The 72,089-nt window shown below is 40.8% G+C and overlaps 1 protein-coding gene across 6 annotated transcripts; it reads right to left on the reverse strand.

Moving 5' to 3' along the window:
* Positions 1–13,645: 13,645 nt before the first annotated feature.
* On the reverse strand, positions 13,646–38,027 carry tle3a (TLE family member 3, transcriptional corepressor a). 6 transcript variants are annotated; one of them, XM_043264884.1, is made up of 22 exons: positions 37,652–38,026; positions 37,329–37,414; positions 37,042–37,207; positions 36,271–36,371; positions 35,475–35,538; positions 34,106–34,150; positions 28,365–28,427; positions 28,110–28,214; positions 23,640–23,841; positions 22,737–22,744; positions 20,372–20,494; positions 20,229–20,279; positions 19,952–20,104; positions 19,182–19,311; positions 18,702–18,865; positions 17,507–17,580; positions 17,016–17,265; positions 16,608–16,855; positions 16,356–16,503; positions 15,838–15,988; positions 15,535–15,611; positions 13,646–15,119 (listed from the first exon to the last, which is right to left on the reverse strand). In XM_043264884.1, the coding sequence occupies exons 3-22, from the start codon at positions 37,063–37,065 to the stop codon at positions 15,012–15,014; spliced, it is 2,289 nt and encodes a 762-aa protein (XP_043120819.1). In that variant the 5' UTR covers positions 37,066–37,207; positions 37,329–37,414; positions 37,652–38,026; the 3' UTR covers positions 13,646–15,011. The 6 variants fall into 6 exon arrangements, with proteins under 6 accessions (XP_043120819.1, XP_043120822.1, XP_043120821.1 ...); XM_043264887.1 differs by lacking the exon at positions 37,329–37,414 and having other exon boundaries at positions 23,640–23,838; positions 28,140–28,214; positions 37,652–38,027; XM_043264886.1 differs by lacking the exon at positions 37,329–37,414 and having other exon boundaries at positions 28,140–28,214; positions 37,652–38,027.
* Positions 38,028–72,089: the final 34,062 nt, after the last annotated feature.

The raw sequence follows: 72,089 nt of genomic DNA on the forward strand, positions 1-72,089 counted from the left end.
ACCATGTGAATTACATCCTGAAACAGGTTCGCTTACACAGATTAAGAAGCCCGAATGTAAATCCTCTCATACTCTACTTGGCGCTGCAGAGGATGTGCCTGAAAGAACAAACACAAACATCTGCTTTCGAAATAGTGACATGAAAAAAAAAAAAAAAAAAGTAGAAAGTAAAGTAGAAAAGGACCGACTGCATTTAATGTTTAGCATCAGTTTAAAAACTATAAACTGTTAATGAAAAATTTAGAGATGCAGTACAATTACTTCTTTCCTGTTAAATGAAACTCTCTTTCTCTCTCTCTCTCTCTCACACACACACACACAACGTGGTGGGGAAAACACACAAGGTAGGAACTAACACCCGGGCACCCCCTCCAACCAAGCTTTAGTTCAATGAAGCATTTATTTCTTTTCCTGTTTGACAAGGGTGTTTCTATCAAGGCATCTGGCAGTAAGTGCTGTAGTACAAGGCCTTCTGTTGAGACGTCAAAGAGAGTTACACTTCACTGTATCGAGGGAACAAAAAATAGCCTGCGTTTTTCTTCTCGCGCTTTCTCTCTCTCTCTCTCTCTCTCGTGCTGTTTTCCTTTTTTTCCAGATGCACTGAATAAACAAGGCTGTATCCCTGGCCCAGAAATGCTTCAAAGACTGCAAAGTCTGTTGGGAATGCTTCAGAAATGTAGAGCAGTGTTGACTGCTTAGCTTTGCATTTCAACAAAGCTCCCGGTTCTGAGCCCCATGCAGATCTCTCGTCGAGCATACAGGCCCATGTAACCAGTGCTCTAAGAGGATGAGCTCGCTTTCTCTCTGGCACACAAGCATACGCAGCAGCAATATATTAATGTATGCTTTCTTATGTGGCTATTCCCAGAATTGCTCATATAACATGATGCTCTTTTTGCTTTTCTCGCCTCTTTATTTTCTATCTGTGCTCCAGGACTCCTCCTCTAGGCTTCTAATGATTTATAGCTTCACAGGTGTAGGTGAGCAGTTGTGTAAACAGAACTTTGAAAGATGATGAAATTATAAAAAAGACACGTTTTTCCAAACATAACCATCATGCGGCCCCAATGTGGATTTTGAATATTTTTTTTTTCAAGTGTAATGTGGTTAACCACTATTTTTTGCTTAATACTTGTGGGACTTATTAGAATATAGCCTATAATAGGTCAGTTTTTTTATAGTTTAAAAAGCACAAAGTTAATTAAAGCTTAAGACCTCATAACATATATGATGAAAAAAAATCATATGTTATCTGTGACTCATTTCAATTTGAAGTAAAAGCATAAATTTATAATTTTGGTTTGTACACTGCAAAGAATGGTGTAGGCACTGAATATATAAACATGTAAAAATTAATTCAAACCATGGGATAAAAACGTACAAGAAGCCCATCTGATATAAATGCAACACAAAGATCCAATATCTACAGCCATAAGCAAAACAAACATGCATTTGATTACAATCCCATCCTGTGTCCTGACAAACAATATGCATAAGCACAAATCCTTTATTCAGATGCTCTCTGCAAACAGTTGCTTTTTCAAAGCAGTCCATCATGTTTGAATGTCTTCTGAAACGTCACGGTGCCACACACACTGCTCTCTCTCCCAGCATGACTCTCTCTTTTCTGAACACTCAGCAGCCCCTGGCTGCCTCCCAAGAGGAAGTCTGGGATGTTAATGTGTTTTCCCCCCACAAGGTACTGTAAGTACAAACGGGTGTTTTAAGAGGGAAAAGCAAGCCTGCGGCCACCCTGCGGCTCGGAGGGAAAATCTAAAGGCGCGTTTAACATGATCAGGAAATGCTGCATGGTTTAATAGCAGATGGAGAGGTCGTGAAAGCAGGTGCTACCATCATTTGTCAATAAAGGGATAAGCCTGTTTATCATTATTTTACACGAGCTAGTTCGTTTGTGGTTTTTCTAAACGCACTTTAAAATCAACATCGGTTGCCATTCATGATCGGTATTACTTGGAATATCTTGTTCTGGTTAGAAATATATTAAATGTCTAATTTAAAGAGAGAAAACGTAGAGAAGGATTTTGTAAACTGAATTGACTAAACAACCATTTATCGGTCAACTTATTTATGAAACAGCTCTTAAGTGATGATTAATTTTGATTGATGTTACAGAATTATTATTATTACTGAAATAATTTTCAAATGGAATAAAGATGTAATAATTATTATTATTCTAATTATTAAGAAAACAATAAACAAGCATGCATTGCCCTTGCACGTGTAATTGATGCAGGCCTATTTATTTTTTGACCGTTAAATCATTCTCAAAGAGAACATTATCACAAGTTGCTTAAGGCTGTGTCAAACCACAAAACCAACTTAAAATGCAAGCAGAGCAGAGAAGATCAGCAGCATGTGGTGTTGTGGTTGGAGGCCTGTTAGTGGTCCACAGGGGTGCCTGCAGCCATAATCCACAGGTGCTCATTAACAGCGAGCCCGGATTGCAGAAATCCCAGATTAACACAGGCCTGGGTTACTGACACACTCTGCTGAATAACATCCTATAGAGCCTGCAGCTCTAATGCCAGCATGACCTTACACTGAGCCAACTGATGTGTGTAAACACTGACAATCTGGAAGACAGACCCAACACAACAATGTCATCCAAAATTACCGAACACTTCGAGGATGTAAGGCTCTCTGAAAAAGACTGTGTAACGCAGTAATGATTATTGATAACATTATTGAAAACATAACGACATTTGCAATCGTTGGATGAACTGACAGAGCTCAGCGGAGATTATTTTGCCGTATGTCGGAGTGCTCTGCGCTCTCAGCATTACGACTTGTAAAGAAATCGGCAGAATGAAAAAGAGAGCATTAGAGAGCGAGTCAGAGTCAAAAGCCATCTAGCAGCCATGCACTCGCCATCAGCAGGGCTATGGAGCATGCAGAATGGGCTTCTCAATGCAGTATAACGGCTCATAGAGCTGAAAATGGTGTTTCCGCTCCATTCAGTCCCAGGGCCAGATTCCAAGCTGCTCCGCAGTGATGGAACTGAAGCCATTAGCAATCGATTAGAGAACCAGCAGGCAGGCAGTGGCATCCTGGGAAGCCTGGGTGTGTCTGAAAAAGGGACGGACTGAAGTTAAAGTCTTTATGTAAAAATAATGCCAAGCACTTAAAGCAAAGAGTGGTGTTCCTGTAAAGCATATTAGGATGCACAGTTAGCTAGAACAACAAAATTACAAATTTTCCTTTTAATCCCTAAACACGAAGCTTGGAACTACTTTAAACATAAATGTTCATTATACAAACATATCAAACAGGTTATATGTTATTGTGGGGTCTATTAAGAATTTGAGCACACAATGCGTATATATATATATATATATATATATATATATATATATATATATATATATATATATATATATATATGTGTGTGTGTGTGTGTGTGTATTTTTTACTTCTGCTACTTGACAAAAATTGACAATTTTAATTGATTTAATAATAATAATAATAATAATAATAATAATAATAATTATTATTATTATTATTATTATATACCTTAAACAGACCAAAATACAGCAAAATTACTTTAACCTAAAATAAAAACAAAAACAAAATTTATTTAAACAAAATAGTAATTTATGTTTATTGATTTTATTGTATTATTTAATTCAAAATGACAATAACCATAACAATATATCTTAGAGATAGAGATAGAAGTTCAAACACATTTATACAACAAATGCTAATTTTAGCATATAGATTCAAAGCTAACAAAGCTTAACAAGCATGAACTACCTCCCAAAAAAGTAAGTATCAGATTAAGTACCTGCTCTTGTGTGGCCTGAGGATGAAAACACAAGGCATCTACATGCCCAACATAATCTTAAACCCCTTGCGAGTCCTCTGTGAACTGAATGCTAACTAACCTTTGACCTTTCGGAAACTGATTTTGAATTCAAATCAAGTGACATGCTGTCAATTCATCAAACCCAGCAGCAAGATAGAAAGGTTATGAAATGATAGAAAGGTTATGAAATGGGGGCCAAAAAAAGTTTCCAGAGAGTTTCAATGAATAATTTTCCATACATACCTCTCTATTAGAATGAAAACAAACCGAAGACATATATCTCCATTTGTGCACTTACACCAAGTCAATGAAATACATTATTTAGGGCGCCTCAGTAAGCGCTGCCTCATCTCCCGCTCTAGCACACACATAAACACGGGCAGCAGGTAGTAGTACAGCAAGCCCCCACTGCCGGTGTTGATCTTTATCTGTGCAGGCCTCATAACTGACATTTTCAATTACACTGCAAACAACTAATCGATATTCATGGATTTCCAGGTCAGCGAAGAGGCAAACAGAGCGGTTGAGCGTGTGTGCGCGAGTGTAGCGGGGGAGACAGCACAGGCTGGCAGGGGAGAGAAATAGGGCAGACATGTCAAGGTCGGGATTCTGTTAATGAGGGACTGCCGTCTGCATAATTGAATGGGCTGCACAGTATCGACTGCTCAAGCAGAAGCGTTTAAAGCGGTCCGGGGCGATCGTTAAGGAAAATCCTCCCAGCACTTTATGTTCCGTGGCAGTAATTTATGCACGGGCATCCGGGCGGGCGCCCCACGGTTCACAGCACTGAATGCAAACGGCAATGAGTGGATTACCCTTTCCAAACGGCAGCCATGCGTGGCAGGCATTTCTGCAATCGAGGCTGCTGTTCTCATAGGGCCGCACTCGTTTATGTGTGCAATTTAAAAACACAGTCATGTCACACGCGAGCTCGCATTCTCTGCATGATTTAAAGTAGCCGCTCAATATTCAAACACACACTCTCAACTGCACGGAACGGAGGAGGGTGGAGCGCGGTGAAATTTTCAATATGTATTGTGTGTATCCATCAGCAAATAATGTTCCTTGGGGGCAAGTTAACTCCCAGTTGACCCTAGCTGCAACGGACTGACAGTTGGGAATTATGCAAAAGGCACTTTGATGACTGTGTTTCTGGTGCAGACAGAAGGTAAGCAGAAGGGCAATGCCCATGTATGTCTCTGTATGCTAAAGCACTCTGTCAAACGATCCCCCGAGACCAATGGTGAGCCTAAAGATGGGGCCTTACAATGTTACGTGTAATATATGTAGATTCATGTACATCCATAATACTGGATACTTAAATTCATACACATACTTTTAATTGAAATGGCAAACCACAGCTTTTATAACCACAAGAGAAAAGTTTACTTTACAGTATAATTCAAATCGTTATATATCGGCATCAGGAACTAACGATACAGAATTTATAATGTATAATTTATAATGATAATGTTCATTTATTAATATTAGAAAACATTCAACATTAAAAATCTAATTTTCTAGTTAGTAATAGTTATGTTTAGGCTGATAACAATAAAATAACAACTATTAAATATCTGTATAATTTTTGTCTAAAAAAAATTATTATAAAATGCAATTTAGCAATCACAATATTTTCAATTATTCAAAATGTTTATTTTCTGAAAACTACATTAATGGCATAAATTATAACTTTTTAAAAAGATTAACAAGCGTTAGGTGATAAGGTAATCTAAATGTAAAATTAGCAAAAATGACATGCACAATTAAATATTTAACTTCAAACATTAGGGCCTCTAAATATACATAATAACAGAAGATAACCCAATGACCCAAATAACACACCTCTAAATGTACTATTGGTCATTGTTAATTAACAATTAAAAATAATAATTTATAATAAATTAAAAAATAATAAATTAACAATTAAATTAGTTATATATCAAAACTAATATTAACCAAGAATAATGCTGTAAAAATTGTAATATTGTTAGCTGATACTACATGGTATGAAACTACACACCTTATGAGCTGTTACTTATAGAATTATAAAATAAGTAAATACATTTCTATATATTAGTAATATTTTTGATTTCACATTTCAAAATGTGCCTATTTCTTACAATAACCTGTTTTGTAATTTTACTACAGGCACCGATAGGCGTCCATAGTTATTTTTACTAACCTGTTAATTGAAAACACTGAAAACATTGGTAAACCGGACAGACAAAAACAGATGAATACAATTAGAAGTCCCTGGTTGTACAATTCAAGTAACTAAAACAAAGTGTCCTCTGAATCTTTATTGGATAATTCCCCCTAACTAGATAAATTAAGAGACTAAGCAGCTATCAGTTTGCACTTGATTAATACCAGCTTCTTGACCAACCAAAAAAAGCATCAGATGTTATATTTTGGGCTAATCCTCGTTAGGCTACAGCCCAATCCCTGCCTTAGCAAGCAAAGGATTTACCTATTTATAATATTAGATCACCACTCCCCAGCTTTACCCAGACTGCACTCTGACTGACATGTTGAACTTCCCCTTGAGTCCCACCCCCCCTTCCCCAAAAGGCCACCCCTACAGGGCATGAGCGCTTTTTGGATGGTAAGGGGGGAGGCCTACCCGCTAATCCTACTATGTAATTACTGCTCCCCACTGAGGCTCAACCAATTCTCTGAGAATCAGATTAGATGACCTAAATCGTTCTTGTTCCTTTTTACCTCATCAAACATTTCCTTATCTAACAGAGGAAGAGCTAAACATCGCCCAGACACTGCAGCACTCACTCTGCCCCCCCCCCAACTGCACAGGCTGTTTATTTATCACCACTCCCCTGTGATACACAAACAAGCTGGCAGGGGAGAGCTGAGGCATGCTGGGAGGACAGTCCCGGGGATCAGGGGCCGGGCCATCGAGTCTGAGCTGTGCCGGAAGATAACAGTCCGCATAGTTTCCGCAATCGCCTCGAACTCATGAGGCAAAACACCCGCTTGTGTTGCAGCAGAACAACCCCTCGTGCTGCCGACTGATTATTAATGTGTTAATTATACATTAAAGCCGCAAAATGACGCCTTTACAAAACGAGGAGGGCCCTGTGCCCGTGGAGACGAATGGGAGGGAGCGGTTAGGGCTCTTCTGTGGATACAGAGATGGGGCAGAGTAAAGAGGGAGAACAAATGAGGTCTGTGATCCCGAACCCCCCACACACAACCCTCCCCCTTCCCCAATCAGCCCGAGCCGGGGCTCTCAGCCCGACAGCCAAGCCTTTGTTGCAGTCTGAATGGAGGTTAAATATCCCTTGAAATCAGAGCTCTTTGGCTTTCTGGATGCATAGTCAGAGTCCCTGAACCTTTCACATGCAAATGTGAGTGCTTTTTATTTCCTTTGTAGCCCTAGTTGGGCAGTGGTGTCATGCTGAAGGGCGATGAATAAAGCTGGTGAATTTGAAGCTTTTCTCGGCTTATTTTTCGGCCCCCTCTCTCTTTTCTCCCTCTTTTTTATCGCCATCTCTTCCAGCCAGGCCGCAACCCTCCCCTCTCCTGCAGGGGTTTAAATAAGCACAGATGGTCTCTCCTGACCTGCTATTCATCATTGTGTCAAAAGCTCTGTCAGAGTAATGCTCCCTCAACAACGGCCCTGAAGGATTTTGTTTGTTTCCATTGATGAGCCCTGTTAATTTCAAAGCCGTCTCATTAGGGCTTAAACCACCAATTAATTTCTTTTGTTCTTGTCAAATGGCTAATTCTAAACATGAACCGAACCGACAAAAAAGGGTTGCTCCGAGCCAGACAACACCACCGCCGCCGCTGCTGCTGGCAATGAGGCGTGAAGCAGGTAGAGAGAGGGAGCAAATCGAAAAACGTGAGAGCGGGAGAAGGGGGAAAAAAACACACCAAAAACCCTTGTTAATTTATAGCCACCCCAATGCTAGGCAACTCATTAGCCGCTTGCAAATTCCTCTCAGGCAAAGGATCAAGTGGTCCTTTGGGGAAAAGGTTGCAATCACCTGTTGGTGGGGCAGATAGCGATAATGAATATTTAAAAGAGAGAATGAATGACAGAAAAAAAAGACATGTGCAAATCAAAATACAAACGAGAACACAGAAAGAGGAGAAAAACAGTAGCCAGTGTAGCTTTTTCCCCATTTGAAGTGCGCTCACGAAAAAAGGAAAAGGAAAAAAACATTTTGTGCCTCCACTCCATTATGGCAGTGCAAGCTGTCATTACGCCCGGGATTGTATGGGTGCCTCATAATATCCAGAGATTGGTAGTTTGTTAGACAGGACTATACAATTTGCTGCAGCCTTGAAGGATCCTTGAGCCTCTCTTGACGACTTACCGCGGGGAATTGTCGAAGCGTTGGCTTTTGTCTGCTGGAGACACAGGGGCAATTATCCAGCCTCCTGTAACGTTTCCCCAGCTTTAATCTCCCGACTGAGAGCAGAAAAGCAGAATGTCTAAGGTTTCAGAGTGCCTCTGGGTTCTATTAGCACACAACCACGTTTTTTCCCTCCCTCCCTCTCGCTTTCTTTTTTTTTTCTCTCTTTTGCTGCTTTTTGTTCAGGGGAAGGCGAGTGAAGAGAAGGCCAGAGTCTGACAGGCAGCCTTCCCTTGGGCTTTGAGAAGAAAACATGATTATGTCATAATATATTTTCGAAAAGAGATCCATTTAAAAGATTGCTCCTCTGCCTTTTCAATCTAGCGTGGCTCTGCTTTTGTCTGGTTCAGCAGGAGAGGCAGGGGATGACAGATGCGCCAATGAATCAAACAGGGCACCTGGAGAGGTTTTAGCACAGCCACAAATACATCACTGCAGCGGTAGATGCATTTTCCACCCAGAGTGAACTGCAGGCCCACCGAGGGCAGTTAAAGTGACCCTAAAATGGAAAGGGAAAGAATTATTCACTTACACACACACAAAAAAGACTAAATGTGTGACATTTCTTTAGTGTTTTACAAAGTGTAAATATGTTCACTCGCCAGCTATGCAGATGAATAATATCTTGTTATTGTTCTGTTTAATAATATATCAGAAAGCTCCAAGCACTGAGGCATTTAGCCTTGCCATACTCTCATCAGAGACCGACTGAAAAGATCCACTTAAGAGAAGTATCCTCAATTATAAATATATCTTTGAGAAAAGAAAAAAAAATATGTATAGATTGTATAAACGGACCTTCTATTCTGTGAAAGAATAATACATTACCACCTTATTACATTTAACTCCATTTCATTTTTGCCCACATATTAAACACAAATTCATCTAACTTCTAAAAGGAATCAGCAGTATTGCCACTTAGCTCATCTGAGAGGAAGAACATTTCCAAGTCCATTAAATAAATAAGCAAGGGGTTAATGCAGAAATCAATCTATGCTGAATCTAATACTAAGTTATATTACATTATATTACTGAGTTATATTACACATTCTTTTAAATATCATGGAAAAGCAATTTTACTATAAGCCTCCATGTTTTGTTTCAAAATCCTATGTGGGATTGCATGGGATAAAGTTTTAGAACATACTAATACAAGCCATCGTATCCATGTCAAAGTCAATAAAAAAATGCATTGTGGTTGATGGGGATGAGTCAAAACTAGTTTGTGCAAGTGAGCCAATATGGCTAACGCTAAACAACCCATTGCCTATTTAAGCAACTGTCCATACAGGGTTCATCCATTAAATTACAAAACATTAAAATGGCCCAAAGACATTAATCATAAATACCAACTTGGATTAGAGCATTTAAGTCTATTGAGTCATTTTACTGACCCATAAGCAAAGAGTATGTGTCCATTACCAGCGGCTGTAATTGCAATCCTGGCAGGAGGACACAAAACAAAAAGCAGTTGTATTAAGGTGTTGACACCACAGTTTAATTGCCAAGCCACTGAAAGGGAATACCTAAATGCACTATGGCTCAATTAGAAGAATAAATGCATTAGTTACTGGGAAACAGCCTCAGGATACAGATACCATTAGCAAAGAAAAGTTGGCATTTAAATAAATAGCGCAGAATTCAAAACAGATATTCTAGTATTTTGACCTAAAATAAATTCCAGCCCTATAAAAGAGACACCTGCAATTTTGTATTAGCTCACAAAAAAACCCCAATAAAACAAAAAAAAACAACAACAACTACATAATTCCTTTATAGGTTGATGCGTTTAGCATAAATGCAAATTAAAACTTTTCTCTTCTCTTGGATCTACTGCTTGAGGTACAGGAAGACTTTGGTAGATCTATTAGCAGATGCAGGTTAAAAAAAGAAATATGTACATAAAGCAAAAGGACACTGAAAAAAGGCAAAAAGGTTGATGGAGCTCAAATACATAAACCAAGGCCAGTTTCTGCTTGTCAGTCAAAAAACATTATCATTAAATATAGAAGACCCTTTGCATTTAACCTTGCATTACTTTCAGCCATATATACATATTTGACTAAGTGTATTTGCGCTAGAATGTAAGTGTTGTGTGTCTGGATGATTTATTGACTATCTCTGAGCAGTCAAATCGTGCCGTTTTACCACTGTACATTTGCATCTCAATTCATACAAAATAATCAAATCTGACCAGAACTTCTCATGTTACAATGTCCAAATGCAGAGGGAAGTTATGATCTGCCTACAATAAAACATTTGCCTGCATATAAAAATGAACACAGAATGGTGGCCAAAATTTGCCTCACAAAGTGTGGCAAGTGGTCCAAGTGGTTTTAGGACTTCCCCCCCGATCTATAAAATATCACGGCAATAATGTCACCTGATGTTAAACCACAAAGAATGCAAAATGAAAGGGGGGAAAATATATAATTATTTGAAATTAGCCAGTGCGCAGCTTGGATTGACCTCTCTTAGAATCTCATTAGAGATAATTATGACCTGAACTGAACACTTTCTGTTCCCTTAAGTATTTCCATATTGCTGGTAGTTCAGAGTCCATGAACTTTGTGCTAAAAATGGAATGAACTTAAATAAATCATCTGAAATCTGTTTTACAATTTAATGTTTTAAGTATTTATGGTTGCTATCAGTGCCGTTTTATAATTGTCTAACAATAACTTACCACCTTAGGATGAAAAAAAAACAAAAATCAGGACAAATAAAGCAGAAAATTATTACAAAAAAATAAATCAATCATAATTTAATGATATTATTAAGGTATCCTAAAAAGTGTGCACACGTCTAGGTAAATATAAGGAATTATTTCACAAATCAAATCAGTCACCAGAAAGCTATGGGTTTTTGAAATAAAAACAGAGCATTTGTTTCACAAAATTATCTGTTTCTCGCTTCAGTAATTAAGCATGTTCTTTTTTTAACCCCCAGCTGGGCCTAAAACCTCAACATTTGTGTGAGAATGTAATTACCGTGTAGGCTTAATATGCACCATAAAAGCACTCTTGTGCGCGTCTTAATCTCGACATCAAAGTGAGTGAGTGCCGGTACCTTCTCACAGCAAACGTATCACACAAATCTCATTACAGACAACATCTAATTACTGCCTGGAATTCAATGCTTACTTGGAAGGAAAACAAAGCCTGAGTCTGACAGCCCGGCCTCAAAATACCTCATCTTTTACAGCCACACTGTGTGACTCTGATCAAGGCATATTAGCCCCATGTCAAGAGGACAGAAAGGACTGTCATATGACTACAGTCACAGGCCAGCAGTTAAAGAGATAAACATTCAGGAATGCAGGCTATTCATGAGAACATCAAGGTGTCTGAGGAATGCTGCTTTTCTAGACCACACGATCCAGGAGGAGGAACGAGTAAAAGTCGGCCGATAACTTCACCGCAGATTCTCGACTGTGACATTTAGCTCATCCTTCCAGGCTTCCAAAAAAGGAAGCAACAGTGCCGTGCTTTCGGACATCAACATTCTGAACACAGGAGGAATAATCCAATTGAATCCACACTAATCCAAATGAACACAGCGTGCGTAGCTGTGGTTATCCCGGGCAGGGAGAAAGGGGAAGGGAGATGCCTGCACCGCAGCTTATCAACTGTCAGTGGTTTGCTGCTGTAACAGGCAGTGTTATCAGGGTCAGCCCTGCTCAGGGATTGGAGGGCCCTACTGTGTCGAGTAAACACAGAAACCTGTCCTCATGCTTATCTGTCCCGAGAGAGAGAGAGAGAGGGATGGAGAGGGGGAAAGAGCGAGGAGGTGGCAGAGGGGAGAAAGAGGAGGAGGGGAGATTGAAAAGCAGAGAAAAGGGATCTGTCTCCATGGCAACCACAGTCGTCGTCCCCCCACCCTTTTTCCCACTCTCTGCAGAGAACTCTGGTGGTCTTTGTGTAACGCGATTCCACTAGAATGCACTGTGTGGATTAGTGCAGAGCAGTGCCCGCAGGGCTCAGACAGGGCCACAGTAAAGACATTATTACCCAGATCAAACGCTGTAATCACACAGCACCGAGGGGGCTTTCGCATCCACGCCAGATAAAGCCAAAGCCTGGCAATGCTCAGGTGATTAGGCCATTATTACAGTCTTTCAGCCCCGTGCCAGAACCTTGCCAGTAGAAACACTGTCCGTCTTCACTGGCTACAAGAGAAGGTAACTCCAGGCCAGCAGAATCCATGCCATAGGTCCATGTCCATAACTGCTGAAACTGTAAGCTCAGAAACAAGGTATAAGAAGCAAAGGCTTCTAAATCACAAAATGGGCAGCAAAATCCAGTTTGGCATTGGCAATCATGTTACTACTGAGGCTGGAAAAGAAGAAGCCTACTTCATTCAAGACAGGATTAATTCCAGAATAAGAGGTTTGCCAATTAGAAAGCGAAACTTTGTCCCAAAACCTAGAGAGGTGGCTTACTGACTACATAGGAAACCAAAGGGACTGATCAGAAACACTACCATTTAAAAGTCAGTATTTTTTTTTTTTTAAAGATAATACTTTTGCAGTAAAAAGCAATAAACTGATCAAATGGGAATATACATATATATATATATATATAAAATAAATATAAAAGTATATTAGCTTTTTGAAATTGCAATTTCAGAACATCACCTTGAGATTCTGTCTATACAGAAGCAGCTCATTTGTTAAACAAAAATTGAGTTTAAACCTGGCAAAAGTATTGAAAACGGATGTTCTCTCTCATGCACCAATCATATGAAAGCCGCTGCTACAAAGATCAAGCCTCTCTTGAAACTAAGATCACAGCTCTCTGAAGCCTTACCTGATTTCATTGTCAATAAGAAATAGAAGATGTAAATGAAAAGCCGTCTCCATCTCCAGCAGATCTGTTGAAAACATGAAAAGGGACAGAAACGACTGACAGCCCATCCACTCGTCCAGTGTCAGGCACTCAGAGGGAGCAAAAGCTTTCATCCCTGTACGGCCCCTCAACCTCTTGATTGAGAGGAAGAAAGTTTCAGAAGAGCACAGGGGTTGCTATATAGATGCACTCAGGAAATGCACACTTGTGCCTATGTGGGGGGCATTACAGAGAGGGAACAGAACAGAGGAAAGCAGAGAGAGAGCGTTTCAGAGCCAAAACCATCCGTCTCTGCTTTTATAGTCTTACAAAAACATCACTAAAGAGGCGAGGGGATGGAGTTCTCAAAGAGAGCCCCTTGCTAATACAGAGAAACAGACAGAAAATAAGGGCTGGAGAGGGCATTCATCTCAGCTGACCGCCTAATAAGAGCGCTCCACTACCAACAGAACATTCACAGAGAGGCCGAAGAGCAGGGTTTGCGTCATGCTTCCCTTCAAGAGCCTTGAAGTTTAGTTCTCTATTGATGCACCTTTACAATACCCACTTAGCAGGGCAATGTCACAAGACTAGTATACAACACCGAGACATTCTTAAATATTCAATTTTTTACAAAAAAAAAAAAAACAGTTTATTGAATTATCAACAACTGTACATATCTTCAGTGACAACACAGTTTGCTACATACTTTGGTGTGTGTTTTGAGACGTGTCCATTTCTTGCAGCTCTTTTCTCGTTAATTTTGGGAAGGGAAATACTAACAGTGTGATGTTATAAACAAGCTGGACAATAAGTAAATGCCTGTGCATTAGGCTAGAGTGTTACAGTCCGGCAGACATTTTACTCTGTGCTTCCTGTATATGGAACACTATGCACACAAAACACAGTGTATGTCACTTGGGACGGTAGGGGGGGTGTTGCTAACCAATTGATCCAAATTCCAATTCTTCTGCTACAAGACAAGATGTCATGTCCTGGTCATACAACAGCACAATGAAGTCACAGGTTCGAGAGTAGTCCTCTACTAATCGGTAAATATTAAAATCCAGGTCCGTGCGCCCCAATGAGGTCTCTGTTCTCACAGGAGAGCGGAGCGGCCAGTCAGCGAGTTTGTTTGGGAACTGATCCGCCCCTCCCCGCGGAGCTTCGACTGCAGTCTCAGGTGCCTTGCATGGGGTTTAAGCCACTCAAAAAAAAATCCACAGGACATTTTACAAAAACGCCTCTGTAATGCGATTTAGCTCAAAATTGTTTTTCAGGAGGGAGGGAAAAAAAGTAAATTAGATTTCCATAAAAGGTCAGCTTGGAAAATGAACTTCTCAAAGGGGGGGAAAAAACGGAATAGAATATCCTCATAGAAAAAAACGTCTTAATCTAATTTCCAAACCACGAAGGGGAAACGAAGCATCAAGGAGAGAATGAGAGCAAAAGAGAGAGAGAAAGAGAGAGAGAGAGAGAGAGAACCATCACAAGTGTAACAGGACACCAAAATATAAATCTATAAAAGGCATTTTAATACTCCATTATGTACACTTTTCACATACCCTCCACACAGATGAAGTTTCAGAACGAAGCGCTGCTTCACGATGCATTATGGAACGTTCTCACTGCATAGTGAGGAAAAAATAGAGCCAAAATCCAACAAAGATTTGAAGAAACAAACAAAAAAAAAACAGCAAGGAAGGAAACATCGAGTGTTCTCTAGTGCCATATGAATTGGGCCGAGTGTGTGGGGTTTGTGGGGCTGCACATTTGAGTCCTAGTCCAGGTCACCCCAGCATCCACTTTTCCAAGTCTGTGGTCAGTCAGTTAAAAGTCAGTGAGTGTGAGACAGACAGTCAGACAGACAGACAAGGGCTGTTCCTGTCTGTTTGACTAGGAGAGTCACTGGAGTGAGAAGTTGTGTGTCCCCCTTCTTCCTCCAGAGGCCTGAGCTGCTCCAGTCTGTTACCTCTCAGTCTAGTAGATCACTTCATACACCGTGGCCTTCTTGTCTCCAGAGCCTGTAACAATGTACTTGTCATCGGCTGATATGTCACAGCTCAGGACTGAGGATGATTCCTTTGACTGCAAAGAGAAAAAAAAGCCACAATAAATCTGGCGAAATAAAAAGATTTGAATTTTAACTTCAAAGGGGCTTGCATAAAACTCTTCCGACATTGTCTATTACTCAAAAGAAATGCTGACAGCTGTATACATAAGCACTTATACCCCCCACCAAACGATGCATTAGTGTCTATGCAGAGCCCCTTCAGTCATAAACACTTGAAGGGTTATCATTATTTACTCTTAAGCTGGTAGATGCGAGCTACACACACGGACCCACATCCGCACTAAGTGGTCAGGACCCAGCGTTAATGACATACTCCAGCCCATTTCCGCTGATCGAGGCCCGGCCTGTCAGCCAGCGGTCACTGTGCCCTTTCTACTGACTCAGGCAGCCCACACATTTCCTGCAGACAGTCTGTATTGATCTCTGTACCTGGAATATGCTGGCGCCGTAGGGAGTCCTCCATGCATTCAACAGATTGTCCTTCCCAGTGCTCACGAACCATTTACCTTGTCAAGGGAAATCAAACGTAATTAGAGCTCCGTTCAGAGTACAGGAGATATGCACAGAAAGCCAAATAAAAGACAGCTTAGCAGAAAAGGACAGTCAAGGTTCTGTCGGATGTTGTGCTATACAGAAGCGTCGATGTATAACTTCAAGTTAGTGTGAAAGCTTTAGTGAAGATATGTAAAGAGTACCCACATTCAATGTGTGAAGTTTGAATCAGTCACTTACCACAGTAGGCAAACTTGAGAGAGAGAACGCAGCTCTCGTGAAGGTGCAGCTGGTACTTGTCAGGTTTGGTGTGGTGAAGCACCTCCACATTGCTGCTTTCCATGCCGACAGCCAGCCACTCACCCGTAGGACAGTAGCCCAGAGAGAAGATCTGCATTTGGGGGAAAAGACGACAAGTTCAGCACCGCTGCTTTGCACTCATAAAATGAAAGTATATGTATAAATGTATACACACACACACACACACACACACACACACACACACACACACACACACACACACACACACACACACACACACACACCTTATCATTGAATGTTCATTCATTTATATATGTTGTGAAACTGACAGACTGATCTATGGGCAAATTCTAAACTCCAGTCAGCAACTGATACATCTAACCATTTGTTTTCAATAATCTGATAACTGAGATGTACGCAATACAAGAAGACAATATTTGTTGCTAGTTTCATTTCCTAAAGGTACATGATGGAAAGGCATTGTGCTGTGGCCTAACCTGTGATGTGAAGTCATGCTGTTGGAGTTGTCTCCCCTCTCTCAGGTCCCAGGAGCGGACTGTGTTGTCAAGGCCACCCGTCCAGAGCTTGGTGCCATCATGAGAGATGTCAATGCAGCTGGCACCGTCTGTGTGGCCTTGGAATTGCCTGCAAATCGCAAAAAACAAAGGGTTCAGACAATGGACACATTTTAAATTAAAGGTATACAAAAAAAATGTAGTTAATAAAAGAAAATCTTGAAAAAAGCCCACCTGACGAGGGTCTGGTTGTGGAGGTCCCAAACAGCGATGTTTCCATCGCTGCAGCAGGAGAAGCACACCTTGGCGTCAGGGCTGATGGCTAACGCATAGCAGGCTGGTGCAGATGAGGTCAGCTCGGCTTTGATGCGGGGTGTCTGGGAGGCAAGATCCCAAATGGTCAGAGTGCTGGCCTCCCCTCCGACAATAAGAGTGCGACCATCAGGCAACAGCTTACAGGACCGAATATAGTTGTCCCTGTTCTGTACATGGAGACAAACAAACAAAGTGAGAAGATGTTCCAAACATTATACTTACAAATTGTTACTTATTTAGAAGCAACTAAAAAGGGGCTAGTAGCATGTGGAGTATTATTACTATAATAAAAACAGTAGTTTGAGTAAATGTGTCTTTGGCCCTTACCAGGCAGTCTAGTTGAGACACAGGACTCTTGCTTCCAGGCTGACTGATGTCCCAGATCTTAACACAGCCCTTGCCACCAGTGTATACATGGCGTGTGGGATTGCTTATAGTCACAGCACACACCACCTCTCCATGACTGAGTGTGTTAATTTGACGGGCGTGGCGTGGGATCCCCGGACCAATAAGAGCGTCTGGAGGGAAGGGCACAGGCTGCATCTGTCCGTCAGCGCTGACGTGAAAAGAGTAGGCTCTGAGAGAGAGAGAGAGACCTCTTTAGTAATCTAGTAGTCAACAGCGCACTGATTGAAGTGGGTTAATTAAATCAATTACAGCAATATCAGTAAGTAGTCTGAAATGAGGTATTAAGAGGTGGAAAAGGTTGTGCTCTTAAGCACTCTTGCGGAACTGTTACATAAATAGTGTAGGGAAAGAGACCAGTCTAGCGCGGCTACACGTTAGTCACGAACATTTAATCTTTGTTGGACACTTACGGTTTTCCTCCAGAGATTGAGGTGAGGCTGGCAGGGAGGCCGGGAGCTCTCATATGAGGATGCTCGAAACCCGCCTACAGAAACAAAACAAACCATGCAGCATTAGAGCAGTGATTTGTATTAAAACACATTTCAAACACCACAAGCATAAATTATATATTATAACTTGTACATAGATTACCCTGCGTGCCCTATGTAAACTATTCAATAGCTGAGTGTGGAAAAATGTATCAGTGTTTTTCATTTAATTATGTTAGTGATACACTTTTAAATCTAATTCAAAGTGCTACTTCCAGCTTCAGAAGCCATTTTAAGAATTTTTATTAACTGTTGCATTTTTTTTAAGCTTCAGACCCCACTCATTGTTTACGCACAGAAAAAAAAACATCCAGTACAATTGTCACCATGGCCTTTCACAGGATTGGAACAACATAAGGGTAAATAAATTATGGCTGTTTAGATTTTTGCAGGGTGATCTATTCCTTTAACCTGACTAGATCGATGTAGGCTATTCTGCAAAACCGAACATGCAACCACAGAGGAATGATTCGTGCCCTGCTCCTTCACTTAACCGAAAGGATGAAGCAATCAGACGGCAGCCAGTCAGGTAGCCTGAGAGCCCAGTCAATGTAACGCTCATTTCACACCCAGTCACACACACTACATCACTCCACGCTCTCCATCCACTCTCAGGTTGGGGGCTTTGGGTGAAAGAGAAAGATTGAAATCAAGCACAAAAATAAAAAGAAATGAGAGGAAGAAATTGGGAGAGAAAGGTAAGGTGGAGCCTACTTGGGAGTAGAGGTTACGAATATTTAGGCACCCGAGTATTTAATTCAATTTTGTTTTCAACTGAGTTACAATCTGATTCCAAAAAGTTCTCAATACATCTCAGTTTTTCAGCTGCAGCACAAATCTTTGGGGAGTTAAGGTGGCCAGTTGCCAAATATCATGTATAAAAAATATGCTTGCTCTGACATGCCAATCAAGCAGAATAAGCAGATTCAATATCTAGTTCAGCTTTTGTTTTGTGAAGTAATTCCATATTAAACTAGTCAGAAATCTTTTTAAAGACCATATCAATTTGGGAATGCTTCCAGAAAGATCCAGGATCACAATGTATCTATAAATGTTTTTTTTTCTGTACCCCTACTTTAAAAGGTGCTTTTTTACATATATAAACACAAATACCCACCATGGGCGAGCGTCCGTAGGCAGCAGCAGCGGCCGCACTCATCTGAGGAGAGATGTGAAGGCCGGCATAGACTCCAGGGCTGGTCAGAGAACCATTCATCTCATGGTGGCTCATCATGGCAAAGGGAGTTGGGTAAGAGAGGGGGGTGCGTAGAGCAGGGGCGGCTGCAGACACATAGACACAGCCAATCATAAATCAGCATCAGTCAACCGCAGGGAAAGGAGCTGAACTCGGGAGCAGGGAGATAAATCTCAATCAAAGACCTGCCTACACTGAGCTGCTTCAAAGATGAATTTTATGAAAGCTGCTTTAAGCTGTGTTAAAAAGGCAAGCCTAAAAATTTGCTGAAGCTTTGGATTATTTCCATATGCAAAGAGCTCTCTTTTGCTTACAACATTGGCTGTACTTGCGCTTTGTGCTAGCAGGAGGTGATGGTATAGAGTGAAACAACATCTCTGTGGACGCTGATTATAAACTCACCAAGAGCTTCCATTGGAGGCTTGCCTAGGATGGGCCGCAGCCCAGGGGTGGTGCTTGTACCAGGGGTGGGGGCATCGTTACGAGGCGTGGGGGTGTTGGACTTGAGACCAGGCGTGGAGGATTTGTCATTCTGCAGATGGGAGAGAAGAGAGAAAGAGAGATAGAGAAAACAGAGTTAAAATCCCCCCAAACGAGGCAGCATCCAGGCAGAAGATTTAAGTGCCGGCAGAACCTAATCCAATCCAATTCTGACAAACTCACTACTCCTACGAAACTATAAACCCTGCTATTTATCCCCAAACCCATTACTGCTACAATGGAGATGAGGCTCGTTTTATCCTTCCCTCGCTTCTCCCTCTAATCTTTTTTTTTGATGCAGAGGCCCAGAATGGTTAAACGCATTGAGTTATTAGCAGGGAAGACACGACTGATCCAGCTATGGGAATGCATTATCCCTGACATTTACAGATGTATTTAAAGCCGAGACTGGGAAACAGACATTCACTCCTGAGCCATTAGAGAGAGTGGAAGATCACAGGGCGTTCAAGCTTCCCTTAGCTGCCCCCTCCCATCAAAACCTTTTTCTCAAACATATCCTATAATTCTGCTTCAATGGCACAGACCCAGATTCTATCAAATCTTATATGCAGCGCCGCCGATTATTACAGTAGCAAAATCCGGATAAATAGAGCTGATACACGTAAATGCAGCATTCAGTATTAAATGTAGCTTGTGTGTGTGTGAGCGAGAGTGAGAGAATAGATTCGTACATGGCTGTGCTCCTTGTTTTTAGAGGAGGGGGTGCTGCCGGAGGAGGCCACAGAGGCAGGGCTGTTGGGTGTGTCCTTCTTTGCTGGGCGGGGCTTATCTATACCATTCTCAGGAGGGGAGTGGGCCGGGCTGCCTCTAGGTGTGGCAGGGTCCTAGAGCACAAAAATATAAAACAAATCAGTTACATATAGAAAATTTAAATATGCAAGCTATGACTGATAACATTTCAGTTTTCAGAAATAATAATAATAAAAAAAAAAAAAAAGTGTCTCCCACCTCGTTGGAAACATCAACCACCAGATCGTCACTTTTGTCTCCATCACTGTCCTGAAAACACAATGTGCCCACTAGTTAACATCCCATTTTTGAATTTCGCAACAAAAGAATCTTCCATCACATATTCATGTCACATTACTCACATATCGGCTCATGCTGTCCTTGTCTTCCACTTTGCGTTTTTTGGAGTCCAAGCTATAATCAGAGGAGCCACGGTGCTTCTCGCTGGTTGTGCGCAGGCTGTCTGATGGAGAAATCGAGTTGTTCTGAGGAGGAGGAGGAGGAGGAGGAAGGGAAATATTAAAGTGTGCCAACAGACTGCAGACTTTAAACCAACTCAATCATCAATACATTCATATCTATGGGTGGTTTTAACGATGTTTTGTTCCATAAGACCTACAAATTGCTTTGAAAATATCCTGTAGGCCCCATCAAATCCTTTCAGCACAAGATATTTATATCCAAAACCTGATTACAGTTTATTTCTGGTGACAAATGAATTATTTGAGTTCAGAGTCAAAAATAATTACTATTACAATGACAGGTACTTCGCAGCTGTCAGATCTGAAGGAGATCCAAGCTGAGAAGTCAACAGAAAGAAAAAAAAAATAAAAGGACAGAGTAGCTCTTATCACTCCAAAACCACACACTTAAAAAGCCAAAAGCGATTTATCCATTCCAGCTATCCGGCTTGAAAACCCAAAACAGGCCTAACATAATACAGTAAGACTAGCCAAGCGGTATCTAACAACCCACAGTAGACTAAACACAGAAAAATGCGCTGGCTGCACTACAGAGTAGACACAGTTAACCAGACCAAAGAGGGGCTTGTTTTCACTGCCCCACCACTCTCCCTTCCTTCCCCCACCTCACTCCCTCCATCTTCTAAAAGAGACAACAAACTGCTTCAGGAAGACATGAGCAGCACGTTAGTGTCAAACAACAGCCCATTATCTGCGAGAAGTCCGACATGGACTGTGTGTGTGGGAGCATGTAATAGTCATTGATTCCTGTAGCATGTTTGGACATCACCCAGTCCCCTTCCCTCAGTCCTTTGCAGGTCTGCGGCCCCGATAGATGACGACTACAGGGCGGACGAATGGAAAAAGGGACTTGTATCCGCAGGAAATGGTGGGCGACTCTGTCTGTGGCCAATGACCATACTCACAATAACGCGTTGTAAGAATATTTCATGAATTCATAGTATTTAGCAAGCATGCTCCATATGCAACAGGACTTTGAGTGCTCTCTGGGCACTTTCTCAAAACAGTCCCGCTCCTAGAGCTTTACTCATCGCGTCCCAAGAGCCTTCACTCAGTGTGAGGCAACAAGATTCACAGAGGGAAAATGCAGCCAGATCACTGGAAGCGTAAAAGGAAACTAAGCTGAGAAGATGAAGTAGCAGACTGGGCCGAACGCCCAATAGTCTCTGTCTCTCTCGCTCTCGTTGCATGATGTCTGACCTTCTAAAGAGATGCTTAGCGTGACTCATTAAGGAGAGTCACCAGCGTGCTATCAGATGACCTTAGACAACGGCAGTAGCGAATACACAACAGCGCCTGGACTGCTAACCGCCAGAGGAGCTCCCCTTCCTTCAGACATGACTGCACCCATTCAGGCCTCGCCGGGCCAGCAGAAACCCAATCTCACGGCCACAATCAGCCATCAGAGAGATTTAAGCCCCGTCGAATAAATGCCTTTTACAAGGGCACGGAGATGAGAGGGAGGAAAACAATTCCTGCGCCTGTGCTCATACATATTTATCGCGCTAGCAAAAGAGAGCGGAGAGGGGCGGTAAACAAGTGGAGATAGCGGAGGGGTGGGTAGGACGGGAGAGGGATAAAATAAATCCCACAAAGGAGGGAGGGAGTCGACGTCGTCTTTAATTGTGATGAAATTATAGAGCCGCGCTAATCTGTGCGCTGTAATACGAGTCATTTCCCATCTGCGGAGAGATGTGAGTGCTTATTTCATAAAAAGCTTGTTTCTCTATTAGTCATTTTAATGAACGCAGATTACCATTTCGTGCACGAGTTGCGTGTGCTTCAGGATGAAGGATCTTACTTGACATTTACATTAATGGAAATTTTCTTAGGCATGAAATGGGCCAAGAGGTGCTTTTCACCCAGTAAAACTAAGACATATCTGCTCCGTTTCAAAACCTAGTGAGCCGCCTACGGAGGCAACATTAAGGCATCATTTAAGGTGCACTCCTGACATGAAGGCTGTTCAAAATACTATGCAACTTCATTACGTTGCTTCCTAAGACTCATTATTTTTAGCCAAATACTAAATAAAACCAAACGGTGGACAAACTGAGAAAAACGTGTATTAAAATGTACAGAAAAGTATTTTCATTGTCCAATGTTTAGCAACAAGCTTACCCCAAACAACTGAATCAAATCTCCCATGCAGAGTTACTGTCTATGTAGTCAGCTAACTAGGTATTACAAACAAAACTATTAAGAGGAAGAGGACAACTGAGACAACAGGAAACCTGATACTCACCGTGCTCTCTGTAGTCAGCAGACCCCGGTGTTGAAAGACAGGCAGAACGGCAAGACAAAACAGAGATAAACAAAAGTCAGTTACCCTGACCGACTGACAATCAGAGTTAAGAGCAGATTTCATCAGCAGGTAGAATATGTCTGTTATGTACACAATACAGCTAGCAAACCATTAGCATGCGTCCTTTATTAACCTTGCCAATTCATTCAAGCCACAGAGAGCGTTGTGTCTATGTTCAATCACTTTACACACTTTCAGTTCTTTTCTGAAAATAGGCTACATCCTTAAAAGGCAAGCCATAGCCGCTTTACCACTATCGGGACGAACAGTTTCCACATGAGTCTGGAACGGTGCGGCACGAGTACAAACCGTTCTCGGACCAGAATTCTCAGCACGGTTAGACAACTGTGCTGAACCATGCTGGTAGAGTGCGTGTGTGTGACGTCGTCACTCAGGATCTCTCACTTGTCTGTTGCCTGGCTGCTAGTTTCTCCGTAGCTTGCTAAGCGCATTGTTTTAAAGCAGTGTAAATACAACTTAGCGCGGCTTTATTTACACCTCATATCATATGTAAACATTTGTGTTACCATGGCAACAGCTGACACATTTAAATCGAATCCGTTATCAGCCCCGCAGTGAAAAACAAAACTCTAACTGTACTGGCCAGCTCGGACGATAGAAAAGCAGCTCATGAGAGTCAAATACTCTTATAAAGCAAACTTAAGAAACCATAATGACAGTAGACTATAAGAGCTGTAAAAATAATGAACAGGGTGGTAGGGGGTTTGGCTGTTATGAAACAAGCGTTTGATTCACACAAGACGTCTATATGGCTGAGCGACTAATGTTTCACTCTCTTGGTTTTAAATGAGAGCAGTGTGTGTGTGTGTGTCTGCTCCTTACCTCGGTGCTCTAGGTCATGGTGGTTTTTTTCATCCTTCACTGGCAAGTGTGGCTGACTTCCCAGAGCTCCCAGAGCCAGCAGGCCCGAACCAGAGCTGGTGACCGGTGGGATTCCTGGTGGCTGAAGGGCAGAAGGGTGGGGAGGTAAAGCCACGGGGCCGTGGGCAGCGTGAGAGAGGTGCTGGGCCTGGAGCTGCTGCTGCTGTGGAGAGACATACAACAAGTGGGCCAGAGGGAAAAAAGTACAGAAATCCATGCCACAATCTGAACACAAAGCTTCTGGGCAGCCAATTTAGCAGCACAGGTGGTGGTATAGGTATATTTATATCCTCATGTACATGCAAGTCATATTTAAGTACCCTGCAAACAAAACAGTCTTTATGTTGCTTGGATCTTAACCTGAAAATATAAAACCTTGAGAGTGTTGTGGATCTAGTCAGTTTACATTACAGTACAGCAGGAAATCTGAAATATAAACTCTGTGGAACATCATACAAAAAGCATGCAAATTCACTCATTAAGTAATAAAACTCTCACACTTACACACTCTGCAAAAGAGAGTCGTCAAGGCCTATTTAAGATACAGTTAAAAGACAGCAGGCGTTGGAATGCTGTCAGCTCATTGGCTTAACACCACCTGCTCCTTAGCCCCATCAAAACGCTGGACAGCTATATTTACTCCCCTCACATTTGGGTCTGGTTATTACACAAAGTATGAGTCACTCGAGAAAACCAAACTTTAAACACCACTCCAACAGCAGCTGGGCTCAGCTTTTGTGTGTGCGTGAGCGTGTTGAGCGGTGACGGCGGCCAAAAGCAAGGGGTCCTGTTTTGGCTTGCGTTCAAGCCTCCAATACCTCCATCAATATTTGAAAAGCTTGGAGGAAACTGATGAGAGTTAAAAACCACTCAGCATGGGAAGCGAGCAGCTTAAAGCAAGGTTAAATAATATTTAGCAGAGCCACCAGTAAAGAGAAGGAAAAAAAAAACAACAACAAAAAAACCCCAGCTTCCACAATTTATTAGCATCCACAGGAAGAATGAATAATTCAAATGACTGTTAGAGCGCACACCGCCCAATATTTCACAAACCTCACCAGTCAATCAATGACCCTTTACGATCATTCTTCCAGAATCCTGACATGTTTTCTTCCCGTTTGACGTGGAAAGGGTAGGTGTTATTGGCTATGTACGGCGATCACGGTGGTACAACCTTTCAGAATTATCAGCAGGTCATTAATGCCATGCCATAAGTAAATATCAATACTAAAGGCTTATTTATAAGTCTGGAATGCTCCAAAAGCTTGCCCTTTCCAGTGGGTAAATCATTATTAAGATGTCCATCACAGGCCCTTATTCGGGGTGAGTATAATTGCTAACAGCTTTGCAGATTATTTGCACAGCTGGCTGTATATTGAGACTCGGGGCCTTTGAGATTGGCAGGAGAGCGAATGGTATATAGAAGAGCTCCGCTAGGGATTTGAACCTGCAACCTTACCCTCCCCAACACAACAGAGCTGCCAAGCCAATTATGAGCTGTGCCTCAGAGTGTGGATCTGTGAGGAGATGTGATAAGGGAGTGTGTGAGTGAGGTGTGTGTGTGTGTGTGTATATGTGTACTGAGGCACTGAGCGTGGGTGGTGGGCGCATGTTCTTGAAGAGAGAGTGAAAGGGCAAGAGAAAAGGAGAGAGATAGTGAGACAAGAGTGGAAGTGAGTGATTGTAAGGCAGAAACGGTGTTGGTGCTAGGGTGTTCATGTGGATGTGTCAGGAAGTGAAATGAACCGCTAGTAAAAAAAAAAAAAAAAAAAAAAAAAAGGAAAGGGGAGGGGAAGGGGTTAGTGTGTGTGGCTTCAGAGATGACGACTGACCACATGGGAAATTAAAGAAACCGTTGATTCATGGGGGAGAACCCTCCCTGCTCATTCCAGCTAATGAGCCACTGATGTGTAATATGCATGGACAATAAGAGAACCCTCATTAGAGACCTGGACATGAAGACAAGAAAATAAAGAAATAAAATGTCTCCAGTAATTTAATATTCCTGCATAAAGACCGTCTCAAATGGTGCTAATCTCTCCCTCTTAAAGCAAAACAATGAACGCAGGCCTTGTGTGAACAATTAACAATAGACATATATATATATATATATATATATATATATATAAAAAAAAAGATAAGTGGCTAAATCAGACAAGCGCCTGCTTCTAGTCTCAGGTGTGTATGTTAAGCAACCCCATCCTGAGTTTAGTGCTGTAACCACGCAACATGCAGGCCTGAGGGAATTCAAAAACATAAAGCCCCATGATTCGCCCTCTTGGCCACAAACACACTTAATTGGGCCCACAGCACATGCAGGGGCAGTCTTAGAGATCTATCAATACACTGAAAAAGGCTGGGCAATCAAAAAAAAAACATAATAAACATAATAATAAATATATATATAACTCGCTTAAAACGTAAATCTATAAATATCTACTAAAAATGTTTTCCACTGCTTTTTTACTAAATGAACAAAAGGAAGTTGTGTGCTTTTTATTTAACAATATTATTAACAATACAACAATATATTGTAGGAAAAATAGCTTTTTCTACTAAAACAATTTATAGTTTTAGAAATTAGTCAAATTTACCACCAACGATAATGTAATGTATATTAAAGAGTCAATCAAAGACACTATTAAAAGTCACAAGACAAAGAGGGATTGCAAATTAGTCTAATGACACGCTCTATAGAAAACTTAATGAAGAAATAAAACACACATTAAAATATTCACTGAGGCTTAGTTTTATACAGCCAACAAATAAACATTCAACACCACTAAAAGCTCCAAACCGAACCAGAGCATATAAACTTGTGATAACCAGAACAGTCCAAACAGAACTGGGAATTAAGTATGTGGAGAAAGAACTAAAAACAGTATAAAACGTGGAAAAGAAATGCTTATGCTTTTCTAAAATAAATAGGGTTCAGGTTGATAAACACACAAACTGTTGTTGAGGGCAGAAATGCTGAGCTGCCGGAGGAGGCCATCTTAAGACCTCTGATCAAAGTCATAGCACAGCAGAAAAAAAAGCCGCTGCCCTAGATGCATCCTATTACCGGCCCTGAGGTTCATCAATAAGAGATGCTGGTGGTTTTTGCTGTGAGAGAGTGTGTGTGTGTGTGTGTGTGTGTGTGTGTGTATGTAGCTCACATCTCACCTATGCCTATACTATTTATGAGGATTCTGGCACCTGCGTGAGTGCACACACGGCGTACTGTGTGAATTACAAATGTCCAAAGCTAAAAAAATAAAAATAAAAATCTCATACAAGCAAGTATCTTTTCTGCTTTTCAACTTCTAAACGGCTTCTAAAAGAATAAGTCATTAAAGTTGGTCTGCTGTAACATAACATCAAACCTTTCCGACGGTTATCTTTCCTGAAGATAACGTGGCATTTAAGAGCGACCGCATGACTGCTGTATTCAGACCTGATTTCAGGAATTATCTCTAAGTGAGTGTCAATGCTCAGGATCTAATTGAATTCCGATATCAGACACAAACACAAACCCACCCTGAAACCTTCACCTCACCATTATCAGATTCTTCAGCTATGAAGCAATTCTTAAGATGAATCAAAGCAGGCTCAATGTCTATAATCAGATCAGCTAACCTTACAAGTGGATGCACACAGGTCAGATTTGTTTTTCCCTACTTATTGATAGGGATCCAGGTCACTTGCCCCTGATCAATAAGTGACTGTTAGAAGGCAGATGTGGGTGTTTTTAGGAAAGGAATAGCAGTAGTAGCTCAGGGATGTGTGTGTAAGATCCTATTTGTCTTTAATTCCCAGCGCAATCCAGGTCAGCAAAGAGGAATGAGCCTCTCCTGTAAAACCTGATCTAATTAAAGGTATCCAGGCTCTAAAGAGAGCACTGAACAGCTTCTAGATGCAGACTCAGGGGACTGAGGATGCTAAGCACACTCATGCCACATATAGAGGAGACTAAATAAAGCTTGGTCAACAGCGTCCGGCTGCACATTAAACAAACAATAATGTGGCTATGGGCCAAGAGGTAAACGAAAGCAATGAAATACTAATCAGAGACTTTCACAAATAATCGCTATCCTTCACTTAAATGGATTCGTTTGTTACCAATTCTTTATTAGAATTGACTTGTGAAATATTGCAAATTTGATAAATGACAAAGTTTATGGTTAATGCTATCTCTGACCTTAAAACACCTATAAACACATTCACTTCACACACACACACACACATTTAGTAAGCACACCATACATGCACATAGCTTTAAAACATTTAAAAAGGCATTCACTGTAGGGACAAACCGGCACATGATTGAAATAAGCTACTAATTTTAATAAATTAGCGTTAAGTAAGTTAATATGATTATTTCACATATACAACAATGCCGGTTTGCCCCGTTATTAGGGTCAAATAAAGTAATTAAAGGGGTATACACACGGTGAGAGGCAGATTGGGAAGTCCACGTACCCCGATGATAGCATTCAGTTCTGTCATTGTCACTTGTTTTGCACGTTCAACAGCTTGTGCTACTTGCTGTTGGTGCTGGAACAGGGAGAGAAAATGTGGTTAGATTTTAAAGTCAATTCAAAGTTTAAAACTACTCTTTAATGGTAATAATAAATAGTACAATTTAGGACAATAATACTGCATCTACAGCTAAAATTAAGCTTTGAAAATTCACATAAAGCTCACCTCTTGTGACAGAAAAGGCATAATCTGGGCTAGAATCGCATTGAGCCTTTTGGCAATCTCGGTCTAGAAGAGAAAAAGAAAGAGGGAAAAGTTAAAAAAGGGTTAATTTACTTCTGTTAAAGTGCACCACTAAGCCTTTTTTAGCGTTTCCCAACGATTAAGCCAATTACCACGGCAATCAGAACCGCTTGACTCGGCACACTCCAAACTGCGTGATATTGACATGTGAAATATTTAAAACATTATGAGAGCCCAGGGGAGAGAGAGAGAGCACAGCTGCGATGAGTGTATACTCCAAACCACACGAAGAACGAGCCAGATACACTGGAGCTGTGTTAAGAGCAGCGCTGCACTTCAGCTGCCATCAGCCCGCAGGTACAGTCTACTAGCACACAAGACTTTCTTTTGCACTCTCAGCTTCACATTCACACCTCAACCATTATCGCCACTGATATGTAATTGCAGTAAAAAGAAAAAGCTGCAGAAGTTGATGTCTTCACAACAAAATGACTGCCAACTCCTGTTGTTTAGCAGATGTTAAATAATGCAGACAGTCCCGGAGGACATGTTGGAAGCAGACGAATGTGATAAAAGACTTTAGGGCTGACCACAAAAAAGCTGTTTAATAAATCCCAAATTTATGAATTTCCACCATCCAAAAATTGTACACACATGGTCTAAACAGCAGTCAGTGCCAAAGGATTTTCAGCATCTTTGAGCTTCAGTGCTTTTATAATAATTAAAAACAAGGGTAGGGGGAAAAAACCACATTTAATCACATGAAATTCAATTAAAGTTAAACAATGCACAAATGATTTAAAAATTGGGCCCAAATGTTGGTAGGAATAATGACACCTTAACATTTGCTTTCCGATGAGCCTTTACAACGGAACAGAAAATGTCCACATCACAATAACGTGTCACTTCTGACTAATGAACAAAGGTGGATTACGTCCAGACTTGTCAGGAGCCGAGGCCTATTTTGCCTTCTCCAGACCCCACCTTTTTCATTTTCTCAGCAACCCACCCCCAAGTCCCCCCTTCATCTAGCCCACCGCAGGGACCCGGCCTTCATTCTCTCTCCACCCGCCTGACCGTTGCCATGGCAACTGTAGCCGAGCAGGCCCCATCTCCTATCGCGCGCCGATCATTATGCAAATGGTACCTCAGCTTGACCGTAACAGCCTGTAAAATCATATTACGTGCACACAGGCAGGTCATTAAATTGAATTTTCAGCCTGTCGATCGGATGAGTACCGCACACGAATGGTGGATAAAAAGGCGAGCAATAGCAGAGGATGATGTGGGGTCCTTGTGAGAACACATGACAGTAAAAGGAGGGGTGGGGGCAAAGCCAGGGCTGTCCACCCAAAGGCTACACGCAGCTACAGTAGGATGTACTCCATCCCTCTTCCTTTCCATCATCAGACGCCAGCAGGAACACAGCACGGCCGACATCACAGCCTCTTCCAGTGATGAAAGGAGCTCACATCACAGGTCTGGCACTGGCTTTGACTGAGACCAAAGGAGAGGGGGGAGGAAAGCCTCTGAAAAATAACTCGGCTACAGATACATCATCTATAGAATTTATGAGGCTCAGTTCAACCCAGGGCCAGAACGGAGCACAAACACATCACAGGGATTTCGGCTCTATTTTTCATTTCAATGGCAAACACGCAGCGCTGCACCGACCAGGAAATTATTTATAACATATTGCCGAAAATGCCAAGCGGTTGCAGAAGCCAGACACAATATTTTTTTACAAGATACTCCATAACACCCGAGAAAGTTTCGCTCCTTCTCATCAAAGGAATACAGACGCGTGTCGGGTCAAGCTATAGTTGAGTAATGCCTGGTAGACCAGAAAATACTATAGCAAACAGTATAACGATAGCAACAAATAAAACTAAAATATGAGTTTGTGATTTATTTTAACGTCCGATTCTTGCTTTTACCTCAAACTCCTAAGTTGCTGCTTAATCGTTAGTAAGGAAGTTGTTAAGTTTAGGTATTGGGTAGGATTAGGATGTAGAATATGGTAACGCAGAACATGTGCTTTACTAATAAACAACTAATTAGCGGTGATAATTGTTTCCTAAGTGATATTAAAGACGAATAAAATGTAAAAATATGAATACAGAAAAAAAAAAAGTCTATCTATACTGCTATATCCCCAATGAAAGCTATAGCAAAACTGACTGGGTGTTGCGTTTCACCAAAGCAACAGGATCAAAGCAGGGTACCAGTTTAGCTTTCAGACGACCAACTACACTCCAGAAAAAAACTACTAGAAGAATGCATCAACAAAAATGCTGGTTGAAAAGCCAGCTCAGTGTATAATCCTTATTTGCTGAGATAAACCGCGTCAATAGCAGCCTAACATTTGACAGGATTTGCTGAGAGGCCTGGAGAGCATCGAACACATTCCTTAAGGGCTTAACGCGACGTTGACAGCTGGCCGAGTGAGGTCAAGGGTTGCCTTATCTGACACTCACTCCAAAGCTTCATGCTTTATCTTGCAAAAACAATCCTGCTGTCGGGGGAAAACATGTCTGAGGGTGGTGACGTACACAAAACGCCAGGATACGCTGTACGTAATGTATGAATCTATGATGCTGTGCATTGAGCTGGACAAGCAGAGCTTTTAGCTACAACTGCGGATAAAAATAGGATGTCACTTTAAGCAGATGAAAGCCTGCCTCTTAAGTGGCGAGCTTCACGCTCTGGTACACAATTACAGGTACTCGGACCTGTCTAGCACCATTTCAAGAGCACTCCAGGGCCAGGCTGTCAATGGCATGCTGAAAGCTATTTGTCTGTTGCCATCAGCGCCAGTGGAATGGAGTGAGACGCTGATGAGCATTGAATATAGAGGAAAACAACTGGCCCTTCCAGGCATGTGTCTCTATCACAAACAATACTTGACCTAGCCGGGTTGATGGGCCCCTGTATTCTGCCGGGGTGAGAGGGTGGTAATGCTCTCTGACAGCCTTGCGCTTGGTAGTAAAGGTATAACAAGGTCTATATATATGTGCGTGCCGGAGGTGAACGCACAAGCTTAACAGGGTTGTTAACTTGCAGAGCTGTTGAGAACTGGCATTAAAATTTACCTGAATTGATCGGCGTTAGCAGAGCTGCACGGGTGGCTAGCCTGTGTTTTCTATTGTTTTGTTTTTGTTTTTTTTCATCTCTCAAATACTCTCAGCCTCTCCAAATAGCCCTGTTACAACAGCCCTGCTCTATTATGCATATGTTTGGAGTGTCATTGTACAGGTTCACCTGGTTTCATGACCTAACCACCATAAACAGCGTGACGGAGCGGGGCTGTGTTTCCCAATCCTCCCTCCTCTTTAACAGAGGCTTTGTGTACTCACCTCACTGAGCCAGTCAGTTTGCTTTGGCTCACATAGAGAAGGACAATCCAGCAGTTAGCAAACACTTCCTAGGGCACCCCTTATAAATCATTTATCAGCGTCCCCGTGTCAAGCCGGGCCTGACTGGCTCAATCTGGGTCTGACAGCGTGGAGAGGGGAGGAGATTCCCTCTGAGTCTCACAACAGGTGAGAAAAACTCACAAAATAAGCCACGCTGTGAGTGCGCCTTAGTCATCACAGCGGCTCATTGACGTGGAGCAGCTGCCGTTACAGCTGCATTTCCTCCCTCGCTATGGCTGTCTGCAGGTATCAGACGCAAGCGTGCATCCCGAAATCCGCATTACGCTGCGACTGTTTAAAATACAAAAGCGCCTAGAGACGACCGAATGGAAGACGAAACGGATTGCCTGACGGTCGGAATTAAACTCTCAGCCCTGAGAATAATGGGGTGCGGATCCAGCAATCTTCGCTAACTCGGTTGGTTAACCACTCCCCGTCTGGCATCAGCTACTGGGTTCAGTTTATCCCGGATCAACAGGCCTGGATAAAAGGGTGGGATATGCGTGTTTGCTTACGAACACTATTACCTCCCTCCTCTTTAGCAGGTTAGAGGCTACGTCGGATGAATTATTCAACAGTGCATCCATGGGCTCTGTGGCGGTTCCTGATAAAAGTCAAGGCGCTAAAATGGATCAGTCGATTAACCTGTTTACACAAGGCCAGCCCTCCCACCCTCTACCCTTTTACTCCTTTTCCCTCACTCCTACGTCCCTCAGCTGCCAGTTGGGAGATAAGTGGTTAACAGGAGGCATCGCAGGGGCAAGGGGCCTGACAGACAGGGGAGTGCAAAGAACTCAAACTGTGGACACTGATGGATCGCCATCCACCAGCTCCTCCCTGATGCCATTAACCTTCATAAGGTGGAGAAGGGGAGCGGGCTGACGGAGCTGGGCTGTGTCTGAGGTGGCCTAACTACATCTGGTGCACAGCGCAATCTCATTATTATCTGGGGGACAGGAATTGTGTGATGTGTCACAATATTGTCAGAATATATCAGATTAGTCTTTGTAAATACGGTGGAAGAGAACCCTAAATTTTAAGGACAATTTCAAAAATGTAAGGTAGACTAAAAAATGTTATGGTGAAGAAAAAAAATAAAATAAAAAAATCAATAACGCAGACTTTTGTCTTTAAAAAAAAATGACAATATATTATTTGACTAATATTATCTAAAGCTTTACATGTGTAATACATTTATACATTTACATGCATAATTTAATCTGCACATATGTGGAACGATATGTTCAAATGATCTTTTAATTAAGTTTAATAAAAGTTAATAATCTGCAAATAATATGTAATCTTTAGATGTAGTAAAACACCCAGATGTAGAAAAAAACATTGTCATGTTGTGTTTGATAATACTTCTTCGTATTACAATGGTTGAAGTGCACATCATATTTTGTTAGAATGTGCTAAAGCGAAACAGCAGAACTATTTTTGTAAACAGCAAACCAGAATTAGTGAAAAAAAAAAAAAAAAGTACTAGATTTTACTCAGCAAATATGATGCGAAGTAGTATATTAGTTGACCGTAATATAAAAAATAATCAGTCAGTTCTTATGCTAAATGATATTAACAGTGATGTCATTTTGGAGTAGCATGAAAACAACAACAAAAACTTATTTCTAGGGGGAAAAACTGAAAAATGGCAGACGCAGAAAAAAGGTCACAACACAATTTGCCCAGCGCTTCTAAGAAGGTCGTAATAGGTCACAGTTTCATGTGGCAATGTTTCTGGCTTTAGGCACTTACTGGAAAAGACGTGGAATATCTGATTAAATCAAAGAGATAAACGACCAATTAATCGATTATCAAAAATGCATGTTAGTTGCAGCCCTAGAGAAAATGGAGGGTAAAAATTGATTGGAAGGGATGAATTTATACTGGTCTATTTTCCCCTTAGCGTTAATTTATAAAGGTTGTCTTAAATGTGCTGACATAATAGGGACTCCTTAGACTCTGCTCCCTTTAGTCATTAAATCACACAGCCCCTCCTGCCAAAGTCCTGACTTTAATCTTATCAAAGCTGTCTGACCACACTCTACTCAGCACAAGCACGAAAAGAGACTTGACTGTGTTTGTGTATGTGTGTGCGTGCGCACTTGTAATGTCCTGACTTCTAGGCTGATTCTAACTGCTGCTCAAAAGAACACAGTCCACAGCCTCTCTCATCATTTCTACAGAGTGCACTTCACTTGTCTCCTAACACACCAGTGCGACTGCATTGACTGACATCTACGCACACAGTGCAAGGATCCTCTGTGACTCAGAGATTGTGTGAACAGGGATCAAAGGGCTACATACCTGTTTGTGCATTTCAATGTTCAGCCCATAGGACATCTCATAGTACTGAAAGAAAAAGAAATGAAAAATACTCAGTTTTTTTATTCAATCTGAGCCACATCAAACATTTTCACCTCACATCACAGAGAAGGGAAAAGAAAGTCAGATTCTAGCGAAACATGAGGGGAAAAAGAGGAGAACAGGCTTTTGATGCGTACTTCAAAATCATGTCCCATAACAGTGTCTCATATCTGCACAGCTTCTCCTTTTTATGATACCGATGAAAGCACACAATAGAAATCCCAGTTGGATTTTAGGTTAGAGATCCCACACATTTTGACCAATAAAACTGTAGAAATCTTAGTCGTTTACAATAATAATTATGATTAAATTACAGAGCAATTACAGTTCATTTGATCAGATTCCGCGATTTTTTTTCTTTCTCCAGTACTAAAAGGCACCGTCTCAAACATTTTCATGCTCAAGACATTTTTTTCCCCTAAATAAACTAACACACTTTTTAACAATTGTAATAATCATAAATACAGAAAAACCCCCAGATCTCAGCGCAGTCCTGCAAGTCTAGAGCTTCTGACACTATCAACTCAAACAGTCAGCGTGGGGATTGTACACTGTGTTTACCTAACCTCTCCTCCTCCTCTCTGACTGACATGCTTTTTCCTGTGAATGGAATGTTTAACTAGCGTCCCTGGGTATTGGTTAAAGTCATTGCTAGCGTGTTTACACAAGATAAGAGAATACACTTCCACAGTTTAACCTTGTTTAGTTACACCGCGGAAAGCTTTGTTTTTCCTCTCCCTATCATAAATCCTAACATGAGGCTGTTTTGATCTCTTGAACGTCTACGATTGAATTTAGGGCTTTGGTGTTGTGTAAATGATTAAGCCCGCGATTAAGATTAACGCCGAATTTATGTAGCCGTTTGTTTGTGCGCAAAATCTGGTCATCAAAGACAGAACGCTGCAGAGACTTTGGATTTGCGCTGCGATCGAGTATTTTCCCACAGACGCCTCTGGCACTCCTCCATCACCCCTCACCCAATTTACGGCCATGCATTTGTCTGAGAGCAGCGTCTCCTTGGAGAATAATCAGATCCACACACAGAGGGAGGTAGAGAGAAGGGGGAGAGAGAAGAGGGGACAATGCTGTGGTCATTGACCCCTACGGCTTAGGGTTGGTGTATGAAAGGGCCCGAGGCTAAGAGCAGTCAGTCAGGGCCCTTTAATAAAGCAGGAGGCTGAACTAAAAGCACCAGAGGGGGTTTCACAAACACATTCTAAAACACACACATACAGAGAGACACGCAACAAGGCATCTACCTCCATCCCAGCTACTAGCTAATGGCAGCTTACATATTGGCTAATCTTACCATGACATAATGGCGCTGCATCTCTGTCTTCTCATTGGCCAGTTTGTCGTACTCCACTTTAAGACTGGGAGGAAAACAAAACCCATCAGTTACTGAACAGACATGTGTTTTCGCTGCTTACACACACACACACACAAAATAATAATCCACAAGGCAAACATGAAGCTAAACAAACAGTGTCACGTTTTACAGGGGGTTGTTATGAACAGTAAAATCTATTTTAACACCTTACATTAGAGGAGCACCAAAATTATTTTTATCATCCAGAATTTTCATTATTTCATATCATCAAATACAATCACCGTTTTCATACACGAGTCAATACAATAATTTACGGCAATTTTGTCAAATTATTAAACATTCAGATTTTGTAATGCAAAAGGAAATTCGGGCATTAAAAAAATTAAAAAAACTTTACAAAAGGAAAAACACCCGAATTGAATAAAAACTTAAATTTAAAGTCCTTGTTGTAACAGGAAAACAAAAACATTAGTTTTTGTTAAAATCCACTAATCGCGCACTATCAATTTAAAATTAACATTAGGTGGTTGTTAAAATGATACAAAAACAATCAGAAAAAACACCTACAATTAAATATCTATAACATCACCAATACGGTGCAGATACATCATGCATCTCTCTCTACCTCATGTGGCCAAACTATTTTTTTTTAACCACACACACATTTTTTAAACATGAATTAGATTTAGTTCTCCTCCCTTCGCCTGTGAAACACAATTAGGCGAAGCGGTAATTGTACAAGCTGCTTTACGGGCATATAACTCTAAATTATTACCTGTGATACTGGGCTTGCAGGAACTGAAATTCGTCTTTGATCCTGTCACAGGACTCCGCCACTGTGAATTTGAAGCCTGGCTGACCAGGCTGGTGGGGCGCCTGAAAGACAGCCATCACATCAATCAAACTCAATTACATCCTCAGAGAACCAAATTTGTTTTCCACCGACTGCGGAGCGAGGCTCTAATGCATTCTGGGCCCTGAGAGAGCAGCTCTAATATTTCAGCCTGAATGAGGGCTGGGGTGACATCCACGCTACAGTGACATCTGGGAGATAGCTGGAGCACCAGTAGCATTCTGACAAAAGAGGCGGAGGGAATCTTTACAGTTCTGGTCCGCCGTTTTAGTGCCTCACATAAACACCGGCGGGAGAAATGGGGTCGCCTCGCTTGGATGGGTCTGAGCGTGCCAAACTGTGCCTGTAAAAAATGCCGTTGTTTTCGGCCTCGCTTTCTCTAAAACCAGGTGCTCGTGAAAAACACAAAAACGTGCTACAGAACAAAGGCTGTTTCTTTACCATTCAATGTCAACTACTTCACTGACAAGAGGCGTTAGGGTTTTTTTACCCCACTTGATTGTGCTTCCAACCGCCCTGCTCTTTCACTTCAAAGCATTATCACAGGCACCAGGGCTTAGCAAATCAAATGAAGGTGCACATCATGCACATCAGGATGTCGTTCGTCATGGACGGGCGGCTCTGCCCTTGCTCTCTAGCTAAACTGATGCAGATGTAGCAATTATGTCTCATATCAGTTCAAGATGCACTTACCGGATGCCGGCCCTGTGGATACATCTTGAAATGTATCCTTTATTTATTGGAGGTCTATTTGGTGTGTATGGGGGGGGGTCCACTCGCAAGTCACAGTACTGTAAAAATCAGCCGGACACGAAGCCCACTGGACGCTGGGGGCAAAAATCCTCTCAGATCCCTGCCGCTGGAACCCAAACAATGAAAAATAAACAAACAGAGACGAGGAGAAGACCGTTACATTCAAACTGACGGTTAAACTCGCGCTTGAGATGAACTCTATAAAGGCTTTAATAACGCATTTTCACCTGCACTTTTAAAAACAACTCGGTTCATTGTGTCAGAGGGGAAAAAACTACACGCGGAGCGCTCAAGCGAAACGACAGCTTCTCTACTACAAAAGAAAAACATGAAAATTAGGAGGGAATTCGGCGTTTGACAAGTGATACTTTGACAGGAGCTCATCTAGCACTTCACGTTACTCGGAAGAAACCGAATAAGAAGACCGTAAAGGAGTCGACAAAGTGATAAGTGAGGAGCTCAGTCAGTGCGCGAGTGTGAGAAGCGTTTCAAGTCTTGCTTGGTTGGATAACAAGCTATTGTCGTTAGCTAACCTGCTAGCCCACTGTACCTGTCTTTGTGCGACCGAACCGCCGAATCCAGTAACTTCTGAAATGTTAATCACCGCTTCAGTATCTGAGGGAAAGATACGGTTCCTGGTTTGCGCGAACGGTGGCGAACATCTCTCGTGCGCTCGCTCGTTCGCTCTACCACAAGAAGCGACTCGGTGAGAATCGGCTTCTCCGATGCAAAGAAATTAAAAGACGCCAAACTCCACGGCGCGAAAAAATGTTCGTGTAATCCCCAGAAAACACTGGCAAAATGTACTTCCGATTTTGGAGAGGTTTGGAACGTTTAAAAGTGTAACGTTGTACTTCTTCGCCTCTCGAGCATTTCCCCTTCGTCCAGCAATGCAACCCTGTGCCACACACAGACAGTCTACTGACACGAGGGCTGAGCCACTGCGAGAGCACCTCCTGCTAGCCAATCAGATGTGAGAACGGACAGTTTTGGCCTCCCGGCCAATCGCAGGCCCGTGTCCCCACGTGGGGACAGCATCCTGGTGCATGACATCATACTCGCCATTTTAGATCAGAACAGGTAGCTCGTAATGCAGCCGTTGAACATTTCTAGGTATTTTTGAACAAAGTGGTCCGATGTCACAGTAAATGTCTTTGTTTGGAGATGTAATGCAATCATGGTATAGACACAGACGTCGCTCTGAGCAGGAAAACAACGACACATTGTATAAAAACGAAGATTATGTGTTACTTATGTCGGTTAAAACGCTAAATGCCCACATAAAAACTTTAAGGCAGCACGCTAACTTTAAGAAGACAACAATCTCTAAAATGATGACGATGCGAGTACACACATATTAAAGCTAAACCTTTTTTTTTGAATGTTGTTATTTTTGTATTGTATTTTAAATAACAATTTAAAGTTGATATATATTTATAATTTTCCTAGATTCATTTTGGAATGAATCTTTTATAATTTTATTTTGACCTATTTATATAATGCGTTTTAATCGTTTTATATATATGTATGTTATTTTCTATGTATTTTTTTCCTTTTTTTTAATTTAAGCTTATTGTCCCGTTTATAACATCATTTTTTCACCCCGTCGTGTACATCTATACGAATATGACCTATCATCAAGATGGACAGATAGCTAGCGTTGGGAATACGATGATTGTTCAGGTTTGATCTCAGTGAACAACGGCCATGTCTGAACTCAGAAGAAGCGCCCAATCCTGTGCAGTTTCTTCTGTTGCACCCACGTGGGATCCCTTTGCGGCTTTACAGCTTCTCAGCCAATCACCGAGCAGCATTCATATTCTCTCGACTGCAATTGGACAGGAAAGGTTAAGGCTGTCATTCAAGAAGGTTTGTTGTCAATCAATACCACGCGGGGTCAAGCGCTGACAAATGCCTGTGCTTCTCGCTCTTCTGCCCGTGAATAGTGCCTGGAATGGCTGCTTAATTAGCTTCGAATGGCTTTTCTTTCCAGTTCAAACAATCTGTTACTACCACGTGGTAATGAGAGCCTTACATAAAACAAAGGAGCAAAGGAGCATGCAAACACTTAATAACATAAAAAAAAATCCCTTCACTCATAATCACATGTTACCCACATACCAATAAAGTCATATTATTGTCATCTACATTTCCATAAACTAAGAGGTCTTAATAACAATTAAATCTTCATTTGCATATGATATTTTTAATCACAAACATTAATTTTAAAGCATTTTTTCCAGAAAATATACCATAATAATATTTAACACAAAGTTTTATTTATTTATTTTTTGAACAAAAAAAAAGGACTCAAGCGAGAAAAAGTAAAATGCTTTCTGAACAGGATTGTCAAACACTAGGTAATTACTAGTTTATCATTAGAGCATTTATTGTATGTATGTTACTACATATTGCATGGTAATACTCTAAATATGTTAAAAAAATTATAATAATAATAATAATTTGTTTTTTTAATTCCTATTTTTTTATGTTTACTTGTTCCTGGATTTACATATTGTATACTTTTATTAATATGCATACCAAAATACCACAATCTACAACATATAAACACCAAGGTGGTCTTTTTAGGATTTTTTCAAAGAATAAAAATTGCAATGCACCATGAATTTGCTTAATGTTTATTCCAGGTCTGGGACTACTTACAGCTCAGTGATGTGAAGTCTTTAGTATTTATGGACTGTGGTTTTGGTTTTGAATTGGGGGTGTCATGCATAGAGACACACGTCATGTTCTTTGGTTGGCCTGTGACTGATACTCTTGATTCTGTCCATCCTTTTAATAATAAAAAAAAAAACAATCAGGGGTGCTTATCAGCGCTGTTCTTTTCAGCTGAAAAAGAAGCAAAATGTATGTGTGTGTGGGTGTCAGAACTGGCAGACTAATCTCTCCCAGGCAACCCCCCATCCCGCTCAATAGAAAGTGCTTGGATTTAGAGCAACAAAAGACTAGGCCTAACCCTGGGGAGAAGGCCAGGGCCCCTCCACCCACGCAGACCTCCTCACTGTTTATTTACACGGAAACCCCAGCCACTGTGAAACTCCCACCCCCCAGAATTTACACATGCCACTATTTGCAGAGGTGCTTTTAATTCTTCACAGAACAAGGATCGCCCGCCCTGCTTTCAACCTGAATTGCTGCCCGGTTCCCACACGTACACACACAACCTAAACACATGACTGAAAACAAGCTGGCCGTGCTCGGTCGTTTGAGTAACAATGTGTGCACAGATTCCAGTTATTCAGGTCCTCCTGTGTGTTTTGATGTTTCTCCCTCTTGCCATTATAGATGGCTTTTTCCTGTTCTGGCTCAGCCGTTGTTAAACATACAGTATAATGCCAGTTCATAAGGAGGCTATACATCTTGTGAGTCCCATTAATGTGTGTACGCTAAAAACGAGGCACAGATAAATTGTTGAAACTGCACCAGCATCCATCACCATCCGATTGGTGCCTTATGCAGATTGCTCAGTATGTGGTCATTAATGTGATGCACATAAAAAGCAAGGGTGAAATGTAAACTCTCAGCCCATAAATGAGTAATGCACCACACTCTCCACCATATTCAATTGGAGGGTTCCCGCTCATGAAGCATAAAATGGGGGGCTTATTTCCGTGATGAGTGAGTATTGTGCCGTAGCGCTGTCTCCAGGGCACTGACATGCTTGTGCTTTGGTACCTAAAAAGCCAGGAGAACAGAGAGTGCAATCACACGCACGCACATACAAGCATTCCAAGCCCACAATAGGCCCAGTGTGTGGCGAAGGGAATTGAATGGCCCACAGTGTATCAGGGTGACTCGTCAGGCTGTAATCAATGCAAACAGGATGAAAGGCCTCATCAAAAGGGACAAATGCAGACATGAACAGTGTCGCCAAACAAAAAGGGATGGAGCCGTTGGCAGAGGCTCCGGTCCAGGCTGAATGCAGCCAGCAGCGGGGAAACAGAGCCAATTACTACTCTGAAATTCTAATTCTCTGACATCAACAGCCACTCATTGATATCTTAAAGCTTCAAGTACAGGCATTAGCACTTTGCGCTGCAAGCAAACGGAAATGCATTGTCTCTGCGTTGCACTGTACTCAAATGAGAATGACACAACCTTACAGTACAGTCGCATTAGCTTTTCAGTTTTGTGTAGCAAAAAGTCATTTATACACTATCAGTGGTGTAGAGATATGAAACACCGCTCACGCGAGTCACTTTCGAACTACGCGGGATTTTACCTCTCGATCACGGAGATTCATACTGAAACGTCTGGATTTTAGACTTAAAAATAAGCATAGAAAGATTTTAAATGATTTTATACTTATAATAATGTCTTTTTAAAGAGTCGTCATCTTATTTTGTGTCATAATCTGTTTGTCACTGACTAATGAATGCAATCCGTCTCATTCCTCAGCGTTTTGGTATCACTTCAAGCCTATATCTCGTTACACACTAGTGTCTGAAAGGTACAGCTGCCTCTGCAATTTTCTGGAACCGCCAAGGGTAAAACGCTAGCAGAATGAACAGTAAAGATCCCCCCAAAACCTCTCAACCACAATGACCTTCTCACTGTGTTGTCGTAAAAATCAATAGCCCTGTCTACACTGGCTTTAGAAGAGGCCTAACGGCCAAAGAAAAGCCTCACGCACACACTCCCTCCCTCCCTCCGGCCTGCTAATATTTCACTACCAGTCAGATGGTCATTTTTTCCTCATTTGGAGGATCTGTTGAGAGTATATTCATATCCTCAGAGCAAGGGTTAATGCTATTCAGCCTGTGACAATAAAATGCTACAATGAGTCCCGTTTTGAGAACACAGCCGCATTAATGACTATTGTGCACAGCGACTGACTCATCTGTCAAGAGGCTTGTATGCTCCCATTTACAAAGCCTCTCCTCCTCCATAATGGTAACGGCCATCATTTATTCCGCTCAGGCTGGCAGACTGTGTGATATCAAACCCTTGAAGTCTGACCTCCTGTCAGGCATTCTTAGCTACAAAAAGCTACTGAAAGCCTCTCTTGTGCCATTGTTGATTAGCAATCCATTAATACACAGCATCACGTAGCTTTAGGTTAACCGCAAACCAGCGAGATGATGACACTTGAGAATGCATTTTTTTTCTCCTACGGAGGGATTTCGCTGTTGTGGTAAACAGAGCGGACCCCCTCCGCTCTCTTGTTAGCGTCAAACCCGTGGCTGAAACGGCAAAAGGGCCCTCTGTTATCAGCGCTCTAGTCACATCTCACTCCAGGCCGGAGCAATGCCGTTAGATAATTGCTAGCGACACTTACTTCGGCATTTACATCAATTTCACAATGAGCCGCTAAAGTTCCCAGAGCCTTTCCTTTGAACTCCCAGAGCACGAACTGCTCCGTGTCTCTGCTGGATTCGTTTGCTCTCATTAAAGCGGAGAGGGATTAGTCACTGGGAGGGAGATTTTAATGGGGTATTGTGTCATTATTATTCCACACTGATCAACAAGGCCCTCTCGCTCGCCACTGTCCCCCCCAAAACCACCCCTTTGCAGATTCTCGCTATTTTTCTACAGGCTCGTAAAGCCTTGCTCAAATTGTCCCCAAAGGATGAAGAGCACAATGGGCCATAATCAAGGTGTAAACCCACCACACCTCGCAAGATGATGCCATCAGCATCTTAAAGATAGCAGAAGCTGTTTTTCACACGCATCCCCCACTCGGTTGGAAACATCATTGTCAGTTTATGCCCATGCGAGGGTGGGGGATAAACCCCCCTAAAAGATTAATCCGATTCTAATTAGATTCTGCCTCTCCTGTATTTTCACACAAATCAACACTATCTGTTGTACATCTGCGAAGGTCTCGTTTCTTGCGGTAGTAGTTAGATAAAATCAATGGAGTGTGATTGATGTAAGCTTCGTGCCTGACAGTTCTGTGATGAATCTAAGCAAAACTAATTGTCTGACAGATTTCCAGCGTGTGCGCGCACGTCTGCGAGCGCCGAGCTGCTGGAAAGAGAGACAGCGGAGCATATTACAGGAACGTTGATGTGCATTATTTTGTAGATCACTTCAAGACTGCATGGAGATCTGTTGCCATGGGAACTGAAAGCCCAGTGGATTGTGGGTCAATCACGGGGAGACTTGTCTGAGCAGATAGAAGGGGGGAGTCGTCTGTCTGCAGCTGAGAACACCACCCTCGAGGCGCGCTGCAGGTGGTTGACTGGGTCATCATGTCATCAATGTGCCAGAAACCATAGCAGGGAGCTTCAATATGTAAGCATGGAACAGCAGGGCTGTTATATTCTCGTGCCAGCCTGGTGGACTCTAGACTTTAGGGGGCGGCATGAAGGCTCCAGACCCCATGTCCGTCAAATGCTTTCTAATGCTGAACGAAGATGCAGGCGCAGCTTGTTTGCTTCCCCCATGCAACAAACAGCTTTAGCGCGCTGTCTGCTCTCATAACCGCTCTGTCGCTGCATGCTTTTCCATGCCAGGAGACTCACCGCAGGTTTCGAGCGCTGTCTACATGCCAAGTTGTTATCTCCTACGTGCTTGTTACTCACTTCCAGAATGTCATATGCACTGAACGCCGCCGTGCTTGCGCGCTCTTACTGAGACGCTACCGTTCAATCAAAATCGATTATTATTTCATATGTGCATAAAGACTTAATAAAAAAACTAATTATATTCATTTTCAAAGCTGGAATTAGGAATGCTTCAGTCAAAACATAATCTCTTTGTAAAGGTGCAGTACATAGTTGCCATGGGAACAAGTATGAAAAGTGCAATCCACGGAAAAAAAAAAAACACAACAACTTACACTGGTATGATGATTCATATTTTACAAAATGTAGTCGCTATTTCTAGATTAGCAGTCTGGCAGTTCATTCTTCTAATTGCCTTGTAATGAAATGAAAGCTGTCCAGTCAACCTGGCCCTGGATGCAACAAGTTACCAATTGCAGGGCAGATATCTCACATCAAAACCGATTATGCAAAGTAACGCATTAAAGTAATATTTAGGAATTTGGTCACTGGTTCAAAAAAAAAAAAGGCTTCCAGCACAAGTAAATGCTTTGAGAAGGATTAGAAGGCAGATTAAGTTATCACTTGTCTGGCCAACAGTGGTGTTGTGTGATTATAGAGATGTATTACAAGCACAGAATGCAGATATGACAAAATAAAAATGTCACCCCATGCTCCAGAGACCAGAGGACCTCTATGTAGAGGATCTGCCAAACCACACTTGTGGGAAAAACAGAAGACGGCTTAGACAGATCTCGCAGTGGGAACTATGGAATTTAACGATTTTGGTTTCTTATCTATTCTGTTGGTGGTTCTTTAGAATTTAAGAAAGATATCAATTAGTATCAGAAATGCAATTCTGTTGTAAAATGCTGAGATCACTTCATAATTAATGCAAACAACAAAGACAAAATGCAAAAGATATTTAAATTATTTCTATATTTTTATGAAATAAACTAACACTACTTTCAATACCTACACTGACTTTGGGGTCTTAAGAGACGTACAAAACCGCAGTTCAGTGAATGAGTCAGATTAATTAAGACAGCGCTCCAAAAGCCTTTTGCAAGAGTCTTTTGCTTGGAAAATGAGTAATTAGAAATCTTCAGTGGATGTACTATATGTATTTGAATCACGAAAAAGGTTCGTGAGTGTCATCAGCTATTTCCAAAAAGAGCCATTAGTCTCGTTAGAGTCATTTGTTAAAGAACCATGCTGGTTGTGCTGTATGTTTATGATTCATTTGCGAAACAGACTCACTGGTTACTCTGTATGTTTCTCGCCGAAAAATGAATAAAGAAAACAGTATTTTAGTGAAGCACTGGAGGAAGAATCAACGTGCCAAAACTGTTACTGAGGCCGGACATCAAAAATAATTTGGTTCTGGTTTCCAACCCTAGATTTCACAAATATTGTTTTTAATAAAGACGTTGTGTTACAGTGTCAACGTATAGTCAAAACTAAAAGGGGCAGTAACTTTTTGCATTTCATAACCGCACAAATCAAATTTTCACTCTTTCTGTGTAAAAACTGAATTCTTTGCATTTGTTCCTGTCCCACACCTGATCTCCATCAGGGGTGGCCGTGTACTTGGTTTGATAGGAAGGAAAACGGTGACGTTCGGACAGGCTCAGGCAGCCAGTGCATGCTGCTTTCACAGAACAAAGGCTGGCGCTTACTTCACACGGCCCCTATTCATTTTCTTCTGAGATACTGTAATTTCATGACTTCCACACCATGGAGAGTCTCTTTTCTTATTTCCTGCCACAAAAGCAATAAAGCCCTGCTCCTCCAGGCAAAATTGCCTGTGCACAAGCACTCCTATAGCTGCTGACTGACACATGCTCCCTTAAAAAATTACTCCTCCATCTGCGGTGCCGTGCCGCCTCCGAGGGGGACTCCATTCCATTATTAAGTTGAAAACGAGAGAGAAAGATAGGGAGGGAATGTAATAGAGTGATACGGTGAGAGAGGAGGAGAAAAATGAGAAGGACGACTAGAGTCAAAGAATAATAGAGAAGCGAGAGAGCGAGAAAAGAGGCAAGGTAAGGGAGAGAGATGTCTTTTACGTGGAACAACAGATCGATGGATAGAGTGGGATTTCTGACAGAAGATGAGGCCCGGTGTTAAGAGCGAGCCTCTAGCTGGAACTCTGGCCTCTCTGCGAGAGATCACTCACCGGGACGAGAAGATCCGTGAAGCGGAGCACTTCTGATCTCGCCGGTGGGCCTGCAAAACAATCAGCTGAAAATGACACTGATCACTGATCTGAGACCTATACGTTCACTTGCCAGGCTGCCATTTAACAAACAAAAACAAAGAACGATTCCTCACAGCAGCGCTGATATCTCTGGAATGAGGTCATTACGTTTGCTAATTTAAGATTGGCGATATCATACGGCACTAGGAATCTTATAAGAGCGAACAGAAGCCATGCAAATTAATGTGGTGCTACAGTGTGAAACTAAGCCTCTTATTTTTCCTTCAAATGAGGATTTAAATTGACTTCCTTTTTGAAATCTAATTATTAGCCTGTGCCCTCCAAAAGTCTCCCTGAAAGCGCCTGCAGCATGCCGCTTATTAACATACACACAACCGACGGCAAGCTTAAAACAAATTGTATATTTAGCGTGTGGTAATGGGATTAAATTCAGCTGAATTCAGGAGTGTGTCTCGCGTTTAAACGGCCCCAATATCACAGCTTCATTACGGTAGCTCCTCCACTTCTCTCGGCTCTGTTTACACTCAATTTTACTCCTCCGCCTCCCCCGTTCACTCGCGCCTCTCAGCTATTCAACAGATTGTGCTCAAATACTGATCCAGAAATCTAAGACAATCATAAATAATAAAAGATTACACCAATCTCAGAGCACGCTGGTAGTTTGCCAGCAGCAATGAGCACACAGAGAAATAATTGTTAGCCATCTGTGCACCAGATTGGTAAGAGAAGAGGGTAAACAAAGAGCACAGTGTACCTGCTACAGTGTGCACGCCTAAGCCAGCCAACATTAAAGGCTTTGATGACGTGTGGCGGGCAGGAATCGGAGCCGTGGTCCAAGACATTTTCATGCAGCTCCAAACACGTGGGCCGACATTCCAGGCCTGTGATATTGCCACCACTTTTGCCTAATGACTGTGCCGCCGTGCGAACGCTGGTGCAATGTATCACTCTGCCAGTGAGATGGAGAAAGAGATTGGTTAGAGAGTAATTAGAATGGCAAATGATTGCATTTACATGTGACACATTTCATGTTCCAGAGGGGAAAATGATGTCATAAACGGTCCCTTTTGTAGCCACATTAATCATTGATCCCAGAGCCAAGACTGGTTTTACTGGAGCGATGCTATCACGCAAGGCCATATATATTCCTTTTCTTTGTTGACCTTTAATCAGTTTACCTACAAATCTGGACTGTGTGTGATTCCAAGATAATCAATACAAGCGTTATATGTTTCCAAATGTTATGCAAGCCAAATGTTTTCGTGTTTTTCCCAACCTTATACATTGTAATGTATTACAATACCATAACTTCATATATTTGTGATAATTTGTTTTTGTATTCTTTTTTGGACCCCACAAAAACTAGCAACAATTCTAGAAAATGTGTCATGAACAAATGCCCGGACAGTTGTTATTGTAAGAGTTAACACATATACCTTATGACTATGTTAATATTACATACTACGTACTCTATACTTTATACTATGTATAAATAATACACACATATGTATAATATATATATATATATATATATATATATATATATATATATATATATATATATATATATATATATGTGTGTGTGTATATGTTGTGTAATTTTTTTCTTCGCATGTCATATTTAAGTCGTTAGTATGTTGTTGTTACTGTCATTGTCACGCAGTTCTAAAACTAACTTCCTGGGTGAGAACACAAAGGAAATTGTGATGTTTAGCAGCTACCCACTCAGTGTGGGGTGTCTGTCAGACTGGTAAAGTGTAAAGGCATTGTGTGTGAGTGTGTACACAGATAAAGAGGAAGATGGGAGAAAGTAAAACACAGTTCTTGTGTGCTTCTTGTATCCGAGAGGTCTGCCCAAGCACCCCCCTCCCCACTCTCTTCTTCCCTCTCTGTATGGCTGAGATGTGAAAATACATTTTCAGGTCCAATGAACAGTCCAGAGCGAGGAGCGAGGGGGAGCAGGACCGGGCCTACTCATGCTGTTGCTGTATCTGGAGTGTGAAAGGCAGATTAATCCATATTATCTGACGTGCCACGGGGACTCGCTGGGTGCTCTCTGCTCACTTGCTTCTCAAACTGCTCTGTGACATTTCATAAGATAATTCTGCAACAACAACAGCCAGCATTTCTATATCAAGGTGAATCTCTCCTGTGGAGATTATACAGTCACGTGACCTCTATGGGGACAAATATTGACCTACCCCGAGAACTCCCTGAAATAGTCCTTGCACAAACACAAAACATCACTTTCTCAGCGCCCTGCATCTTAATCTAAGTGAGGGCTGACCTGGACTGTGACCTCTCTTCCCACAGGAATGCCACTGAGGAGAACGAGAGGAAAGCGAGAGAGAGGGAGGGAGATCGTGTGAGCGAGAGAGAAAGAGAAAAATGAGGCGAGTTGAGCGGGAGGATAGGCAGCATTAATGAGCTGTGTTTATGTTCAGCACTCTCCTGTTGATGGCGGTTAATGAAGCCGAGTACAGTTAGCGGAGGGATAGGGACACGCTATCAGTAATTAAAATCCCCCTCATTAGCAGAGCTTAGGAGGGGAGAGGAGACAAACAGAGGCAGGTGCACCAGCTGCACATCTCTCTCTATTTCAGAGGCCGCTGGGGGAATGGTGTGTGTAAGCGTACGGATGTTTGTGTGTGCTTGTCTAATGGAAGGGCTGTATTTGCTGTAATCTTCTCCATTCAATTTGTCCTGTGTTTTCATTTTCATTTTTGTCGACTCTAAAGTAACATCAAACATTTTCCAAGGTGCTGTGAGGAGGCCTATTTAAGCAGCCATTAAGCCACTCAAAAAAGTAAAACTAAAAGTTGAGAGGCTTTAAAAGGACATTCTTTACTTGTAGATTGGATTATATATAAATAAATTGCTTGCCTGCCTTCATTAAAACTGGATGGAACATGAACAAATATTATTTTTTATATGTTTATGCCATAAGAGTACGGTATGTTTTTAATTCAGTTAATTTTTTTATTCAGTAAGCATGCATTCAATTGTTCCAAAGTGACTGTTCCACAGAAGTATAAGACATCACAACTAAAGATTCAGCTGATAAAAATTCTGCCATCACAAGAATTAAATAAAATGTGAAATTTATTCAAATGAAAGCAGTCGAAATGAACATTGTAATAACATTACTACTTCAATGTATTTTTGAGACTTTAAGTATTTAAGAGTTGACTAACCTTTAGCTTTACGAGAACAACATGGACTTTGGACACTTGTGACACTTGTACCTTGTGAACTTTCATCTAAAAGAATATTCTAGCTTTTACTTTCCTTTTGGGTGTTTCAAGGTTTAATGATGGCTTAACTGTAAAGTGCAATTTGGCTTGGGCCAATATATAACTCTTCATTGTCAATGCTAAGATTAGGAGTAACGTCATCTGTATATAAAGGATTGTGGATACGAAGTTCAAAACCCACATAATTCTGCAGCTTTAAAGGAAGGTTTGAAGGCTTAGTTTATGCTGAATATGTAAAGGATAAGGATAAGTTCAGCAGGATAATGCAGCTCTTGAGTATGATGTCCCCAGTACTAAAGATATTGTATATTAGTATAATTTTTCAAATGATGGTAACACAGTCATTCCTCCATGGACTTTATCAGCATAACGACAGTCATTCCTTCAGGGACCATATCTGCATAACAAATGTACAACACACAGTTCCTAAACCAGAAGATAGTTGATTTGAATCTGTAGAAAGCCTAAAGGCTCTTCCAAAATGCTATTATATAGACTGAGATGGCAGCAAGCAGAGAAAGAGAAACATCAAGCAAAACCAGTTTTCTGAAGAAAATATGAGTTGTGTTTGCTTTGCAAAATTTATCTCTATTATTGTATAGTATTTAGGGTGGTTGCTAGAGTGTTGCTATGTGATTGTTTATCTAGCCTCAAAAAAAAAAACATCCAATCCTCAAGCAGATATAATCAATAAAAACAGTATATTACAAAATGTATATTGTATATTACATTTATTTGACAAAATATTTGTACATTACAAAAATTCTGCTCATGCCCAATGCCTAGTCAGCAAGTTTCGAATCCGACTGAGAATCACATTTCGAATTCTTTTGATCTTATTACGTAAGCCCAGCTCTTTCAATCAGATAGACTGTGGCATTAGCATGAAGGCTTTTCAGTTCGACTGGGCAATCAATGTAGTTATTAACAGATTTTTGGGCTGCATGTAAATGCAGCTAGAGATGTTTCCCTTAGCAAGAACCACTGATAAACACAGACATGAAGAAATAGGAAGTGAGAGAAAGTGAGAGACTGAGGATCAGGGAAAAACAGAGACAGATAGACAGCACTTTACAATGTGACGGAAGCCCAAAGTGGACTGAACTGTGTGCCATCTCAGCCACAGCCCATGCTGCATCCTGTAATCGGCCCCCACCGCTGAAACCACTGCCGCTGCTGCTGGCAGCTAGTACAGACGCGGCCGGGCCTCGGCTTGCCTGTTTGTTTACGCAGCATGCAGACCCGGCCATTAACAACGGGAGCCCTGTCAGGGAATAAAAAGAGACACTTTTCATGTCTGAGGGCTGTAATTGTGGCTCTTGTGTGATGTTTTTTCCCTGCTTCTGACCCCTAGCGCTGAGGTCGGGAAGCCGCTTAACATGGGGTTTAGCGTGGAGCCGACTACCCTGTATTTGGGAGTGCGGTAGTGCTGAGTGGTGCCTGGGCCCCTGCGGTCGCTTGTGTACAATGTCTATGGCTATGCGCTTGATTCGGCTGTAACACATAGACTACTATAATGATTCCACAGGAATCAGGATCACAGGATATGTTCAGATGTGCTGTTGCTACTTAAACTATGATGTCTTATTTTCATTCCTGCTCAGACTCCGTTTTGATATTTCATATGGTAGCAAGCTGTAAAAAGTAGCTCTTGCAAACCCAGAGGCAGACAGACATTCTCGTCTCTCATCTGCGCTCATTGCAAACACACAGAACACACTGCGCGGACAATTTTACATGTGGGAATGTGCAGTGCAGTAAACGTGCAACAGCTGCTAATATTTATATCAAACTCTTCTTTCCTTGTTTTTATACAAAATCCGCATTTATGGTCAGACAAAACAGCAGGCCTGGTGGGACAAAGAGGGAAGATAAGTTAGCTCGACTCCTGCTTTTTCCCCTTTGATACCTCCAGATAAGTCAGACCCTCGAGGAATCTTATCTCAGCCTTAGATCCTGTGCAAATGTACAGTTTAGTCTGAGAGATTCTATCAACAGAATATGACAGGGACAAAGGGCAGCACCCGTAGGGAGAGGGAAGAGAGAGAGTGGTGAGTCGTGCCTCGGTGACACAGAGTTTCTGCCCCCAGCGCCTTGAGACGGCTCGATGAGAGATCTGGGTCTGCGGTACCTAGGAGAGAAACGCTCTTCCACTCCATCACCCCCCAGCCAATGGGTATAAGAGCGGGGTGTCGACTCCTATTATACACACAGCCTTCATCCCACAGCACTGTGCTGCTGTTACGGTGAGCGCAGAGGCCTCGGAGGTGACATGAATTACAGTGGACAGAAAGCACCACATTTGCTCAAGCCCTTTACCTTTGATGCACAGCCACATACCAAGCCGCTGCAGTGGAGCTGCCAGGTGCTGGGCAGGTAATTAGGTTACTGGTGTTCAGGAGCTCCTGGGTGGGCCAACCTGGTATGTGGCATTGGTATAACAGGGTCACTGGTGGAACAACCACATCCCCTTGTGCTATGGACACACACACATACGCACATTGTGGTGTCTGAGCTCTCGGCCCATTTTGGTAAAACTGCGGCCTGGCAACGCTCGCCATCCCACCCAGTCTGGGAAGAGCTGAGGTCAGGGCCGTCAGCCAACGCTGGATCACTCTCTTACCACAGATCCATGTGTGTGAGTTTGTGTGAAGGAGGGAGACCCACAAGCCTTATTACAGACTGAGAACTGGACAAATTTGAGGCCTCCATAAAAACAAACACATCCCGCACACAAACTTTAAAGACAAACTCCCCTAGTCAAAGAAAAAAAAGAGACTGAAACATCCACCTCAGAGTTTCCAAAATAAATATTTACAATCTACGCAGACTTCTGTATGTACTGTATAGCAATTCAGAATTTAATTAAATGCCTTATAAATTCCAATTCATTTCCTGTATTCGAATTAAGTAGCAAATAAGAACAGTAATTTGGTCTAAATGTTTTAAATGCCTCAACATTACAAGGTTTATAGGCTTTATAGAGTTTGGATGGATGGATGAATGGAACAGTAGATAGATAGATACAACAATATAGATAGATAGACAGATAGATAGATAGAGTGTGCAGTGAGCTGGGTTGTGTAGAGCAGTCGCCTGTCACTAAATGATGATGTCACAGCCCCTCGTAGGTCCCCCGGGCTGTGATTTATGAGCTAATCCAGGCTTGTCTCCGTGTCCTCCAGGTCTGTCCCTCCCCAGGGGTGTACTAATGGGACAGCATGCTGCAGCCACAACACCGCAGCTGCCCTCTCCGCTCCCGCAGCCTGCTATCCATCTACTGTACTAACAGAACTAAAATAAGCCGCTGCCCTGCACACTAGCGTACTCGCATATAATCACACAAACAAACAGACAACGTATAAGCCTCTCTGCTGGTATATACTGTGATCTATACTGGAAACATGCACACAATTTCCACCTTCCATCCAGGCCTAGCTTACTTTATAAGAGAAATTACCTTTAGACTGATCATGAAGACACCTATTGACCCATTTTCTCCTGGATGTACTCAGAAAAGCAATTTGTTCCCGCAAAAGTCAAACTGATAGGTGGCAAGATGAATGGATTAAGGCAGACAGGAGAGGGTGCACTATGCCACAAGGCACTAAATCACCAGATTATTAGTTTCATGGGCGAAGCCCGCGAGAAAATAATTGCTAATGTTCCCAGAGTAACCAAGGGAAATGAAGGTAATGGAGCAATTTATAAACTCTGATTGGTATACATGGAAAACTTCCAGCCCATCTCCTTTGTTATTTTACTGCTCTCGATAAAAAGCACCCTGGGGCGGCTGGGAGGCTGCGGCCGGCCATTAAAATCAATACCGCTGCCGTGTCACTGTTGTTGTTTTCCTTCTCTGTTATTTTTAGTGGCTGGGACAATGAGCCTGCCTCGCTGCTGTAAATCAATGAAATACGAAAAGGATAAAAACCACACAGACATCAAGCTCCCATAATTCATCTCTCTGCCATCTTCAACCCACTTTGGGTTGAACTTTGGCCATTCATCCAATACAGTGAACACTGTGGTGTGACCACTCAAGAATAAGAATAGGAGAGGTCTCAGCATGTCAACAGAGAAGCTCTTAACCACTACAATCATGGCTATGTATTGATTGCTCATGACAAGAGAGTTTTAGAAAAACCTAGCAGATAGTTTTTTTTTCCGCACAAAAAGGAGAACGCAAGTAAGAAAGGTACAATGGAAACAATCCTTTTACATTTTTTCTCTAGCATTAATACAACAAAAACGTTCCCAGAATGGCTTTTTGATGCTATCAACTAGGCAGATAACAACTTTTGTTAGGAGTGGGCAGAGGGTGTTCAGGGAACCTGTTAGAGGTGCAAAAATTACAGTTCATTTCAAAACTAGGTTGGCACCTGCATTTTTGTACACAATATTCTCCATATATGTCCCTCATATATACATTAAATAGCATTTGTGAAACCAGTGAAAGGTTGTTTTCAGAAAACCTTTATAAAAATGTTTGTGGTGGTACAGATATGACAGAAATCATATGCATGTAACTGATTTTAATAGTGAATAGCTGATAGAATGTCCCGCATGAAGATCAGTTGAGATGAATGAATGAAATAAACGAAAACGCTTATCTGACTTAAAGCTGAATACACACGGAAACATTAGTGGGGTTCATTTGGGCATTAAACTAAATGTGCTCATTTTCCTATCACCATCAATAAAATCATTAATTTCCAACTCTGTGATGTCTAAATGGAGAGTTTTGTTGAGTTGTATGAAGGCGGAAATGTTCTGCAGATGTAGGTTCCTCTAATGTGGTTGATGAAAGCACAGACTTATCTGGTTAGAGGCTTCATTTCACCCAGACCACACTCTGCCCGATTTATACTTCCGTCACAAGGTGGGTGGTCTGAGCTGCCTCCGCTGCCTTTTTCCAGCCACTATCTACTTTTACATCCTTAGAAAAGAATCTAAATAGAGGCATCTATAACGTTCTTGACCTATGCTGGCATGCGGGTTCTTAAGTTTAAATATGCTACGGAAATACTTGAAGGCTGAAGAATGTCACATTGTACATACTGCAACATACACAATCCGCTAAAAGGATGTATCTCCAAATAACTGAAGTGTTCTTGAAAGCCTGTGTCTTAACCTTGCTATCAAAGCCCGAGGTGAAGGTAGAGCTACGCTCGTCTTTGTGGTGCGATTTCTCTCTTTTGTTGTGTGATGGAAAAACACAAACAGCTCAGAATCATATTACAGAGGAACTGAAAACACACTCAGATCTTGACCTTATTCTGTAACAAAAACAAACAGTATTTACGTCTGAAGTGAGAGCCCTCAACCATACTTTCCATGCCACTTCCTTTAGTGTGGTGTGGTTAAACTAGCTTACATTTTTCACACTCGCTTCATACTGCATCGCAGGCATCTCAGATGGCGCATGAGTCGATGTCCCACCAGCAAAGCCGCAACTTTGTTCAGACATGTGCGAGAAGTTATCGCATTAGGCCCTGCTGTCTGTTAGCTGCTTTGGTTTTTATGTGGGTGCAGATGAGAGCAAGCTCTTACGTGCAATGGCACTATTGCGATGTGTGTGTGTGTGTGTGTGTGTGCGTGCTTGTGCGTAGAGACGTTTGGATCCCATTGGCTCCGACTTCCTGTTATCACATCAGAGAAGCCGTGCGAGTGGAAGAGGTGTGGAGAGAGAGAAATGAGAGTGAGCTTAAGGAACAGACAGTCATAGATAAAAGGAGATAAAGAGATAGAAATCTGTGAAGCGTGGTAAACGGTACACTCTGGCAAGAAATGCTGGGAGGTCAGTTGTGAAAATTTTTGGCTGTTGCCATGACAACAGACAGCCCTGCCAGTTAGCGTAAGTGGAATTTAGTGTGGAGCCTAGCACTCTGCCCCATGCTGTCACAGAACTAGCTGCGCCCCAGCCACAGAGAGTTGACACATCCAGTCCCCCCTTCGGCATAATTTACCTCCCTGTCAGCATATTCAGAAAGAGTCAGACGCGCCTGGAACTCTTTCTCTCTCGTCGGATGCGCCGGTAAAGCGTGCCTTTATGCTTTCGCGCGCAGCTCGAAATGAAAGTGTTCACCTTCTCCCAAGAGGACCGGCCTAATATAGAGCAAACAAAAAAGATGCACGGAAATGGAAGTGAAAAACTGAGGGTCTGCGTCGAGCAATCAGGAACTCCACCAGCGACACCCCTCGCCCCCAACCCCCGCTATTTATGCAATGCGGTTTCGCTTGCATCTGAGGTCTACAAGCCATGTAATAAATCTGGCTTCTTTCAAATCAGCTTGCCACCACCGCCAGCAGAAGCCTCCCCAAGCAAAATGTTATTCCAACTTGTTAGCGTTTGAAGTTGAGGCGCGCTGCAGTACAGAGGCTGCTCGCATGTGGTTTATGGTCTGTGGGCTTGTTTTTCTCTCTCTCTCTCTCAAGATATGGTGTCTCACTTTCCCAGTCAGGATATATCGCCACCGTTCAAGCCACAACTGTCACTCAGAGATAACAGTGGCGCGTTGCGATAGAAGGGGAAAAAGGGGGGGACTTTAAAAACAGTCTTGCGGTCGCAACTCATTCAGCGACAACACGAGCTTGTGTACTTGTGCGAGCTAACGCTTTTTCCGCCTCCTGTTCTGAGTTATAGTGCAAGGCTGCAAACTCGCGCTCTGGAGATTTAACTTCCTCCCACACTCTGCCCTCAAGAAAGGGAACTTGTTCTTTTAACCTCGTTAGTTCTGCTAAACTCATGACTTTGACACACCACAACATGACTTGATACAAGTGCTGGCCTCTTTGACTCACTTTTTTCCATCCGGCCCGTGTAAAACAAGCGGCGGGGTGAGCACTGCTGTGCCACATATGACATCCTCTTTGAAGACGCATGCTAAAACATCATTAAGTCGATTAAACAAGACAAATAATTTTCCACAGAGTCAGCGAGGCCACTAAAGTGCATCTCCAGTTCTACGGTGCGCAACATTTGAGTATGTCGATTAAATTGTGAAAAAACACAAAACGACTGACCTTTATGAAACCTACGTAGAAATATCTAATTATAAACTTTGTTGGAAATCACCAGCAGTTCAGAAAGTTCATAACATTTCTATTAAAAAAAACAAAAACAAAAAAAACAATGCCCTGTATGAATTTGTTTGTTTTGAAACTAGTGCCCACGTAGATTGACATGGAATACATAATTGGCTATTTTGAGGAAATGCAACCTGACCTTCATGACTTCTGTAAACAAATCAATAAATTTCACACATCTATGGATGTTAGGCAAAGAATTACATCTTTAATTTGTTTTTAATTGAAACACTCAAAGTACGGGCCTAGAACTGAAAAATAAGGTCCAATTTGAGACTGAATGTTTTGATGTTTTTGTGCCGTGTGTTGATGACATGGAATTGCATTCTATTTGTATATTTTCGTCAAGAATAAAAATAATTATACTACATAATTATATAATAGTATATTTAAAATATTCGTACTAAGTATAGTTCAAGTCTATATCACACACTTCTTAATGTTAAGCCTAAAATGTGTTTAAATATGACTGTGTGATATTGTAATTTCTAAATATACTGAAATATACTTCTTTAGTTGGACCTCAGCACTACTTCTGTGTAAATAAAGTAAACCAATTTAGTATACTTTAAGTATACCAGTTACGTATACTAAAGGTACAATTCCAGGGTACTTTTATTAAGTACACAAATTAGGAAATGTATTTGTCGTATACTTAATGCATTTTGAATATACTTATTTTTCACTAGGGTAAACAAATAAATAATAAAAAATAAAAACATTAATGTCTATAAAATATATAAATATTCAGTTATTCTCTTGTGGTAGGGCTACTGAAAATGTTTGCGGGACAAATAAACTACTTGTAGTAAAACTGCATGCCCTTTTTAATAAAATTACCATTTAGCCCTGATATGATACATTTGTATGTTCTTCATTCACAATACCACTGACAATTTGATTAAATATGTGCATAAAATTAAATACTTAGTTTTAATGGATGTACTCCATGCTGCATTAAAGTGGTCTAAACGTGGATTGTGTATAAACTTTGAATTTTGGCTCGGGTGGCTGGCGATAGAACACAACAAACCAGCAACTGCGCTGGAAATAAACTAAATGGATGGAGTGACTGAGGAGCTGAGAACATCCATCAATAACCTGTGCCATAGATCCACAGCAGCAAAATGAAAACCATTAGATCAGTGGAGCCACGATGACTCTTCTTCTTCCTCTAGAAGACTCTTCATCACATGATCAATAAGCTGAAAGGGGTGAAGCAATAATAACAAGGACAGATGATTGTGCGGAAGGAAAAGGATATGGCGGAGACGCGGAGACATTAAGAAAACATGTGATCAGAGCTGCGGTGTGATGAGAAACAGGCCTGAAGCGATGTTTATGACTGACTCCTCCCTCTCACCTCCACTCCTTAAGCATCCACGACCTCTGACCCCAGGGTCATCAGCCAGTCCCGCCCCTCTCCCATGCGCCCCCCCCCCAGGGAACAGAGAGGGAGGACAGGCTATTGATCAGACAGACTATTATCAGAGCCCAGGCTGTTTATCAGGCTGTCTGCTAGTGAGCCACGAGAGTCTCCAGTCTCTAATGGAGCATGGCATTAGAACAACCCCCCACACCTGTCCTTGCCATCCCAGCACTTCCTCCCACCCCCTCCAGCTCTATTGATCCCTGCAACATCCGTCCTTGCCCCTGCTGTCACCCCTCCCTCCCCATGAGGCGTGATAGAGGGGGCAACGTCTCTTGTCCCTGTAAGAATTGCTCCATGATGACTAGTCTCTCCGTGCTCTCCAGAGAGAGAGAGAGGGGGCTTCTTGCTCATCAGGTGCTAAACTCTCCCCCTCCCCCCAGGTATACAGTCTGGGGAGTGCAGGAGAGCAAAACCTCCATTAACAGCCAGAGAAACCATTACACGGGGGCTGTTAGCAACAGGAGACAATCTCACCATGTCTCACACATGACTTCCCTTTGATCTCTCCCTGCATGCATTATGCAATAGGAATGTGCCTATCTACTTCAAATTATGGAATATTCTGCATTTTAATAACTCGTTATTAGTTACTCATGCAGTCTAGACTTATAAATTGCAGTAAAAAATTGTTACAATTATGCTGCTAGCAAAAGCAAAAGATTTCCATTTGTCATATTCACTATTGTCAAGAAAGGCTAGATTTATTTATCTGTTAATTTTTAAGAAAATTTGTTTTAATTTTTAAAATTGATGTTTTTAATGCTTTCATATGAAAGGTTAAAAACATGAGGTTATTTCACTGAGTACTATCAGCTAAATATTAACAGTACTCTTTATAGCATTTCATTATTAAAATAAATTATTGTTCACAGTAAGTTAATATTACTTAAATTGCATTAACTAATGCTAATATATTCATGTTAAGCAATAATAATAATAATAAAATAATAAACAATAATATTAATGATTATCATGATGAAAGTTCAACTTTCAAGATGGCCTGTTGGCCCATGGCCAGTGTTTTTATTTTTATTTATTTACTGTTTATCCGTTAAACCAGTAACATGTTTTAAAGAAAATCTACTTTAAAAAATCTAAAAAAAAGAAAAGAAAAAAATCACAGTGAGAGCCCCGACTGTTTATTACTACTGAATTAACTAATGTTCATATAAACATATAACCTTATTGCAAAATTGTACTGGTTCCACTGTGGTGAATGTAATTCTAATTTATGTGCAAAGTCTTAAAAAATCCTATCGCTAAAACATACCTCCACAATTACCATGTCAGAAGAGACTGCTTTAATAGAGGTGCCACCAGCTTGCCCTCTGTGCCAGGCGGTGTCGACCCGTGCAACGTGCAGCTTCATTTGGAGGTCACCAGAGGCAGTCAGTGGTGTGTGGAGGATAAAAACACAATGATGAGGATTTAATGATATCCAGCTCCGCGGCTATTGATAGCCAGAGTCAATGGGCTGCACTGTCAGTGTGTCTCTCAGATACACGGCAGCTTAGCAGGGCCTTTGTGAGATGAAAACATCAGAGATCAATAGGACACAGGGGAGAATCAATAACCCGCCCAGCGCCCTGTGGCTTTCCTGGGGAAGCGTCTCTCTCACACACACACACACACTTTCCCTTCGTTTTTATTGCGCTGTCAATGTACCATTAACCGTGCTCATAAAACATGCATCAGGCTTCGTCACAGGCATCGTATGCTAATGACTGACTGCTAATGAATATGAATGTTCCTCTCATAAACAGAGGCTCTGTTTCATTACATCTCTTCACACCTCACTGGGCTCACAAAGGCTGCTTAGGATGCAATGTAAATCAGGGCTTTAGATGGGTAAAGCACACCGCCGTTTACATTCAAATGTTCTATAGTTTGCACATAAACTGCCCTCCCTGCAGTGCTCGATTGCCAGTAATGCATAATCTTGAATTCCTCGCAATTTTCAAACAAATGGCCCTTGATTTAACTTTCTTAAAATGGTAGTTCATCCAAAAATAACAATTCTGTCATTCCAAATGGGTATAGTTTTCTTTTTTTTTTTTTTTTTAAAAGTTTAATTGTTTGTCCGCACAGTGAAAGTCAACGGGGTCCAAAACAGCTTTGGATACTATTGGCTTTCATCATATGAAGTAATAAACATTTTACATCTTCTTTTGTGTTGCACAGAAGAAAATAATAAATCTGGCATTGGACGACAAACCAGTTATAAGTAGCATTGTGTTTTTATCCTCCACACACCACTTACTGCCTCTGGTGACCTCCATATCTGTAGCAAAAGCCCAAAAGACACTGTATGAATCAAATTTGTCGATTTTTCATATTTTGTACATTTCCTAATGTAAATATATCGAAACTTCCTTTTTGATTAGTAGCATGCATTGCTAAGAATTTCATTTGGACACATTTTAAGACATAATGACATAATGAGTTTTTGTATGAACTATCCCTTTAAAACTACAGCGGCAATTATTTTAAACAGCAGCAATCGATACAGCAAGGATCTGGAGTGAAGGCAACCTGAAAAGCGAAGTAATTCAGCATTCTTACACAGCACTTTGGTAATTCAGTCTGAAGATGTGCAAGATTAATTACTATCATTGTAAGACGTGAAAGAGAGAATCGGACTTTAATTATCTTCACCTCTAGACCAGCACCTTGCCTTTTAAAAGCGTAGCTCGACAGTTAAAGAGAGACTGCTATTAAGATGCTTTCTCAGTATCCTTGACAGTCTCTGCCAGGCATACTGATCCAATTATCCATTTAAAATTAATTATAATAAAGTAAATGCCTCTGCACAAACACTATTTTTGATCAAAGTGAGCACAGATCTTGTTGGCCATGACAGAAATTATTATACACAGCCACTGAAGTGCATATTCATCTGAAATAATCAACCTTCAGTTTCGGTTATGACAGAACACGAGGTTGAGGTCAAAGGTCACAGCGCGTCTGCTCTTTCTGCCCTCACCTGACCTGCAACAAAAAGGCATACAGAAAATCATCCTGAGAATAGAACACACGCATTTATGTGATAAATAAAAAGGCTTGATGCCTTTGATGGAGTACCGCTCAATGCAGGCATTTAGTTCAGCCTGTCTTCGATCCCACTGCTGCTGCCAGAGGAGCTGTTAGCCTAGAGAAACATTAATGATTCAACAGAAATGAAATGCACAAATACCAAAGTGCACCAGCCATTTTGCAGACAGGCCCCGAGGCCACTCTGCAGTTATTAAAAAACCTAACATTATACATTCACATCACAGATAAGTCGGATCGCTTGTTCGCTCATATTAAGCCTGTTTGGTCCGGTGGGGATTGATCAGAGGACAGAGCCATCGAACAAACTTCTCCTTTGTCACGCCGTTGAAATATTCATAACATTTTTCATTATCTCCGCATTCGAATGCAACGCCGCAATCGCCTTGTTAGGGAGGAATCAGATGCAAAATGAGAAATGTTACTCTTCAGTGGGAACGGCTTATGAATCGGCTGTCCGTCAGCGAGGGAAGGCACAAGTGCCGGAGAATGAGAAGAGAGCAATTCTATGGCTCAGTGGCAGAGGCGGGCAAACAGAGAGACAATCAGTATTCAACTGAGTCAGAGTGCAAGAGGGGCCCCTGACTCTCTCTTTCTCTCCATTGATTGGTACCTCAACCTGTTCTGAAATCACTCTTAATGTAAAAGGATGGTTGTGATCGCACCAGAGCTCGGTCCAGGTGTTTAAGACGACCCATAACGCATTACCACTATTGTAAAAATTATAAACTTTTACATTGCATTTGGTTATTTTGATTCATCCAAAATGACACGGATACAGAAGCCCTAAAAATATTTGGATGCTTTTAAAAGTATAGTTGACACCCTTATGTGGTTTCAAACTGACATGCATTTAATTCTTCTGAAAGAAACACAATTTTCAGAAAAGTGACTTTCATTTTTTGGATAAAAATAACACTGAGACATTTCTCAAAGTATTTTTATGTTGCACAGAAGACATTCGGTCACACAAGTTTGGAATGACATGAGGGTGAGTAAACGATGACTAACTATTATTTTGGGGCAAATTATCCCTTTAAACCAAAGCATGTGCATTCCCACTCCTTAAAAGCGTCTTTATTTTTTAAAAATGTGCTTACATGAAATGAAAAGTATTGCCTAAAATATGCCATTGTAAGATACTTATATTTACATCACATCGCTTTTATCCAAAGTGACTTAAAAATTATGACATCTCTGGACCTGCACAAAATAAATTAATCATGACTGACTGCAAATAGTTCATTTTTATATTATTTATATTATTTCACCTGTAAATGAAAACTATTGGGTAACACTTTATACATTTTTACCGCACGCTATGAATCATTAAATAAGCATTAGTATATTGTCAGCACTTCCTTTATAAAGCATTGTCATAACATTAATAGTCTTCAGCAAGCAGCTTATAAATACATCTATAAATGAATTTTTATTTTATTGTTTTATATGAAATTGTTCGTTTTTTAATTTTTATTAATTGTACAGATGTACGGTATGATTTTTTAAATGTATTTACAGGGTTTTTTTTAAGTGGTACAAATAGATATGTGAAATAACCTACTTTGTTCAGTTTATGTTTTAGTGATTTTGGTCAGATACATCTCATCTTATTCAGTGTGTCCTTGCCAAATTTCCGAATATATCTAGATCAGTTAAAATTATACCTTATCCAGTTCACCATCCAGTTTCATATAAAGAGAAATCATACAGAAATTTGTCAACATACAGAAACAGGAGCTTTTGTCTGTCATCGCTGGTTCTGTTCCTGACTATTATATATTCAACAAGCCTCCTATCTTTTGCAAGACCTCTGTGGTCCACAAGCATAGGCGGGCTTCATCCAGCAGCAAGGGATATAATGACATCACCACCACCAGTACTGTAAACAAGTTACGAAGAACCAGTTGCGTTTGGGTGCTAACTGGCAGACACTGTTATGACTGGGGCAGAATATTGCTGTCCACATCTGTACGTCATCAGCCAATACTTCCAAAATTTTAATATTTAATGTCATTCAGATTTATCAAATTATTAATTTTAGAATTCTGAGACAGGTGAAGGATACAAGCAAAGTGAGGAGGGAATATAGTTGTTTTTTTGTTGTTGTTGTTGTAACTTTGCCATTTGCCTTTATTGTATCGGCTGCCAATTTTTGTGTGTTTATGCTGTATCACAAAAGCACCTTACACTCACGTTTCATAATGCTCGATGTGATGTACTTGTAAAAACCACATGGTGAGCAAAGTGCTTATTGATTTATACTCATGACAACATAAACACTGCAATAAACACATTAAGCACCTATGATTTGCTACACAAAGACCTAAAAAACTTGGTTAATTTATGACAATTCGAGTAATAATCAGCAAACTGATTATTTTGAGTAACAGAAACAAACTCATCCTGACATCACAAGACAACAAGTTACTAAATGTGACAGCAAAATCAACAAAAATGGCATAAATAAAATTAGCCAACAGTCAAACAATCCCAAAATAATTATTCATGCTGATGAATGGGACTATACAACAACAACAAAAACCCACTATTTTTCACTGTAAGCCTATTTAGACACAAAATGCATAAATGTGAATCAGCTGATTAAAATAACAGCAACATAAAATATTGTACTTTAGTAAAAATGCTGCATTGAGAGGCATTGTGCCTCAAGTTTTTAAGAACTAAAGTGAAAATGCTTCAGAATAAAGCTCATTATAGTGCTGGGCAACGATTAATTACAATTTTTCTCATCCAAAATAAACGTTTTTGTGTATGTAATATATATGTGTGTGTGTGCTGTGGATATTTATTTAGTATGTATATGTAAATGCACACACATGCATGCATATATTTAAGAACAATATTATGTTTCTATAATTAATATATTTATGTATAATATAAATTATATGAATATAAATGTATACACGTAAATATACCTCTAAATATTTTCTAAATTTACAGTATGCTTTTAAAATAATAAAAAAACCTTTTTCTTCATTTATTCCATTCCCTTTCCAGCTTGTACTTTTTTGAACACTGCCCAAGGCTGGTATTACGAGCACTTCCTCTGTCTATTTGCCTATATAAGATGAATCGCTTTATGCATTCCCCAATTGTAAGTTGCTTTGGATAAAATGCTAAATGACTATATATAAATGTAAATGTAATATGTGTGTTTTATATACATAATAAATATACACAGTACACACACATATATTATATTAAAAATACACATATTTTGAAGGCATTGCCCAGCACTAATATTTATTAAATATAAAAATCATTAATCAGCATTAAGGTCATTGCACACAGAGTACGAAATTTTCACACGTTTTTCAGTTTTTTTATATTCTGCATCCTTTCTTATCAAAATGCATGCTACAGATGCAAAAATGCAAAAAAAAGGTTTCATAGGCAATGTGTAAACGTGATTGACACAACATGAGGTTCTATTTATTTTTCGAACGAAGGTTTCGGACTTTGCAATGTGCAACGGCCTTTACTCTTTCAGAGTCATGTGGTTCAAAGACAGATCTGCTCCCACAAGCCCTTTAAAAGAGAATGGGGGAAAACTGTGTTTCCTCAAACACAACAGTGCATAATCAATGTTGACAAGCTGGGAAATCAGATCTTACAAAGCTGGACCGTCCCCAAAGGCAGAACATGCTCAAGCACTAACGAAAGCGGCCCTTTAATTCTCAGACACTCTCAGCGTGGCTTAAAACCCAGGCAAGCGTTAAACGTGCACTGATCGTATAGTCACGAAGTGAAGGTTAGAAGGACAGTGTGTGAGCGGGCAACTCAAGTGTACATGAATCTCCACAGAGCTGCCTCAGACACGCATCCTGAGCTATGCTAATTCACTTGTCCCAAAGCCTCTCATCAACTTGCCCTTATTTTGAGGTCACTATCGCATGCGTCACCACAAGAGCTCATCCAGGAAGGCAGAGAGTTTATAATGTGTGATTTTGGATGCACCCTGTGACAGCTGTCACTCAAGTACTCTCCACAACCCAACACTACACTGATTTGATTGCTGATCTTTTGACCCGCAGCCCCATTCTGTCTCGGCTCTAGACATGAAGCAGCTCCGCTGAACAAGAGCTCGGCTGCACTACGCTACGCTTAAGGGAAACTCACAAATACACTCGGGGAGATGCAAATAGCTTATTATGTAATCTTTTATATTATAGCAATTTTTCATTGCCACTTGAGACGAGAGGCTGTGCAAATGAGACGCGGTCAGGATGACAAGTGAAGGTAAGAGTCGCACCATACGTTATGTGATTTCTCCATAATTGCTATGCTTCAAGCCCCTTCTTGACGTGAACACGGGAAGCACTGGGCTCCCAGAAGCCTGTAATCTGATGGCAGACACACAGAACACTGCTAAGGGCCCCTCAACCTGCTGCCATCCATCTTTCTGCAGACAGCAACACTGTGAAACGAGAAGCCAGATAAATCTACATCACTCTCTTTTTAGCTTCTATATCAAGTGGCTGAAATACATCCACACTGACAAAAAAATATGCATGGACAACTTGAATATTTCATGTGACTCGTTAGGGCTTTTCACACTTATTCTAAACGCCAGGTAAACAAAGTCCTGGATTATCTTGTTTCATGTTTCACGCTGCTTATAATTTACCCAATTATAACTGTTAATCCTGGATATTCATATGCTAACATTTCACACTGTATACTTCTAAACCCTATGTTAAATGTTCTTATTTGCACATTTTCCGGACTATAAATGTAAGAATTAAACGTACATTTTTCAGACTCAAAAGCTAAAACTACTGTTAGTAGGCTACAGCATGTGGTGTTTCCATTAACGTGTGCTTTAAATATGGATTTTTGTCTTACACAAGCACATCGCTTCACTTCAGAAGGATTTTATGAACCCCCAGGAGCCATGTGGAGCACTTTTAATGATATATAGATGCACAGCCGAGTGGTGTATTTTTGTTGTGGATAGATGCGCTTTTTTGGACTCCAAAATGTCAACCACCATTCACTGCCATTATAAAGCGTGAATAAGCCAGGATGAATGCAACTTCAATTGTATTTGTCTGAAAGAAAAAGTCACATACACCTAAGGATTGTTAAATCATGGGCTAATTTTAATTTTTGGGTGAACTATCCATTTAACCCTACTCATTTAACCCTGGTAAAAAGTCACGCTTACCATGCTTCTATACAAAAAGTGTGAAACGTTTCTCTTCCACAGGGTTAAAAGTTGGGTTTAGAATGACGACAACCTGGGTTAAGCAAGTCAAAAGGTCTATTTGGATATTTTACAGTATCAACCTTTATTCATCCTCAATATAATGAAAACGGCAACAAGGACATTCTTTAAAACATTTACCTTTTGTTTGCTAAATAACAAAAAACAACACGCATTAACTATTTTTAGAGGTACAATTCATCTATTTATAACAGCACAAAAACTAATATTTAGAAATGACCCAAGAGTCAATCCTGAATGTAACTGCTTTTGGCAGAAAGAATCGGTCAATGCTTAATCCAGGCTTACCAACAGAAAGGTTAAGTATGAGTTTAGCTGCTATGTCATTATGTGATGTTATTTGATAACTTAAAATTTTCATGTTTGGCAAATATCTGTAATACAAAGTGGAGGTTATAAATGAGAATTGCGAATTGTTCAAACAGTCTCATGAAGCCAGGGAATGAGAGAACAGAGACTAGAGAGGTTCCCCAGCTTGTCTTTGTGGCAGAATCATCTAATGCAGTCAAAAACATATCATGAATTCAAGCAGATTTCAGTGGAAATGCTTAATGATTGTTGAAAAGTAGGTTAAGAAACTCTTGTGTCGGAGCCCAGTTTCTCTCGCTCCTTTAGAGACACACAAAACCGCACATAGCTGTGGCTTGTTTCTTATTTTCCATAAAGGCTTTAAGGTTCGAACGATGATGCGGTCAGAGCACACAAGTCACTGCGGCGAAATGATCCGCAGAGACAAAGTGATATAACTCCCTTTTTAGCCGAGTTCCTAGAGGATTTGCTGAATTTAATATTTCATAAGGGACATTTTGTAGACTCCGGCCAAATCTAGAAACTAACGAGTTGAAACACAAATCTAAAAGACACCCTGCTCTCAGCAGCCAGTGAGGGGCCCATTAGTTTCAGTCGGTTTTAGCTGCACAGTTCAGCCTATGGGGGCCTGTTCAAGGCCTATGAAAAGGCAGCAGTGGTGTGCGAGCATGGCATGTAAACAGGCCTTTAATCAGCGAATGGTTTGGGGAGAGCTCTTTTTAATCTGTGATTATAACAGCAGATCAATGCGATTCCTGCTTCAAGCTGTGTCCAAGACAAAAAGGAGGATTTGCATCAAATATTCATAAGCAATGCTTTCTAATGGTTCTCCAGCTAGAGCCGATTTGGGGGTTTTATTATAGGATATTGTGCAGAGGCAATGGACTTACTGGACTCGTTTAATTACAGGGCAATGCACCTCTGCAGCTCTAGACGATTTCACTAGGGGTTTCTCTTGATCTGTTTATATCTAAGGCCTGTTAATATGCAGAATGCAGTTGGGTACTGTTACAGGGACGGCATTGAACGGTTCAAAAGTATAATCACACTGATGTAATGTCTGCATCAGGACAGTAACTGCATCACTTGGGTTACAATATCTAAAAAACAAAATACTTATTCATTTATCCAAAATAGCATGTAGACAATATATATATGCTATGCTGGTACTAGTGCTGTCAAACCAATCGTGATTAATCGCATCCAAAATAAAAGTTTTTGTTTACATAATATATGTGTGCATATATATTATGTATATAGAAATACACACACGTACATGCACATATTTAAGAAAATTATGGTATACGTATTAAATATATAATAATAAACATAAGAATATGCATATATAATATACACGTAAATATGTTTAAAATATATACCGTATGAGTGTGTATTTATGTATACGTAACAAATATGCACAGTACACACACATATATTATGTAACTTTTCTTTTGAATGCAATTAATTGCAATCAATCATTTGACAGCACTAGTTAAATGACTGAACAAAAGAACATATGGCTGAGAGCCAGGTGTCTCTTATGAGATGATCAAGGGTTATTTTTGTTAGAAGCACAAATAAATATTTTCATTACTTCAAAAAAACTTCAACATGCAAAACATATTATAATGGTTATTTAAAGCTGATAAAAACTATGACATGAAGCCACACAAATCTTCATAGTCAAGGTTCAACTTATAATGAGATTGCAAGCTATAAAAACGTAAAATATTATTAAAAATAAAATTAGTATCTCAGTGATATAATAACACTGTATCTCACTGGAATTAATTTTATATAATTATTTTCAGTGATGTTCATATCGAATTAAACCAATTTGGGTCAGTATCATTTCTGGTTATTACAAAAAATTGTTAAAGATACACATATGCATTATAAATACTTTGTTTTTGTGTCTATATATATATATATATATACACTGTACACACTAGCATATAAAGTAAACATTCAGAGTTCACTTAAAGTATACAGCAACATTCTTCAAAATTCTGACAAGACATTGGAAAAAAACATCTTCTTAAAACCATTCTGCGCAAATAAATTCCCTGAAATTGAATTAGAAATGGAAACAGATGTTTTCATTGAATTATATGCCAGACGGTCTCATTTGCCTAATTAAGTCTCAAACTGTCAGTCAAACTGAGTTGCGTGCTACAATTTGTCAATATTCCCTTAGATTCAAGCGTTGAAAGATTGTGCGTGTCTATTTTTGGTTCACAAATCTACCTTGCCCAGAAATCATCACTCGTTTTTCCAAGTAGTAACTTAAAGCAGCAACAAAAATCTATGATTGCCTAGCCCGGGTCGTTAAGTGCTAGAGCTAACACTTGCTCTCACTAATACAATCCACTTTAATCTTTTCAATGTTTGATTGTATTTGCTTGAAAGCAAACGCAACAAGTACATAATTATCAGACTAATTAAGCTGCCAAAACACAAACACACTGCAAGAGCACCTTCAGAACAGTGAGTGCATGATTCATTAGCATCTGCTGTAAGCCTATTAATCATCTAACAGCCAATTAGCGCACTGTTACCGTTTGCAGTGGATATGTAAATAAATTCCTGGGTTAATTTCTTCCTCTGATAATAAAGGGAACATTATGAAAATTAGCTGTGTGACTATGTAAATGATCTATGTCGTTAATTGCGTGGTGGCTGATAGATGTTTTTTTTTTTTTTTTTTTTTTTTTTTTTTTTTTTTTTTGCCACGGACCAGAGTACTGATGCAAAGAAACATTTTCTCAGGCTGTTAGAGAAATTAAACGGGCAGCCTCAGATTCCCGAGAGGCACTTGCAGCATGCAATAATGACATTTAGCCGCCCCTCTCTCTGACTGATGATCATAATAATGCTTCTGCCTGGCAGCCAGCCAGCGGTGGGGAGGGGGTCTGTGGAGGTTGGTGAATAGCAGGTTGGACACACACATAAAGACACATAAACAGAAAATGGTGCCCTTGCACAGCTAGCCAAATTAACCGTGCCTCGTGTAACTAGCAGTGATTAATATTCATTAGCGACTAGTAAAAGAGGCCCTTCCATTAGCGAATTAGTTTCATTTGCAAAATACCATCACAGTATCACATGGTCACCTCTGCCTGAAAGGGAATACGGCATTTAGCAACAGTAAGGTAATAGACTTTGGTCAGACTATATTATAATATATTTAATTTGACAGAAGCGAAAATGCTCTGTTTGGGGTCTTAACGTCAAATGACACACTTAAAATTGATATCAGCTTCATAATTCAAGAGTTCCCAGAATCCTGTGAAACATTGACTTTGATTGCACATTCTCAATAACAAAGAAATAGCATAACATTGCTAATGTATGTTTCGGGTCTTTTAGACAGAGGGCATGAATTTAATTAATAATAATAATAATAATAATACTTACATGCACGTGTCAAATTGACACAGTGTCACTAAAATGGAAACCAGTCACATTTCTGAAAAAAGCTGATAATTCATGGAGTGACAAAAGCAGAAAACAGAGAGATATTGGCTAATATGTCTAGTCCATTATGATCTGCTTGCTGGGCTTTGATTTCCTTCAGGAGAACTATTCACAAATAATTTTAAAGCAAAATGAAAGCTAATTAATCATAATGACTTATTATTTTGCCCATATAATCAATTCAACATAGGGGGCATCAAACAGCTAAACATTAAAGTCAGAATATGAGGAAAAACATTTGGATGAAATATATATATATAGTAATAAATATATATAAATATATTTCTGTCCCTCACAGTTTCATTTTCTTTCATGTCACATTAAATAAGCCGTCTATTCTATTCTACTCTAAATAAGTCCATAAGAGAGTCATTTCTGTTATACAAAGCGCGGGTTCATACTCATTTTACATTCTCTATATCCCTTAAAATCCATCACGTATCTGTAGGTGTGGAGATCAAATGGGTTAAGATGATATTCTCTTACTTCACCATAGATTTGGTGGCTTTTCAGCCTCAAACTGTCCTATCCTCCTCCTCTCAGCCCATGATAAATGCTGCAGGCTGCTCCTAATCATCCATGGGACAAGAAAGGAAATGAGGCCTAAGACAGATCAGGAAAGAGAGGAGGAGGGAGGAAGAAAAAGAGAAAGACAAGGAGAACAACGGAGGATGAATGGGGTGTTTACTGCGGGTGACTTGGGTTTATTTTTTTTGGCACGCCTTGCAACATATATGGCCGCAAACGCATTACTAACAAGGAGTAGCACTGGCGAGCCTCTTAGATATGCAGAAGAGTAATATCTGACTTTAGCAGTTCCCTACGCACACCCTGAAAACACCCTCAGCTGAGTGCAGCCAATTGGATTATGTCTGGGATTATGCAGTGACAGGCCAGATGTTTTTTCGGCATTTAACCGCCTAAACTGCAAACATTTCCTCTGGCTGTTTTGGCTCATTGAGCTGCGATCTGAAGCCTGTCGATTGCCCCCTTGTGTCATTTCTCCCATCTGCAGGGTGATGACAAATAAGACATGATGGGAAGGAGGTGTTCAGAAAAAAGGCAACCATTTGTATGGCTTTTCAGGTGACATTTTTTTTACCATAAATTCATTCGAGGCCTTAACTTAAAATAATTACACTGCCAAGACTTAACATGTGCCAGCATTGTAATAATTAACATAGGTATATGTAGTTATGGATTAAGTTTTAAAATTACCATTATTTTAAATCATAAATTATACTTTTAAAGTGTTTTCTATGAGAAAAACACACATCATGGTGAGCAAAGCGCTGACGGACATTAACTAGGTTTAAGTAGATCTTAATTAGATGCCATATTGAATTTAACATAGATGAAAACAAGACTGAGGGACAGACTTTACAGTGGCATGCACTGTATGAAGGTTCATGTAATATTACAACTCACAACTTTCAAAAGAATGCATGTACTTCAATCCCTCACAGCCTCATTTTAATTCCTACCTGTTCTGTTGACAAGTTCACATGAACACCCACAAGAAAATAGCACTAAAGAAATACTATTAAAAACATTTTTCAAACATTAAACAAAAATTGATTTTAAATTTCCCCTATTTTTGAAAATTTCCTCCTCATGCAGTGAAATTCTGCAAAGCTTTAAATCTGAAAGTGCACCGTATATAAAGCTATTGTCTCTCAAAAGAAAGAGATGACTCCGAATCATTAAAACGAGTCTCAAACGGTTTCATTTTGACGTCAAAATGAAACATTAGCATATTGCCTGCCCACTAGTGTTTGTCTGAATGAAAATGCAAAATCACTCTTTGCTACAGGTGCCGCTTTTGTAGACTTAAAAGCTCACAAACAGTGCTTTAAATTAAATCGACCAATCAAAATGGAAAAAGTAAATAGTTCAACAAATCGTTTGGAAGCCACTGAACCAATAAAGTAAAACTAAAAGCATATTATAAAAAAAGGTTTTTGACCTTGCATGCATATCTACCATATCCATGTTTAGGACTCCTCAAAAAATTTTTCATAACCCATAATAGAGGGACCCTTAAAGTTACTACACGTATAAAATAACCACAAGTGATTGGTATAATAATTAGTTGTTCATAATACAAATGTACCATAGTAGTAAAGCTACAATGAGGTGCATGTATTTTGTTCCTAAAAGCAGTTAAAGCTTTGTAATAGTAAATTATAAAGCAACCCTAATGAAGCCAATCTTGAGTACTTTTTTTAGTCTTACTTGATATAAGAATCATTTGCTACAGTGCTCTGAGATGTAAATGTTACAGAGGGGCCAGTCTTGAAATAGTAGCGGGAGGCAGGTAGTCCATTATGATGCTTCAGTAATTCTGATCAATTTAATCATCAAAGCAATTTTCCCTCTCTCTGTGCAGTTGATT

Source organism: Puntigrus tetrazona, chromosome 18 (genome assembly GCF_018831695.1).
Source record: "Puntigrus tetrazona isolate hp1 chromosome 18, ASM1883169v1, whole genome shotgun sequence".
Taxonomy (NCBI): domain Eukaryota; kingdom Metazoa; phylum Chordata; class Actinopteri; order Cypriniformes; family Cyprinidae; genus Puntigrus; species Puntigrus tetrazona.

Bases quoted from the DNA above. Each gene is read 5' to 3' on its own strand.
- tle3a (XM_043264882.1), bottom strand. From the start codon at position 37,065: ATGTATCCACAGGGCCGGCATCCG. The intron at 36,372-37,041 runs GTAAGTGCATCT...GCTGTCTTTCAG, and splicing joins ATCCACAGGGCCGGCATCCG to GCGCCCCACCAGCCTGGTCA. The intron at 19,312-19,951 runs GTACGAATCTAT...TCCCATCTGCAG, and splicing joins AAAACAAGGAGCACAGCCAT to AATGACAAATCCTCCACGCC.